This window comes from Enoplosus armatus, chromosome 13, assembly GCF_043641665.1.
Source record: "Enoplosus armatus isolate fEnoArm2 chromosome 13, fEnoArm2.hap1, whole genome shotgun sequence".
Lineage (NCBI taxonomy): Eukaryota > Metazoa > Chordata > Actinopteri > Centrarchiformes > Enoplosidae > Enoplosus > Enoplosus armatus.
In genome coordinates this window covers 8,756,505-8,817,452 of record NC_092192.1, presented here as the reverse complement: position 1 = coordinate 8,817,452, position 60,948 = coordinate 8,756,505, and the positions used below count along the sequence as shown (strand labels likewise).

General features: G+C 40.0%; 3 protein-coding genes across 3 annotated transcripts; 1 reads left to right on the top strand and 2 right to left on the bottom strand.

Annotated features, from left to right (window-relative positions):
* Window positions 1–1,227: 1,227 nt before the first annotated feature.
* On the bottom strand, window positions 1,228–3,020 carry LOC139295812 (ankyrin repeat domain-containing protein SOWAHA). The gene has a single exon (XM_070918071.1). The coding sequence runs from the start codon at window positions 3,018–3,020 to the stop codon at window positions 1,566–1,568; it is 1,455 nt and encodes a 484-aa protein (XP_070774172.1). The 3' UTR covers window positions 1,228–1,565.
* A 1,903-nt stretch (window positions 3,021–4,923) lies between these two features.
* Window positions 4,924–35,447, top strand: septin8a (septin 8a). The gene is made up of 10 exons (XM_070918094.1): window positions 4,924–5,055; window positions 15,617–15,731; window positions 16,016–16,211; window positions 19,663–19,849; window positions 24,816–24,977; window positions 26,284–26,380; window positions 31,869–32,037; window positions 32,182–32,314; window positions 32,543–32,712; window positions 34,331–35,447. Exons 1-10 carry the CDS (start codon window positions 5,026–5,028, stop codon window positions 34,332–34,334), a joined length of 1,263 nt encoding a protein of 420 aa, XP_070774195.1. The 5' UTR covers window positions 4,924–5,025; the 3' UTR covers window positions 34,335–35,447.
* Window positions 35,448–39,622: 4,175 nt separating this feature from the next.
* On the bottom strand, window positions 39,623–47,479 carry ccni2 (cyclin I family, member 2). Its single transcript, XM_070918095.1, has 7 exons — window positions 47,426–47,479; window positions 46,571–46,727; window positions 45,980–46,114; window positions 45,168–45,242; window positions 44,916–45,056; window positions 40,873–41,172; window positions 39,623–39,961 (listed from the first exon to the last, which is right to left on the bottom strand). Exons 2-7 carry the CDS (start codon window positions 46,682–46,684, stop codon window positions 39,623–39,625), a joined length of 1,104 nt encoding a protein of 367 aa, XP_070774196.1. The 5' UTR covers window positions 46,685–46,727; window positions 47,426–47,479.
* Window positions 47,480–60,948: the final 13,469 nt, after the last annotated feature.

Genomic DNA, 60,948 nt, shown 5'->3' with positions numbered 1-60,948 from the left:
ACTGCTCATCTAGCTGAATCACAGCTGTCTCAACAAGCCAGAAGATGGATCGGGGCCACATTTCAGAGACGTCTTGGCATGCGGAGGGACTGTAATGATTTATGGAGCACCTGCACACTCCTTCATGACTGACAAACCCTTTACCTTTTCTAGTCAAATATATTATAATTCAGTGAAATGCAGCGTTTGTTTTCTTCCAGGGCATTTATCAGTGGGATGTTTGCTTTCTCCTAAATGCTTCACAGTGTTTAATAATTCATCTGTTATAAAGTGAAGCGATGAAGAAGGGAACTGCTCTAAATCCTCCTCAGAGACACAAACATTTCTCTGATTTTTTTACGTTATTTATTCATTTCTTTTGCTGCTTCCAGGGGTTTGATTCACCCCATCGTTTTTAGTTCGGGCATGTTTGCCTCTGGAAATCAAGAGGATGACCACTTCTTACTCAGAGGTGAAAACACAGATGGAAACAAGTCCTGTCTTGATCTCTCTGTTAAATCAGTAAAAGAACTTCTTTGTCATAGATTGATTTTCCTGTTCGTGGATTCATTTTGATCAAAAGTAGATTAAGAGAGGACATTTTTTATTGTTATTGTATATATATATTTTTTTTCACTTTTTTCAATTAAATATTGTAAATGTGTATATTTTTTATTTTTTATTTCTTATTTTTGTACATACTCTTATTTCCAAATTTATGCTACTTTTGAATGGCAGCACTGGTATTGTATAATTTCTCCCCTGGAGATCAATAAAGTATTTCTGATTCTGATTCTGATTTGAAGAGAGCAGACTTGTAAAAAGTCAAGTAAAGAAGTAGCGTACAGTCTGATTTAATCTGCAGTTCATTGAAAATCACAATAAATGAGAATATATAACACAACTTTACAGGCAGCGGAAGCTCGATGACATACATGAAATTAATAACCTCTTTTTTTGCAGCTACCTTACTGGTTTAAATGCTAGGCGCAGACACTGAAATGCTACAGTGGAAAATAAAAAATATTCTTAATTTAGAAACAATCAGTCATTAAACATAAATGGAAATTCACAATAGAATAAACATTATTCCCATAATATTGTTAAACTCAGCTTTCAGCCTCTCCTGAAGGTGAACTGCAAGCTTAACAGATGACGCCTTCAGGGGACCACAGACAGTGAGTAATAAGACGACTCACAGGACTTACTGGAATATCTTCTGAATCATGTTTTATTTACCTGTTAACACTACCTTGAGATACAACTCATACAGGTAACACCTCAAACTAAAAGCTCGTTGTTTCAAACTCAGAATCAATGAACCAGCTCCAGAAGGTGACCCCTGATGCCAACGTTAATTTAAATCTCGGCTGATTATCCCTTTGACCACGCCACCAAACTCTGCTTATCATATCTGATAAAAACTTCATCTTTTATGTCAACTGCAAAATCAGAAAATATAAATAAAACATACACAGAAGAAAGGAGTCATTGATCATTTTGACATCAGAGTTTTTGACATTATTGGAGAAGGACCTGACAGTCAGATGTCTTATGGTTGGCACAGCAGAAAATAAGTTCCGAGTTTACATAAAAATATCTGACATGACTCTGTGTCTGAAGCCGCCGCTGCCGTCTTCTCGGTCCTCGCTGGGGTCGTCGCTCATGGAGTAAAATCCTGGCCTCTGCTTGTGCTTCTTCTTGTTGCCGGTCACGTGGGGCTGGAAAAGACGGCTTATTGAATGCAGACCCTTGGAGAGATCTGGGAACAGGTCCAGCTCTTCTTTCTCAGTCAGGGCCCTGTCCTGAGCCTGCTGGGCTTTGGGTTTGCCCAGCATCTCTCTCACCGTCCCAGTAATGCCTTTGTGCAGATAGTAGTGGGCCTTCTTCCCGCAGTTGTCCCTGATGCTTGGATCGGCCCCGCACTCCCCCACCAGCATGGCCATGATGTACTCCTGGTCGTGCAAGGCAGCGATGTGCAAAGGAGTGTATCCGCCATGTGTTTTTGCATTAATGTCGATGTCAACTCCTCCCTGCTTGGATAGGTCGATAATCTTCTCAAGTATGTCACTGTTCCCACTTTTGGCTGCCCAGTGCAGAGCGGTGAAGCCTGACATGAAGTCCCTCTTCTCTGCCAGCTGGTTGTCTCTCAGCAGCAGGCCATAGACCTGGCTCCAGTGGCCGGCGGCACACTTGACCAGCCATTCATGCTCTGACTGCTCCAGGGGAACCAAGGAGGGGACCCTCGTCTCTTTGGGCTCCTCTGACGCCTTGGTGCTCTTGACTGACCTCCTCTGCTGGGGCGAGCCGATACTGCTGCCCTTCTCCACTGAAGGGGGCCTTCTCTTGTTACTGAAGGCGTCCAGCTTTGGGTTCTCAGGGGGGTCATCTGGGTCCACCTTCAGTTTGTGGATCTCAACCCTGGTGGCATTGGGAGGCATTCTCAGAGGTAAGGCATATGGCTTGCTCTGGATGCTGGTGGGCTCATTTTCTGGGCCCCTTCTTGAGCGATCATCTCCATTTGTGTCCTGCCTCTGGACCTCAAAGTTAAGCATCCTTTTGACTCTAATGTCTGTAAATTTGCTCCTTTGCAATGCCAGCTGTATAGGAGACAGCAATTCGGAGGGATTTTCACAACTTTCACCACTTGTATGTTCTTGATCAGGTTCAGAAACAGCTGATCTCTCCCCTCCTGCATCATCAGAGCTTTCAGTCTTCTCACTCCGCGCAGCTGGGCGCTGCAGCTCACCTGTCAGCGGGAGCTCTTTATTGTCAGTCTTGTCCACACGGCTCTCCACAGTCTGGGCACGGTCCAGCAAATGCTGGTACACTTTCTTGACTACAACGTAACGGACACCGTCGATTTCTTTCACGAAGGCGACGTTGTTGACAAAAGTCTTGAAAAGCTCCCTGTTCCGCTCTTTCTCTGCGGGATCGTCGCAGTCTATTGAACCTTTGAACTTACCCACCAAGTCGGATTTCTTCACTTTGCCCCCCTCCGCTATCAGCAAAAAGAGGACGGATTCTTGTGTCAAAACCATCGTGAAAACCGTACGCGGATTAAAGTCAAAACTTTAACTCCAACAGTCGCGCTGCGTCCTGCCACACGTCTGCTTTGGTAACAGTACAGTAGCCTTCACCTGGCTGCTCGCTTCTCTCTTCCCCACCTGGAGGAGTCTCTTTCCGGGGAAAGTGCAGACGTGGATACAATTTGAATAATATATGCAGATTGTTTCCCTACTGGCAAAGTGGCTGCCAGCTCAAAAAGACTTTTCACCTGAAGACTAATAATGCATCAAGTCGTTTCTGTCACAATAAAATCAAAGACTTTGAGATGTGGTGTGTTTTTTCTTTCTTTAAAAAGAATATTATCTATGTTTTAACAGCTCTAGTACTCCCACTATTGCTCTCTGTCCCATTAACCCATGTAAAGGCGAAATAATTTAAAATAGAACATTTATGTTGCATTCATTTACACATACGTTAGGTTATTATGCTCACATAAAGTTATGGCCATGATGTAATAATAATAACCATAATAATACTACAACTTCCACTACCACTGCTACTAATGATAAAAAATACAATGAATCAAACTTTATTTCAGACTCATGGTCCAGATAAAAGACAGAACATTACATATCATAAATAACATATAAAAGCAATATAAAAGATCATAATTACATACAAGAGAATAATAATACACAATAATAGTAGGCCTATTTGCTCTTTCCTGTGACATGCACTTGCGTGCGCACGCGCACACACACACACACACACACAAATATATATAGACATAAATATTATATTAAAATGTGTGTAAAATGTCCTGCTCAGATTATATTATTGTCACAATTAATATAATATGAGCAGGACATTCTAATAAATAACCAAATTAAAGTTTTATCCAAAACGTTTGTTAGGCCAATCATTACCAAGTTTTAAAAACTCTAATGTATCAATGGCCCCTCAAAATCCAGTGTTGGTCGGGCCCAAAAAAAACACACATACACAAAGTTTACATGTGTTTAATCTAAACTGGCCAGCATAAAGCTGTGAAAATTACAAGTTACCAGGCCACACGCACGCCCAGACAGTACAATACATACAACACAGAAACACTGGTTTTATAATTGGAGTAACAATATCAGATGGCTTGCTCTGATTGGCTGAATCACATTCTAGTAAAATCAATCTGTGACCTCATTAATTCATTTAAATATCAGTGCCCTATCTTGAAACCCCACACATCCACAGTCGGCTACATTGAATTGATGATTAGGTATTTTATCATCTCCACCGTTGACACACATATTTCTGCTCTCCTCTTGTCGCTCTGCTGTGCTGCTCGCTCCTGTCCTGGCTTGCAATGTGTGCAGCATGACATTCCTGGACTGAATGGGAGTTCCCGAGAAGTGGCCATATTGGAACGTATCTGTCCCGCCCAAAGATGTAGCCTGAACTTCAAGATAGTTCACGTCCTACTTTAACATACATATACACGTTGACCGGTATACCGCCTGGAAACGCTTCGAGGCGACTTTAAACTGTTCCATATTTAAAATATAACTACCTTTAATTGGCTCTTGATGATTAATAAAAACAGAAGCTCATTTAAAGAAAATCACAAGTATTCGTTAAATGTATGACTACCGCATTAGTACGCATGCGTAAAGAGGAATATCTACCGAACCAATATTAGTTGTGTTTGCCGACTACTTTGTTTACTCTCCCGTGCTACTCAGTTTAGCTAAATCAACCCAGCACATTTGCACTCTCGCCGACTCCCAGCTAAAGTCGAAACGAAGAAAGGAAACGATGTAGCCCCACTGAGCGAAACAGAAGGGAAGTAGCAGTGAATCCTCTTGTCGCCTAGCTAGTAGCCTCCCTGCCCAGTTACTAGCTCTTCTCCGTCTTCTGTCCCTCTCTTCCTATCTCTGTCAGCTCAGCTCAGTGGTTTAGCAGGCTAGCACGGAGAGACGAGGGCTGCTCCCTTTCGCCTCTGCTCAAGTCTGCCCAGCACACCAACACCATACATTCCGCACCATGGCTGCCACGGACGTTGACGTATTTTCTGTAAGTAAAAGCCTTTTTTTTTTCTTCCTCCCCTTTGGAGCTGAAAACATTGCAAGTGCAGCCACGGGAACACTTGGTTGTGATTAGTAAAAGTGTGTGTGTTAGCTGCTGTGTGTGGGTATATGAAGCTAAGCCTCCCCCGCTTTTGAAGCCTTTACGTTAATGTGGGCTCAGCCGAGATGGTGGAAGTGATTTCTGTGATGGTGACTGGGTTTCTTTCAGTTAAGACAAATTAAGGTGACGCTGCCATTGTTTATCATTTAAGTGTCGTGTCTTGTTACGTTTATTTTCGTAATTGTGTTCCACCCCTGTATGCGTTGCTGCACAAATGGGTGTAACAGTGCGTAAGGCACCATTCAGCTGTTCACTGTTGACGTTAATAGAAGTGACTATAAACCCAAAACATTTATGAAGGGTACGATATCATATCATCATATGTTTTGCATACAACAAGCTAGCCAGCAGATAGACATAAAGCAGGATAATGTTGCTGTAAACTCACTGTTGTGCACCACAGACACACTTGAAGGTGTATTACTTGCAGTTCTGTTGTGTAAAACTGCAGTGCTGTGATGAACTAGCAGTAACTACAGTGTGATGACCCTCAGCCCTAACAATGTGTTGACATGTGGTTTCATTTTAACTTCCTGTTCAGGGGTGCAAAATTAAACTTTCTTGACCATGTCAGTTTTACCAGCCAGAAGCTAAACAAGCTCTGGCTACATGCTGATGGCCTGTGTGAACATTACAGTAGTAGGTTGGGTATACTTCTCAGGTGAGAGTGGAATGCATCCTCCATTATTTTCGTAAGTGACAAAGCCTGCCAGTCAGGTGTTACCCTGTAGGTGCAGTATGGTGATGCAAACCAAAAAGCAATTACACACAGTGAGATAGTTAGCTATGTATGTCAGGAACTCAAAGACAGTCACACAACAAAGCATGTGTGTTATGGAAAACCAAATGCAAAAAGAGGGGATTTAAAGAGGGTGATTAACTTTTTGGCAGATGCAAAGAGATTGAAGAGATCCTTGTGGTGGTGAATTGGACAGTAAGCGGCACTGAGTTGCAGGGATAAAGAGATTAAGAACACACTCCGGGCCACTCCTACCACTTATTGGTGCAACACATGTCTGCGAAGAAAGGAAAAGATCCAAAAAGAGGGTGCATGGGATATTGCACACTCGGCATTTCTTAAATTAGGAAGGTGTCCAGGAGGGGGGTGCAGGTTGCAGAAGATATTGCAGAATTGCAATTTGTAAAATGTGTCCTTTGGAATACAAAATGAGAGAGCTGATTAATGACAAAAATGCTGAGACTTCAGTGAAACAGGCTAGTGGCACGACAGTGTTAGAGGCAGCACAGTTGCCTGACTGTCTGACTTCCTGTCTAACTTTCTGAACTAAGTGAGACCATATTGAACAAACTGACATGCTTGCCTGAAAGTTTGTGTAAGGGTACGCTGTTAATTATGTGCAGCTATTGATAGGGATGTGTGGTTGGTTGCATTGTTGGCCCACGTCAATCCCATGTTGCTTTGGGTTAACTTTCTAGGCCAGAGCCACATGAGACGATCAATGGAGCCAACTACCCTTCCATTGTTTTCACTCATTGATTGCATTAGAGTGTGTAGCATATATAAAAGGATGCAGTTTATTTAAATGGTTATGTAATGAAATGCCCTATAACATATTCGGCATGTACAGTGCTTACTGACCCTGAACAGTAGTGTCTCTCCCGTGAGGCCTGCATGCAGAAAATGAAATTAGCTTCATAAAGTGCTTAAAGGCAAGAGACAAGGAATGAGGAATTGTGGGGCAAGTCACTTGAACTTTCAAAACTGCAGCTTTGCTTGTTTGTGCAGAGGGCGATGTGAATATATTTATCTACATATGTGCTCTAGTTACATATTTATTTTGTAAAGTCAGTCTCCAATTGTTAATTTTAAACACATTCTGTTACCTTCAAACCTTACCAGTGCCTTTTTCATGTCGCTCAGCTGCGTGTTGCTCTGGTCATATTGCAGATCGAGTATACTGACTGTTGTGTGTCATCTGTGATGTCAGCTGTATATAGAACATATAGGCCAGAACTGCCTAGAGGCGAGCTTGTCAAAGTCAATGTTGCAGACGAATCATGACAACCGAGCTGCAGCCTCTGTGGTGATGAGTCAATATCCATCTATAGAATAAGTCACAATTTCTGAAAGGCTGGTTTCAGAGAAATTGTGATGCTCTAAGATTAAAATAAGTTAACAAATAATGTTGGCAAAAGCGCAATGATGATTTTTAGAAGCAGTAATATTTGTGTTGATGTAATGCCATGAGCGTTCTTTGTGTTTGAATGAAGGAGGGAACATAAATTGTAGTGCACTGAACAGCTGTAGACAGGACAAGTTAAAGACTGTTCCTTAACCTCATAAGTTTGACCCTCGTAGCAAGTTTCACCCTGTGAATCCATCAGCAGTCATGTGTCTTGTTGAGAGTTCGGCTCTACTGCTCAAAGTGCCCTAATTCTAATGTCTTATTTGCTTCACATGGCATATAGATCTGTTTTTTTTTTTTGTCAGTATAGTCAATAAAGTCAAGTCAAAACTACATGTGGGCTATGTGTGCACAGTGTGAGAATTCTCTCCTGTTATTTTCTCTGATTAATCAGTCTTATCAAAACAAAATAAAAACAGGTTTTACTACATCCAAAAAGGGCACAAAATCAGTTAAATTGAGTTGTTGAGTTGTACATGTCAGATTTCAGTTAATATCCATAGATACCTCATAGTAACCCACATAGGATCTTTTTATGTAAGTGCTCCACATTTTTCAAGTGTACAGTCTGTGATTAAATCAAGTTCGCCTCCTTGATGTTGTCTTTACCAACAGCATTCGATTACATGCGTAACTAGTCTAGATCTTGAAACATGAATGCTTTTTATCTTACTTAGCAGGCGGGAAACTTTTACATGTATGAGAGAGAGAAAAGCTCACCAGATCAGCAGAAGTTTTACCTCTAATCCATAAAGCAAACACAAAGATTTTGGCTTGTGTCCAATAACATAACTGACAGACCTATAAAAAGACTTTTTCTTCCTCAGTTCAGTGATGGTAAGTATTTTTGAGAAGCCCTGTAAAGATGAGTGAGCTGTACATCTGTCTCGTAAAATGGTTCCTGTCTCCTCTCCCGTCTGTCTCACTCATTTGTTTTTTGTCTTTCCTGTCCTGGCATAGATGAGTGATGAGGCTGAGCAGTAATGTGGCCATACAGTTGTTGTGTGTTAGTTTGAGACGAGAGTGCATTTGATTAGATAATAAACAGAGAAAAACTAGTTTTTATCTCTGTGCTTGTGGATTCCTGATGGCACATGTCATCCAAATCTCAACCGTCGACATTTTTACCATTACAACATCACCGCTAGCACAAGTAGCAGCAGGAGAACTGTATCTGTATCTGTAGGTGTGGTTAGAGCGGACAGTGTTGAAAAAACATCTTATTTAAGTATAGTTAGATTGACACAGGATGAGATGTTAATTCTTTGTGCTGTAACTCATAACGAGCATCAATACAAAAAACCCTTTCAGCTCTCATTAGTATGATGTACCAGTACATCAGGAACTTTCATAAATCCATGTGACCGTCATTGGACAGGAAGCACTAGCCACACGCCTTCTCGTCTGAAGAGTACTGACTGTGCGTGTGGGTTTGTCATTGAGGTTTTCATGTGGTCTCCTCCTCACAGATGCTAAGTTGAATTAGGCCCGCAGTGTCTCCAGAAGCCCCCAAGCTGATATCCACTCTCAACACTAAATAAAACGTATGTTGCTTGCAGGGAGTACACTTCAATGACTACACACAGGAGGCTTTTGTCAACCAACCACAACAGGCTAACGGGATGACTCAACTGAGTATTTGTCATACAAGCCATTTTTAGACATAAAATAGATGTCAGCAGTTTCATTTGTTGTTTTCAGAAGGTAGGTTTTCAAATTTTGGACCCCAGCCCAGACGTGTGACAATGGCAGCTCAGCTTGAGCTCTTTAAGTTTAAGTGCAGATTTTACTGTCTTAGGATACAAAGGCAAGTCAGTGCCATTAGTGTCAATTTCAGATGTTTAAAAAAATCAGAATATCTCAAACTATTCAGTAAAATGTTATTTTTAATAACATAAAATCACTTTCAGTGTCAGGAAATTTGGAAATGTGGGATATTCTTTTGCAAAGTCAATAGGATATAAAGCTGGACTGATTAATAGTTCACATCTGCTTTCAAGCTACTAGAACCCAAATCAAGTTAAAACATGACTCTCAAGTAGGGCTGCAACAAACACTTATTTTCATTACCCATTATTCTGTTTTTTATTTTAAAATGTCAAACAACCTCACACACGTGCATACGTTTGACAGATTAAACTACGATCTATAAGAAAGCTTTAGGTTGAAAGTGAGTTTTCAGGAGCAAATTAAAATAAGATGTTGCCAGTCTGAGATTCTTGGGCACGTCATTCCATACTAGTGATGGCCTGACAGATAAAGCTCTGTCCTCTTTAGTCCTCAACCTTGCCTCAGGAACAGCCAGGAGGTTTCTGGCAATGTGTCAGAGCCCAATGTGACGTCTTCAAATTGCATTTTCTGTTAGACTGAAAGTCCAAAGTTTACAATTTGCAATCATATGACATAGAGAAAAGCAGCACATTTGAGAAGCTGTTTGAGAGGAAATATTTAGCATTAGTGCTTTATAAATAACTTAAATGATGAATTGATTGTTGGAGGAGTTGGTGATTAATTTGTTGTTAATAAAATAATCGATTAATCATCCTTTGCTCTAGCCAGAATGTTTCACACAAAGCATTCACAACAATACATGTCATGCTCCAAAATAGCATACTAGCATGCTACAATATCTATTATAAATTCTTTAGAATCCTGTCTCCATGTATATGGATGTATATCTTAAAAACAATTAATATAAATAATACATATAAGAAGTGGAAAATGCCTATTGAAGGGATCAAAGGAAAAAAATACCATTGTGAAAATATGGAATACCACCTAGCAGTTGATCTGGCCTCCTTTTTAAAATTTAATGTGAAAACACGATATATAAGGGAAACCAGTTCTACACAAAGTGCACGTCAAGTTATTGTAAATATTTGAAGCCTCTTCAAAGGCCTTGACTCTGTGTATTTTCCCCACACACAAGCATCAGCTGCAGCAGTGTGTGTGTGTCTCAGTCTGTCAGGTTGCTGCTGTCTGTCAGGTTGAGGCTCACTGAGGCGGACACAAGGTGCAAACACAAGTCCGACACAAGTCAGGTGGGAACGGAGGAGGCCCGAAGGCGTGAGGGTTGCTGCAGAGGGGATGGAAAGACAGCAGGAGGGGGGGGGGGGGGACGACTGATGGGAGAATATCAGGTCGTATCAGGGCTGTTCACCGAAAATGTTTCTGTGGAGTGATGGATGCTTAAAACAGATCTTGGTCTTGCTCTCAGTTTTTGTCAGGTTGGATCTGCGTCACATATTTATTTAACCTTTCGGAAAGTTTGTCACAGATGATTTCAAACGGCCTTGTTAGCTTACTTCCCTGCTGTCAGGGTACTCACTCATTTTTGTGATGTTTGAAATGCTTCTGTTTGTCACACATGTGTGCCAGTTTAAAGACCGGACTAGTGCTGAAACAACTAGTTTAGATCAGAGGTTTTCAAACTGTGAGGTGTGCAGGAGAGTTTAAGAGGGGGGCAGCAGTAGTGGTTGTGACACACAGCTCAGGGAGGCCGTTAAGGTATTTAAGCTACTTCTTCTTGGAGTCATAGTCAAATCTGAACACACAAACAGGGTACACATATTTATAGATTTAGTGTGACTTACACTTCCAGAGGATGTCATTATTTCCAATAGCACAAAATATATCCGCTTAGGAATCATAGAAAAAAGACACTCCATATAACCCCAGAGCCTGCCTGACAATTGTCACATTTTTAAGTTTTCTTCAGTATCACAGTAATCCAGAGATAGTTGTCTGCATATCCATGGGTACACTGCAAACAGGAATTACTAATATCTAATTCGGCATACCTTTAATGGTGCCAATTTGCCAAAATGTAAACAGTTATAGGCTAAAAAAGGGGTCTCACGTGGTAGGCCACAGTGCAACATACTGGAATTCATGGCAGTATTATACTTCATGGGATCGGGGTTGATCTATCTGGATATGTGCTTGACTAGAAAACATAAGGCATGTAGCAGCAGTGATTTGCACTGTGAAAAATGTTTTCAGCTGCTTTATTTGACACTGCAGGCCTTTTTCACAGCATATATTTTGACTTGTAGGAAAAGCACATATGTTACTAATCGATGGCTCCCTTCTATTCAAGTGTCCCAATAAGTCATGACAGTGTGACAGTGAGCGAGCATGCACAATACCAGGACCCTGAAACTGAAGCAGCTAAATGGAATTCAGCCATCATTAAGTTTGTTAATTGTTTTCTTGCTGTGACATGTAAAAATGTCGTCTGTGAAAAAGGCCTATTGCTGACAGAAAAAAACGGCTCACGTCAGCCTGCTACAAATGCATGGCTTCGTGAGATAGCTTATATGGTTTGTGCCTCATTTCACTTTGAGCCACCTGGGGCCCCTGTGTGCAGCCATTTCCTGTTGGCCTGGTGATACGGTGGCCTGGGAACTGTGTTGTTTCCTCACTCTGGGACAGTTAACCAGAAGCTTTTCATTCCTGTCATACTTTACGCTGCTGCTCTTCTCTGAACTCGCTTGGATGGGTGGACAGATGCCTCAGAGTTTCCCTAATAGCTCTCCTCTGCCAGTTATACATCCTTAGCTGATGGGTGTTTTATGCTGTTGTCATTAAATGTTTTAGGAACTAGGACGATCAGGTTTATTTTTAGCTTTGTGATGCATTGTTTGTGTTATCCAGTTTGTTTTGAGCAGAGGTTCATGAGATGGAAGTATGTAATCATTCAGCCATAGTAAAAAGAGGAAAATGACCAAAAATGGAGATGTTTTCACATGACAACAGTGATTTGCTGTAGCTTTCACATACATGAATGCATAGACTTACATGCTAGCTAAGTCTAGTCAGTGTTTCTTTTTCCTTCTACTTTATACTGCTTTTCTACAATATTTCAATAGCAAATATTGTACTTTTTACTCCACTACATTTTTTGATAACTAAAGTTATTTTTCAGATTAAGATTTCACAAACAAAACACATGATACGCTTCTATAACTTGATGCATTTTTCAGTGCACAAAATCTGCTTCTTATGGATTTAAATAAAAAACAAAAATATTCTTACTGCACTGATTGCAATGATTTTTTTCACTTGTCTTAAGAAAAAAAATGTTAGGGCTCTATTATATAGGCCTATATTTAATAAAACACTACAAAAGAAGCAATTTTTCTGAATAATAAGTAGGCTACTTTCAATACTGTGAATATGTTTTACTGATAATACTTCTGTACTTTTACTTGAATAAGATTTTAATGCAGTATGTGTAATTAAGTATTTTTACATTGCTGCATCGCTGAGTCCAGCACACACTCACACATTCAGTCAGTTAAATCTCACAGCTTGGGGAGGTTTTGTCCACGTCTCCAGCTATATTCTGTCTGATCCTTAAAGATAACACAGTTGTTCAGTTCTGCATGCTCTTTTGGTAGCCCTCAGTCACAGACCCATCTGCCTCTTATGATTCACTCACTCTCAGAAATTATGTGCTACTGACAGCTTGGTCTGGTTCAGTGTAGGAGGTCAACCTAGAATTATCTCATGAGTCAGGATCTTTGTTATTCTTCAGTATTTGAGAGTTTCACCAATGTGGTTTGGTAAGTTTGGATCAATTTCCACAGAAACAAGGTTTACAAAGTCAAAGAACTCTCAGACTGAGTGTGACACAAGCTTGCCCCTCTGCTTTTGGCCATGCTTGTCTGAAGGCCCAGATATGTGTTGAGTAGGCACAGTGGGTTTCCAGAAGTGTAAATTCCCAGACTTGCAGCGTAAGACAAGAAAAATTCCCTACTCGCACAAAAAATGTTGTCAAGGTGCCCTTGAGCAAGTTGCCTAATCAACAACTGTGTGCAGTTCGGCAGCTGCCACATGTGAAACATGGATATGAAATGGGGTGTTGATGGAACATGAGCATGGCCTTTATTTATCTTTCCTTGGATAAATAAAGGCTCATGTCCTATTTTAAACACAACTCTGGAATCCAGAGAGTCATTGCACCGGTTTCCTTCCAGGCCCGATACCAGCGGGCACAGCACCCCCCCCCCCCCCCCCCCCCCAGCAATCTATCCAAATATCATCACAAGCTGAGCTGAATACCACAGGGAAGCATGAATGTTGTTTGACAAGCTCTGACTTTATAGTGATTAGCAAACAAAAATGGCCACTGCCTCTTCATCTTCCTCATCCCTGTAAACCTGCTACTGAGTACCACAAACATTGCCGTCGTTCGGCAGATGCTTTTTGTTCAAAGCGACTCACAATACGTGCATTCAGACTTAAAAGGAACAAGAGCTAGATGTCAGCAGCTGCTGAAAGCATGTAAGAGAGCTACATTACGCATCACTGAAACCTTTGCAATGCTTTTTAGCATCTTGATGAATGTTGTCTGTCATGCACACAACCTCGCTTAAAGGACAGATTTACTAAATTTATTTTAAGTCTGTCTCGAAACAGGTACCCATATGAACATTGAAATGGATTTTGCTGGCTGTAATCATTCCTCCTGTTCATACTGGCCGTCCCTTCAATGTAAGGGATGTGGGACAAAATCCACAGTCCTCATTCTGCGTAAAAATACATTCCACAGTTGATATTATACTTTAGCAGTCTTAAGTTCATCAAATCAAGTGGATGTTGTTCAAAAGTGCAGTCTTTTTAGTACGAAGTTCCCTCTTTGTGTTTCCTTGCTGAGCTGCGGGGAGGGACAGTAACACAGAGCAATTTTTGTGCTAAAAAGACTGCTGAAGCCTCATTAACTGCAGATAAACTTTGGAATGTATTTATGCACAGTGGATTTTGTCCCCTATCACTTACATTAAAATTGCTTTGGAAAGGGATCTCTTCAGGGCTGCTATGAACAGGAGCAACAGCAAGCAAAAGCTGCTGCAATGTTCAAATGGGGACCTGGCAATTGTTTTAAGGTCAGACTTGAAACCCTGTGAACCTATCCTTTTAATGTATGATTAATGCACTATTGCTCCTTTTTAGATCGATAAACTGATTGTTCCATAAGGAAACCACAGCAGTTAAAAATGGGAAATTCAAGTTTGCGACTGGCTATGCTGCTACCTGACTTGCCATGAAACATTTCCTCAGCTTGGCTGGATGTTTCACAAACAACATCATGTTTCTAAATCATCGAGAAACACTTAATGCGTACTTACAGCTTGTATTGATTTCTTTTTTCATTGAACACAGGTGTTAATGTAATGTAATAAACTCAAAGTGCACTGCAGCTCAGCTCAGTATTGCCTAGCTCAGCTTACGTCAGATTACTCCAATAGTGTTACCTGACACATTAAGCCCTCTTTCTACACACACACACACACACGCACAGTGCTCCTCCTTTATTGTGCAGTTGAGTCAGGTTTATACCTCATCTACTGTGTATGCAGAGCCTGCCTCCGCCTCTCAGTACAGTCGGGTTGCGTTCAGCTGAGCTCTGCTCTGCTCTGACTGCCTGTGCGGGGTGACATCAGCCTTCAAGTATGCAGTCCTTCGTGGCTGAGCCAGACGAGCTCGGGTGGCCCCATTCATCTCAAGGTGCTGTCTGTTCCCTTCCTCTACAGCTCTAACACGCTCTCTCTTCTCACTGACTGTCTCTCCTTCAGATGAGATGGGTTAGATAAGGGAGATCAAAGGCTTTGTTGTATATCTGTGATCTTTTTCCTCCTTAATGCAGATTGATTACAGAGTGGTTGTGCACAGTCTCTGCAATAATTTATTGTAGCAGTGGTGATTAGAGATCATCTTTAGTTTTGTGTACTTGTTGCATTCAATTTGATTGTGAACATGATGATATAGGGACTGAATTAAGATAAATGGTTTTCATGCATTCACGTTGTTTGTGCTGTGTGGCTGCGGTGACCCATCAGTACTGAAGCAACAGAAAAGAGTAGGTGTGAAATATTTGTCGTTGTTGTAATTATTCCAAAGAACTGCTTAACTTATGTCCTGCAACTTTATAAGTGACTTTTATTCCCAACCGAGGATATTCTCATTTTCCATACTTCGTATTAAATCTGTGAATTAGTTAATTTCTTTGGTTATAAAGTGCATTTTTTCACTTTGTGGAAATATCTTTAGTTCCTCATGCTTGTGAAGGATTATTCTTGAAACCCATCCTCACTGCAGGCTCTGATTACCTCACTCATAATGTTCGGCGTCTGCAGAATATACTGAGGGTCTTTGATGTTCATTTGCATAGGAATGTGGAGGCTTTTGTGCCAACCAGCTCTTCCTACCTCTGACTAATATTTTCCCCATCTGTGTGTTCCTCACATGCAACCAGACTTCTAATGTTTTTATTTTGTTTGTTTGTGTCCCTCCAGAATGAAGAGAAACGTAGCCTGAGTTTGGGCGGACATGTTGGATTTGACAGCCTCCCTGACCAACTGGTCAGTAAATCGGTCACACAGGGATTTTGTTTTAACATTCTCTGTGTAGGTAAGTACAAGCGACAGTGTGTGTGCCGTGTGCGTGACAGACTCTGTTGAATATTGTATACAATTAGCAATTCACGGAAATGCCATGCTGTAACTACTGAGCATTTCTCTGCAGTCCTTTTCCCTCACTATTTACTTGATTTGTTTAATTGTTGCAAAACAGTGACATCCTGTTTTTTTCTCATGCATGCACAGGCTTCCCACTTTCATGTCGGAAAGCTGATGAATTACTCCCCGGTGACTGATTTAACTCGCTCTCGTCTCTCTACTTTCTGCCATCCACAGGGGAGACTGGTATCGGGAAGTCAACGTTAATGAACACACTCTTCAACACCATGTTTGAGAACGAAGAGGCGAGCCATTATCAGAATGGCGTGTATCTGCGGCCGCGAACATACGACCTGCAAGAAAGCAACGTCCACCTCAAACTGACGATTGTCGACACCGTTGGCTTCGGGGATCAGATCAACAAAGAGGATAGGTGAGACACTGACATGATTTAGGTAGTTGACACTGATGTGCAGGGAATAAGATCTTTTCGTTAAAACTGGATTCGATTTGGTTGAGAAGTGAAAGTTTTAAAACACAGGATGCAAATTTGACAGCATTTCACTGACTGTATTTCAGTGTGAAGCTAAACTGTAGTTATTGGAGTGGAGTGATACACTATTACAAGCATGAATATACTTGAATAAAAGTACAGAAGTATTATCAGCAAATTCTATCAAAAGTAAAAGTACTTGTTCTGCAGAAAAAAGGCAAGCTATATATTATAATACTGTATATAACACTATTAGATTGTTCATACTGAGCATTTTACTGTTGTTGCTGGTCGAGGAACTACTTTATATACAGTTAAATAGTATAGTGCAGTAGCTCCCAACCAACCTAGGGATCGGGGCCCCTGCGAATGGTCACAAGATAAATCTGAGGGGTCTTGAGATGATTAATGGGAGAGGAAAGAAGAAAAAACTGTGTTTGTATTCTTTTTTTTGGACTTTAATCTAACCTTTGCTTTATTGTGAAATATTGGAGAGTTCTACCTCTTTTGGCTTTGAACAGTTATTTAAATGTTCACTGTATGTATGTAATGTAAACTCAAGTTAATTACTGTATTCTACATTCCACCACCGAGTCACTGAAAAGCTTTCAAAACAGTGGATGTAACACTTTGCAGCCAGGTTTAAGCTATACTTCCAGATGTTTCTTGACCTGCTAATCACCAAAACCATACAGTCCATGGTTTGAATCAAGCTGTAGCAGAATTTAGATGACACTGTTTATAAAACAAACCATGGTGAATCTCACCAACGGTGCCATTTGCTGCATCAGGACTGTTTTGATATATTCTGATAAACAGTACTCCATTGCATGAGTCAAATTCCGTTCCTTTGGTACTCTGAGCACATGCGTGAAACACATGCTTCAGCGTGTTTTCCACTTGACTCCTTACTGTCGTAACGACAGATTTTCCTGTCAATCCTTATCCAAACCCTCCCTTCTATTTGCAAGATCACAACGCCATAGTTTTGTCCAAATTAGGTCAATGTTGCCTAGGGATACAAATGAGAGAAACAGACACAAACCAATATCTGTCCAGGTTTCTGCACAGTTTTGGTTTTCTCTGTAGGATGGAAATAAGACGAGGTGGGACAGCAATAAAAAGGAAATGGCTGATTTTTTTTTTTTTTTTTTAACATTCAGCTGTGGAATGAAGTGTTCTTGTTGTGACCTAGCCAGCAAGCAGCACTCTCACGCCCTTTGATAGCAGCTTTCTCTGTAGGCCATATAAACCAACATGCTGAAGGACAGACCCTGCAGCGGACTGTAAAGGCACACTGAGAGAGCCTTGAAAGGTCAGAGTTGGTGCATTCCACAGAGAAGATTGAAGATAGATGTGAAGAGAGAGGACAGACGACTATAAACATAGTGCTGGCTGAGGATATAGAATAGATTTCTTTTGACTTATGTCTCACTCTGAGCTGTAAAGTAGAATATGGGAAGACTTGCAGTGGAGAGTTGACTAGATTACCAGGATAGTCTGGTGTTAATTGAAGTCATTAGCAGGGATGTATGTGAAATATGGTGATGGTTAACAGGAGGATATGATTAAGCATTTTACTAGTAAGCTATACTTTTGGTACTGTCGGTGTTGCAATTTACTCGATTATAGGATGGGAGTTTTGGTAGCCCATCACCAAAACAAAATCTGATTCAAGCCAATAACTTAATTGTAACATGATGAACTCTATACTCTGTGAGCACATAAAGAACACATGTTTCTTGTAGGTGGCTCAGAGTATGTTGTCACTTCTAACTTTTACTGTAGCAGGCACTTCTTGTAGACCTGATCATATGGGTCACTTTAAAGCATTGGGGGTCCCTGTGACTGATGTGATGTAATATTGATTCAGGAGGCGTTTCAAATGTTTGACACTGCTCAATTTTACAATTATTTTCAAACACGTGTGCTTGTCAATCTTGTCAGTGAGAGCTGGAGGAAATGTGAAAGCAGAGGGGACACCATCTGTAGCCAATGAGGCTGAGGTGGTCGAGTGGTGCCCAAATAGAGCACCATAACATTTGTTTGAGTACCACAGCAATTGAGGCATAAATTCATTCGAGGCAAGGCGTGGAATTGTGGAAAGCAAGCAAATTATTGAACATTTCAAACACAGATTATCACAACCAGTTTATCAGAACAGCAGAGACATGTAGTCTGAAAATGCCAAGTGTCGTCATGAGAATTAAACTATGACTGAGAGTTTTATCTGTGGTGACTAATAAACCACAACCTCACTTGAAAGAGACTTGCATTTGAGGCAGCTATGATGCAGTTTATTAAATATGTGGCTGACTTGTAATTGTCTCGTTTTCATCTCTCCCAATGAACTGAACAAAATGAGTTAAAGCTGCCGACTCAAATGAACTGCCCCAAACAAGCTTGCTGTGAATGTGGCATAAATTATCTTCAAACTGGTGACCATTTTTTACCATTTTACGAACGGTACTGCTGCATTAACAAACATAAGATATCATTTGAAGGACTTTTAATATTTCTTGACATTTTACTTGATAATCACTGCAGTCAGGATAATAATATTATTATGATATTATATAATGTTGCGGAATCAGACACTTGATTTTACATCTTATTGCTACTAGAAGTATGTTACAGTGCCTCCCTTTGGAAAAACTGAGTATATTCTCCATAAAATACTATAATAATAATAATGATAATGGTTTCCAATTTAGTGATCTAGGTATGTCTCTACAAGGTGAATCTTAATGGATTCTTTTCTGGTGAGGTAGACAAATCTGCTTTAGAAAAATCAGCTGTAATGTCTAAAAAATAATGTGTTCATGTCAGCATTAGTCTCCTCTAACAATGCAGGTCATATACTGTGTTGTGGTAAGATAGCCAAAAATCATGGGCGTTGCTTTAGATGAATTCATATACATCGTGAATTGTGTTGAATATCATACATACCGTTCTGGTCTTGTTTGTTTAGCTACACATGCGGAGCTCTCATGAGCACACACTACAAGCCTTCATGTTTTCATGCGTTTTCATACTGCACATTCCTAGTTTCTTTGATTTGCTGGTGACACTATAGGCTACAAAGGCCATCACGGCGCTGTGAGAGAGGACAGGATGTTTTGTAGCCTCTGTGATTTGTTTCAACCAGACTTCCATAAGCCGAGCACAAATTTCATGCAGCACTAAGCTGTACAGCTCTAAGCTGAGATCTTGGCATGGAATCAGATCTCACAGTTACTGAAAACATAACTGTCTCGGTTCATTTCCCCAGTGACAAGTCCATATTTCCTTTTTATATTCATTACCAGTGCATGAATAAGAAGACACATATTTATGCTTTTATTCACAGACATTACAATCCTTACAATTTCTCTTCTGGCCATCTCCACAGTTACAAGCCCATCGTTGACTACATTGACACTCAGTTTGAAAACTATCTTCAGGAAGAGCTGAAGATCAAGCGCTCGCTGTTTAACTACCACGACACCAGGATCCACATCTGCCTTTATTTCATCGCCCCGACAGGACACTCCCTCAAGTCGCTGGACCTCGTCACTATGAAAAAACTGGACAGCAAGGTACTGTGGTCTTCCCCTTTGCACCAAAAGCACACTCACACACTCCCGGGCCTTTCCCATTGCCTGAGAACAACTGTCAGTGTTGCTGAAACCCGACCTCCCTTTCACTCAGACCGGTGTGCATTTCACTGAGTCGTGGAGTTCCCTGATCTTTTTCCCAGGGTGTGGACTCTGAGTATCCCAAAAGAATAAAGTGAAAAGAGAGGCTGCAGTGACTGTGCACGCTTCCATTGAATCATATAGGATTTCAAGGTTCACATGGAATTCCTCAGAGTGAAGTTATTTGGCTATTACTGTGGAAAAGGTTTAAAGTTAAGACTTTTAACAGCCCAGATTTTTGGGGAAGAGCTGCCGTATATATGAGCAGGTTCACACTTGCATGAACATGTTGCATGTTTAATAAATAAAACAAATTAACTGGTCCTTGTGAGGCAGTGACGATGAGTTCCAGCTTGATGTATTTGCAGTTTTCATGTTTACAGGTCAGCCGTACACCCGTCAATAGTCTCATTCAGAACCACATTGATTTGTGGCTTTTTCATTGCCCTTGTGTGATTGTTACTACACAGATTATTGGTCAGTGGGTCCGTGTTTTGCCATACATCTGAGTGTAGCTCAGTGGATACACATTCACTGGCTTGGCCTCAATTATAAAACTGGTTGAAAAAACATCTCATCACAACAGCACTTGGAGCGTGAAAGAAGGGGAGGGGGAGAAGGTTTGAGTGAGTGAGTTTTAGTGGGGAAGGACAGTCAGAAAGGGCAGGAATTAAGTCTAAGTTAGAGCAATGTTTTTCATTCTTTTATATTTCAATTTTAGGGACATTTTTGGTGATAAGTGGTCATTGAATTTGCCTGTTGAACGTTGTCTACAGAGTCTCTGTAGTTTGCTTTTCCATTGTGGCTATTGCTTCTTATGCTACCTACCAGATCCCTTTCTTTGTAATGTAAAGGAATATATAGGCATGAATATTAAACAAAGAATTCCTATACACAAGGTATCGATATAGATAACTTCTTTCTGCTGGATACCAAACACACTTTCAACCTGTTGACATTTTGATAAAATATTTTTGAACACTGCTCGGCGATAAACACAGCTGAAACCATTGAGTGGTTTTTCATCCTCAGTCTTGGTTTCAGCGTGTGGGAAGTGTGGAATTTCAGGAAGGGAAAAGATCCTCAAAACATTTCAAAGCACATGTTCACAAAGCCCTGAAGAGAAGGAACGACAGAGAAAGAGGCAGTTAAAATGCAAAAGGGAAGATTTGTGTGTCTCCAACTCTGTTTGTGCTTGTTTGACCTGAGGGTGAGAACTATTATACTGACGTCTTGGATATTATTCATGTCTTTTTATTAAAGTGCGTGCATTTGCTGGTATGATTTTAGGGATATGTGTGTGCTTGTTTACATAATGTCAAGATTTGCTGATGTTTTGTTGTTCTGTATACATATAACTACTGATAGCACTGCTATAGAAATGACAGAGTGGCAGCTTTGGCCCTGCTCGTGTCTGGTGATGCAATGATAATGAGTCCAGAACAAAGCAGATGGTCTGCTTGTGATCAAAACCTGCTGGCTTACCTCTGCCAACTATCAACACACGGCTGCCAAATGTCTCCTGATACTATTCAAAACAATGACCGGATACTTCAGCCAACCGTCACTCTCAAGGGACGGTTATAGTTTCATAAGGAGAAAAAATGATTTTGTCATTCTAAGTTATTAACCAGTGATCTTAACTAGTTTTTGTAGGTCTTGATGATATTTAAATTCACATACATATTAATATTTCACTTCATTGGAAAAAGTTAAAGTTTTAAAGTGAAATACATTTTTTATACTTTGTAATCTATTCCAATTGAACCCCAGCTACTTAGGACACCTAAGTTTCACTGAGGACCAACTGTATTTCTAAGGCCAAAGTCATGGTCAAGAGCATTGACAGGAATGCTGTTCTGACCTGAGAGGTAACTCACAGAAACAACAGAGAGGACTTCACATAGAAAGGGCCAAGATCCAAATTCAGCACTTTTCATGCTGTGAGGTGACAGCGCTGACTACTGAGCCTCTGTGCTGTCTTTACCAGCCAACAGGGTGATCAAAACCTGGCACCCTACATTTGCCAACTGTCTCCTGATACCATCCAAACCCCTACAGCACGCACAGCCAACTCACTGTAACCCCTGCTTTGAAGCAAGACATGGTGGCTTACCTGAGCTAAAAATATTATCTTTATCCCATTATATGAACCACAGCAAAGCAGTTAACATGAGCTAAATGTGTTTGCTATCGTATAGCAGCTTACCTGCTATACACCCTAATATAAGTGAAAGCAAAGCAGCTTACATCTCCTAAATCTCCCCATCCATTCATATGAACCAAGCTCTCTTTCTTGTGAACCTCCCAATAAGGCTGTGAGGGACATTTTGGTTACTCACATGCCTTTTTCAGTTGCACAGAAATTTTGGCACTTCTATTCAAAATGAGTTACTGCATTGTGAGTGAAACAGTGGACTCAGTTTTAGCCTGAGTGGGTGGCCACGGTGAACACCACTGTGACCTCAGTGGCTCTGTCCCAGCAATCTTTCCACTATGTGAAATATGACCGCTGTTGTATCTGAAAGCAAGCCAGTGTTGAGTGACCACAGTGTGGATGTGACACTGTTTTGGTTTACGGGCTTGATGGCGTTGTTTATGCAGTGGTCTCTATCTAGATAGAATAAATGCGTTGCAGTCCATATTTGCAGCAGCTACTCACCACATGCTATCAGCCTTTGCACATTTTGAAGTTTTATTTTGATGGCTAAAGGTTGACCACAAAAAGTACCTGCTTTGCTTCTATGATCTTAGACAAGAGCCTGGCCAAATCACAGATAAAGTAGGGCTTCAACTAATGATTATTTTCAGTGAACTGATTTACTCTTTAGTCTGTAAAATTTCAAAAATACAGAACAATGCCCTTCATATGTTCTCAATTTCCAAAGTGACAGCTTCAAGTTCTTGTTTTGTCCAACCAAGAGTTTAAAACCTAAAAGTATGCAATTATAAAACTGAGAAAATCAGCAAATCTTCGCATTTCAGTCGCTGGAACTGGTGGTTGTTGGGCATTTGAGGATGCGTAATTTCAATTAATCGACCAGCCGTTTCAGCACTAAAATAAATGACACAAGTGATAATTGTCCAAAGTCCACTGTTACATTGTGGTTATGATGAACACATTTCCTTGCCACGAGAGGCATTTTAAGAGTGGCTCCATCTTCATCAATTAGGGTCCACAGTCATATTTTTATCTCTGTGCTGAGTCAAGCGGAGCACTACTGTGTGAATACTGACTTTTATCTGGAAACTAAAGATAAATGAACAGAACTATCCTGTCTGCCAGATAGCCCTGTCACAGGAAAAACCAGGGAAGCAGACCAGAAACAACTTTTTCCCTCAGTCTGTAGAGTTTGCTGTCGAAGCTAGACAATGGTGTTTTTCTTGTAAATGGGGTACGAATCGCCCCTCCCGACAGAGGATGGTTGACAGCTCACCAGAGTGAGCGTGGTTTGTGGTGGATGAAGGCAGGAAGAGAGATAAGAGTCCGAAGGAGGTGTCTTTTGTTTTAAATGATGTTTTTCTTGAAGAGGAGGAAATCATTATCAGCTAATTATCTAATATTAGGATGTAAAGGATTCAGTTTGTAGAGGTCATTTGACAAACAAGGATTGATGTTTCCGGCTAACCTTTAAAATGTCTCATAATTTGCACTATAAGCAGTCAAATATACATGTTTTTATCATGATTTCTAATTACTCTCAGACTTGGGTGATTTAATATTTTCAGATGATAGTTTTTGGTGAAATGTTTTTTTTCTTATTTGCACCAAATCAGATGTTTTCGACTGTGAGTTGATGAGGAGGCATGGATGCAGAAATGTGAGAGACGGGTACATGTCAATGTTTTTTTCAATAATTATCTGACATATCAACTGCTTTGATGTGGTTACAGCTTCCCATCTGGCATTCCTAGTTGTTCAGAACAAACACTGAGAACTATTTGGGAATACTCTTTGGCCAGCTGGGAAAACCAGTTTGTGGGAAGTGAACAAATATCACTGTCCCGGCCCTCCTCGCTGACTATGACAAGACACTCCCATCTGCTTCAGTGGCCACACAAGGCTGTTGTCAGCACTGGATAGCGATTAGTGAGCTTGGTTTGTTAAATAAGGGTTAAAACACGATACTGGCTATCCTGCTGTAAATTAATGATGCAATAAAGTATGATGAGCCTGTAATTTGACTCGTAACAAGCTCTGGCTCTTGCTCTGAGGCACACTATAGAATTGGTGAGTGAATCTGTGGGGATCCTCCTCGTCCCCCCGGTTAGTGATTTGGGTAATGCAGCCTACAGAAGAATGTAGAAAAACTGTGTGTTGCACTGTGTGCACATCTGCTGCTGATTGGAGATGGAGCCTAGTTTGTTTTCATAATCACTTTGTTTTATGTATCTGTCGGAGTTCTGACTGAGCTTATTCACTGTACAGTGTCGCTGCATATGGTCTTGTATGCTTCCTCAGCCATATTTAGCGATGCATTTAGTTTGGTTTAAGTTTTTAATTAGGTCTTCAGTATGTTTAATTCAGCTTTATTCAAAGTGTTTGTTTGTGACCCACTGACAAGGGGAAGTTAACTGCTGTAATCTGTAATTCACCGAAAACAATGGGTTGATTCTCTGAGCATCTTCTCTCTTCCTATTTAGCTTGACACATATTACGTTTTGTCCTGTTAGGAAGATGCATGTCAGACCAGACTAAACCAAAACATTACATAATACTTTCCATATATACATGCTTTAACACAAAGCAGTTTTCAAGACTGGCAGACTCAGCCATAAAAACAAGGACGCTACAATGGTCTACACATCTAATAATTTTGTTTATACGAGTACAATCCCCCATCTCTTTTTCTCACCCTTTCTTCAGGTCAACATAATTCCCATCATTGCCAAAGCGGACACAATCTCCAAGAGTGAGCTCCACAAGTTCAAAATAAAGATCATGAGTGAGCTGGTGAGCAACGGTGTCCAGATATATCAGTTCCCAACAGACGATGAAGCCGTCAGTGAGATCAACTCCTCCATGAACGTAAGTCATGTTGTGACACTCAAATAAGCACTCTAAACAATTCTCATACAATCAGTCTTTCTACCTTTTTAACCTTATTTTTCAGCACTGTATATGTTTTGAAATTGCCTGTTGTTATGCTGAAGACAAAAAAACGGCAGATGTGTTTTGATGTGTTGAAAGTGATAGCGTTGTCCTTTTTTAGACTCATGACAAGACTTTTTTTTAGACTTTATTACAAAGGATTTTGTAAGATATCTGGGTGCCGTCTGACTTGTAAATATCATGTGTTTAGCACCTCATGTGTTACACATGTGGTAATGGCAGCATACGTCGACACCATTTTATTGCTTTTAACATGTGCTGAAAAGTAATGTTTTTCTTTACTAGACACTTTGCAATCCCACAAATCTGTGACTGCATACAGGGAAGACCACTATACAAACATTATAAATAGTTTTACACAAAATGGTGTTGTATGAACACTGGCTCTGTTTGATTGCATCAGTTCCCCATTGATGGCAGCACATGCTTTCCTACAACTGGCTTCACATTTCCATTGTCGAAATAAACCAGTTGTTGAGAAATAGCGAAAAGAATATGCATGCAGCAATATGACTGAACATAAGCAAGTGACTTTTGCTCAGTTCGGATTTTATAATGGGGATGATGTATAATCACACTGTGCTCAAACACACACCCACACACGTACAGAAATGCACAAACAGTAAATTCTCTCATGTACTTGTACAGTACCCCCATCTATTCATAGTCAGTTACATCAGCGCCCACACTCACCAGCTTGTTCCTCTGAGCTGCAACCAGCCAGCTGGTTTCAACTCGATGCCTAATTTTTGAGGTTGCGTATCGGGCGTGTTTTCCCCATGATGCCTCACTGTCGATCCTAACGAGGCGTAGTAGCTCTGAGAGCAATAAGAAAGTGTGGGTGTGTGTTTAATCACTTCAACAAAATGGGCCTCTCAGCCTCAACTGAGCCACATGTTGAACATAAAAACAGAGCTCTGGTGCAGCTCATATGTCAACATGGTTACACTTCTCTCTGGTGTGGTCTGGTTGTGAAAGATAAGAGAGACGAGAGCCACAGTGACACAAGTTTTATTTGATGTGAAACACTCAATTTTCATTTATCCTTTTTGTTTAATGGTTTCTGTGCCGTAAAGCATATTAGCATGAAGAAAGTAGGAAAGAAACTCTTTCGGAAAGTGTAACCCAGACGAAAGATGGAGCTGGCTCCAGTTACACTTACACTCTGCCTCAAGAGTGACCTCTTGACCTTTTTAACATTCTAAACTCTTTCCCTCTGCAGGCCCATCTGCCGTTTGCTGTGGTTGGGAGCGTGGAAGAGGTGAAAGTGGGGAACAAGACGGTGAGGGCCAGACAGTACCCCTGGGGTGTTGTGCAAGGTGAGAACCATTCACAAGCAAGTTAATCAGGGTGTGTGTTTGTGTTTCTCATGCAAACAGTGAGTACATGAAGGGGTCAGTGGATGTTTAACTCCTTTCTCTAGACTGCCACAAAATCTATATTTTAAGCAAGTATGAAACTGTGATTGTGCTATAAAGGCTGAAGTGTATTATTGGTATTGTAGCACAGTTTCATTAACATTTAACCCAAGTCAATTGGACAACTACGGAAAAAAGCTTTAGGTTGAGATTACACAAAGACAAATAGTTCTGTTAAAATGGGTTAATTCCATAAAGTGCCAGTTAATTATTACACTATTATGATCACTTCCTGCTAGTCACTCAGTCATGACTCCCTCGCCTCTTATGCAGCAACAGGAAGGCCTTGAAGAGTAGTTGCATGTGTCATTGTCCTTGCAAAATGACATGTTTGACAGTTAAACAGCATTTGATAGATAGATTTATAGTTATAAATAGTTTGAATTCATTTTTGGCCAGTATAAGTGTGATGATGCTGGTTAGGTTGTATATCCACTAGCTGTTGGCTGGTTGTTAGATTGCTAGGTTACAGGTATTAAATAGGTAAATGAGGTGTAGTGATAGATGAAATGTGGGAAGAGTGCTATATCATGAGATATTGGCACTCATTCAAATGCCTCTTAACACATCAAAGCACCGTGTCAGTACTTGAACTGTGTACAGTCTTTGTTATGCAATAATATGAGTGTGCAAGGATTTCATGGCATTGCGAATGCATGTGAAAGGGGTCACGGGTGTATCATTTTTGAGGAAGAACATGGTTCGGTCTCTTTCCGGCCCCTGCAGCCTTGCTGTTTGTTCTGCCTCTGTTTTTTCCTTACACTCTTTTCATAGATGCAGAAGTTAATCATATGATTCATTATAAATGTTTAAAAAACTGTAGGATCTATTTTGTACCACCTTCTGGTTGTTTTGAGGATGTTTTGCTCTTTTAAGTCAGCAGCTGAGCGAGCGAGGCATCTATCAGTATCCACGTTGAAAGATGTTTTCCTGCTCATGGCAGAGTGGCGAGTGCGTCCCACAGTTTGCCTGTTTTTATTTATACCCTCCCTCTTAATGAGGAGTGTCCTCCACGGCTGTGAGTGTGACTTCATGCAGAGTGACACTGTGAAGTGAAGGGCGAGTGGGTAGAGATTGTTTTGGGAAATTGCCAGTGTGCATCTGTGTGTGTGCGCTTGTGACGTGAATGTCTTTTTTTGGCGTGCATTTACTGTATGTTTCTCTGCCTGTGTGCATTGCGTGCATATAAGATGCCTCTATGTCTGTGTTGCCCATGGAGACATCACCTCTTGTGTCAGTGATCTTGGGATATTTGTTTCCCACAGCTCATTCCCCTGTGCCTTGTCAATGAGAGTAAACATTTTAATTTAATAATGTCACACTGAGTTGTGCTGTGAGAATATCACCACTCAGATGGGAGTTCTCTCAGAGTGGCGCTCTCTTTCTCCCTTCAGCTCTCTCTCTTCCTTCCTCTCCTCGGTTTACTGCTCTTGCGTCCTCTCACTCTTCCTTTCCTCTTTCCATTATCCACTGACCACTCTCATTCCCCAACCCTCAGAGGACACAGGATATTTATAAAGCCTGCTGCTGTGTGTCTCCTGGGGACAGATTCCTTTGGACTCCATCAGTCACCATGAAGCTAAAGTCCAGTCCAGTAACAGACAAGCTCATTTCTATGGGATTTGTCTCCATCACAAAAGATGTATTCCTTATTTTATCATTCTTCAGCAGCAATTAAACAGGTGGTAGATATTAGTTGAAAGCAGGTCTTGAGGCTGATATTGATGCTGCAAAATGCTGACTGTAGAATGTCAAGGATACATGGGTGTCAAGGAGAAAATCAATATATACGTTACTTTACTAATGTAAAGAAAAGCATAGTCACACTACCCAAACTGAAAAGTTTGAAACCAGCTATCACTCTAATATTGAATAACATCTCTGTCATGAGCACTACATCAGACAACAAAAGATTGACCCCAGTAAACCTTGGAGTATTATCGGACTATCTTTACAATTTTGACATTGTAGGTGTGAACAACTAATGATACACTGTGGGGAAAAGTTCTTTGGTTTTGTTTTTGTCCGCATCTAATAATCTTATCAAGCTTGTCCATCTGTGGACGGATGGGATGTAATACAAGAAAAAGGACTGTGCTTTTAATTGGGCCTGCTTGCAAACTGATGGCTCACCATTCATACAACGCACTTTGTCACAGTATCTGAGGAAAGGGGCAGAAGAGGACAGACGTCTCAGTGTTTTACTACACTTGGCCGGCTGAAAGGAAGGCCTATGTCAATGGAAACAGTTTGTAGATGCCAGATGTCATATAGATGGGTTATGGTAACCTCACAAAGAGCCATGGGAAATTTCCATAAACTTGAGGGAAGACAGAAGAAGTACTGTCTTCTGTTATAAGAGTAATTGAAGGGGTGTGTGTGTCTGTGTGTGTGTGTGTGTGTGTTTTGTGTGTGTCTCTCTCTGTGTGTGTGTGTGTGTGTGTGTGTGTGTGTGTGTGTGTGTGTGTGTGTGTGTGTGTGTGTGTGTGTGTGTGTGTGTGTGTGTGTGTGTGTTTGTTTATCTTCCCTCAGGATCTTGATGCTCTGTTATCTCTGAACTCCAGACATGTTTGACAGATAGCAGACCACTGGTATTTCTTCTCCGCAAGCTATTGTGTGTGTTCAACTGTGCAGACATATTGTAGTTTTTCTAGATAGCACAAGATTGAAAACATTTACCTCATGTCAATATCACAACAATATGGCAAATATATGCAAAATCACATAGAAAGTAATTGACGTGTTCGTTACAATGACCTGTTTTCTACTGTTAACTACTGTAACACGGCATTTGACAGCCTTCTTCACATATAAGAGAGAATAAATTGATTATTTTGGGGAAAATCTGAATGAATATCTTAATTGCAAATCAAGATATTGAATGTACAATCTTTCTATAACCAGGCATTCAGTTTTTAGTTTGTCAGTTGGTTGGTCGGTTGGTTCACCACCAACTGTTTGATGTATTGCCATGAAAGTTTGTGCAGACATCCATGGTCTCCAGAGGATGGATGATGACTTTGGGGATCCCCTGACTTTTCCTCCAGGGCCATAAGCAGTTAAAAGTTTTCACTTATCCAGTGAAATTTCAGAATTTCTGAAAATCTTGGACAGACATTTTTGGTTCCCAGACGTAACCTAATGACTTTGGAGATCCTTTGACTTTTCATCTAGCACCACCATGAAGCTCACATTTGTGGTTTTCATGTACTTTGTGTTTAGTGCTAATTAGCATGGCTGGAGAGTCTTAGTCTTGTTATATAATGTTTTCTGCAAATATCTTACACAAAACTACCAGATATAGTAACATCATACAGAATGTAGCTTTCGAGCAGCTACTATCATATAGATAAGGGTCTTTGTCTACCACTCAAAACATGCTAAAATCTTACCAAAAACTCAGTAGCAGATGATCAGCCTGAGACACATGGATCATTTTTATTTTTGATGTGTTGCAGTGTGTCTGCAACATAGTGTTTTCGTGTATTTTCATTTTACACATTTGTCTATTTCCATTCATCTCTGATTACTGCAGATTTATTTACAACCATTCCTCTGTTCTCCTTCATTCTCCTCTATTTGAATGTTTCTGTTCTCGTGCTGGTGCGTGTATCTGCAGAGCTCTGTGCTCGGATATCTTGAGGGCTCAGTGCTGCAGTCAGTCAGAGGACTGGCCCTCATTCAGCCCTCAGTGGGGGGCCAGTACAGAAACGACTACTAGATGCCAAATGAACAGGCAATTTCAGTAGCCTGGATGCAGCCCCAGAGAACAGCTCATTTCTGTTTTTAACTTGTATATTCCCACTAATGATGTGTGGTCAACCAACAAATTTGAGTAAAAATAAGAGTGAGTGATTCAGACAGCTGCATCACCGCTACTTTTTCACATCGTCTTAAAGTTTATTTTGGGTCCAAAAGCATTAAAGTAAACGAGGGTGAGTTAGTGGTTATTCGCTTGCCTTTTTGTCCTAGTTTAATGAAGGTCTTGTTGTATGTTCAGGCACTTTAACTGTGTTATATTGCATTTTTTTAATGCTACATTGTGGTTTGCTATCATGCACTGCAGGCTGCTTTCCCAGCATTTTCCATCATGCTAATTGGGCTTTTTCAATATCATCATTGCTGTCTTTATATCCTCAGAGCTCACAGCGTGTGGTGGTATTTAAACATGACGTACATGCCATTCTCTACCACTGCTACCTCTGGATTTACGCTCCAGCCTCTGAAAGGCCACGTGCCTTCACTCTGCACATGCCGTCGGCCACCACACACACACCAGCTGTGAGGAAAAGCTCTTTATAGCATCTTTCTGAGATTTGCTAACAGGTTGATCACATTAAATTCCTGAGATAGGAATGTTAGTTTTCCTCTGACTACACATGTCCGTTTTATTGTATCACATTAAGAAAAAAAAAGTAATATAGCAATAAATAATTCTAGGCCTTACTGTACTTACTGGTTTTCCAACATACTGTTATACTTTGGCCAGTATGATCGTGAACTGGGTATTTACTTCCATTCTGTGTGGTATTAAAAAAAACAAAAAAAAAAGATATTTGATTGATTTCCTACTTGTTTTATCCAGACTACATTCTCAAAGACCAGAGGTTGATTCACAATGCGAATGGGTTCAGTCCATATTCAGGCACCCGTACCTATTGCTCCTCCCAGGTCAACTTTTGTTCTGGCCTCTAACAGAACAAAAACAAAATCAACATTTTAATTTCCAGAACGTCCCGTATTGTTGCGATGGAGTAAATGCGGTGACCTATGAGTAAAAAGGCTTCATCAGAATGGAAATGACGCCCAGGGCCCCCCCCCCTTTTGCTGTCAGTCTGTCAGGCAGGAAACGCTTCCTGCCCTTTCCCCACCATGAATTAATTTAACTGTGAGAGTCACTCAGACATGAAACTAAAGTGAAGTTGTTAATGATGCTCCAGTAAAAAAAATGACACAAAAAGTGCAGAATATCTCCAATGTATCAATTCCTGTTTGTTGGCAAAATGTGATGGATTTGGTTTAATTTGGATGCTAAATGTGATATATCCAGTGTATTTTGACTACTTCACATTCCTGTAGAGATGTGGTATGGTTTCCAGCTTTTGAGAGAGGAATGGAGAGGAAGGGAGGGCAACAGGGTGACAGATGGGGTGTTAAAATAATTTGGAAGCAGTGAAAAAGACAGCCAGGCACAGAATGAAGGCAAGAAGCAAAGACTCAGAACTTGAAACAAGACATGACTGCACATTTGTAGCTCCGACGCTGGCTCATCAACACAACCAAAAATTTTCAGCTCAAGTTTATCATGTATTGGAAATCACTAAGATGATCACCTGAAGTGGAACTGCTAAAGTAAAGTCCTAATTCTGGCGTGTGTTTTTCTCTTTAGTGGAGAACGAGAGTCACTGCGACTTTGTAAAGCTCAGAGAGATGCTGATCAGGGTCAACATGGAGGATCTGAGGGAGCAGACCCACGCCCGCCACTACGAGCTGTACCGACGCTGTAAACTGGAGGAGATGGGCTTCAAAGATACAGATCCTGACAGCCAGCCATTCAGGTAGAGAGAGTGCATGGAGAGTGAAAACATACCCAGAATCCAAAACCACAGAGATACTCAAGTGTCAACAGCAGGGAGAGTCTCTGTTGTTTAGAGATGGTACCTAATCTATTTTCTCTCTGTCCTGTCTTTTCTTCTCTCCAGTCTTCAAGAGACATACGAGGCCAAGAGGAAAGAGTTCTTGGGGGACCTGCAGCGTAAAGAGGAAGAGATGCGACAAATGTTTGTCAACAAAGTAAAAGAGACGGAAGCAGAACTGAAAGAAAAGGAGAGAGAGGTCAGTCTCAAGTGAAGCTATGGTTGTAGATACAGTGTATTTGAATTGAAATGGTCACTGAAAAGAAATATTGTGCAGTGTTGAAATTCAGAAAGGGCGTTTGTGTTCCTTTTCTAACTTCTTTCATCTTTTCTTTACCTGTCCACAAATCTCTTGTCTCTCGTCCGTCCTCCTCCTGTCGTCCCCGTCCTTGTCCGTCCATCACCGCCCTCGTCTCCTCCCTCTCAGCTGCACGACAAGTTCGAGCAGCTGAAGAGGATGCACCAGGAGGAGAAGAGGAAGGTGGAGGAGAAGCGGAGAGACCTGGAGGAGGAGATGAACGCCTTCAACAGGAAGAAGGTGGCAGCCGAGACGCTCTCCTTATCTCAGCCCCTCAAGAAAGACAAGGACAAGAAAAAGTAAGCCGATCCCTCCTTTCTATCACTCACTCACTCGCCTCATTCTTCTCTCCACGTAGCAGGAAGCTGCTTTTTCCAAACCCGCTCCTTTCTTTAACTAATCCTGCTGTCTTTTCAGTCTGTGCCTTAAATCCTGAAATTGTGTCCCTTCTATTTTTGCTCTCTAACCCCTGTTACAAGTCTTTCAGCAGGAGGTTTGCATTCTCCTAAGTCCTGTGACAAACTGTCACATCAATGAGCCTTTTAACTGAATGTGTAGTTGTCCGGCCTATCTCCGATACACAAGCATTTCAGCTATTATAAAGCCCTGGCATGTGTTAAGGAAACTTCCTCCCCTTTTTGTCCTGCCCAGGCTTAACATTTCCTGTCCTTTCACTCTTTCCTTTTGCCTCGCTCTAATTATTCAGGATATTCAGGGAGGAGCATGAGAGCGCACTCGCTTAGGCAATCGAGAGCTTGGCTCATAAATAGGTGATGCAGAATATAGCGCACACAGGGCGTAACTGATTTTCGATACGGGTATGCTGATGGTACACAGGTATAACTACAATAAAGGCATTTTATGTTTTATGTCATCAACTACACATCATGTATATTTTCACTGTGCTGCAGACCATTTTCCAAAGCATAAGTTTTATTTTTACCCTCCAGTTCATTTCTGCATGACACATGCAGATGTGTAGCAGAGCCATTATTCAGTAACCCATCGCAGTGAACATCTTGTCACATTTATTTTCTCAAATAAACAGTTTTTAATGTGTGGTGTCGCAATTTAAAGTCGTTTTAAAAAAACGTCTCCCTCAAGAGTGCATTCAAGCAACCTTCAGCTTGTTCTGGTTTTGATTTTCCAACAATGTACACTATGTGGCCAAAAGTATGTGGACAGACCTGTTTATCACACCTGAGCTCCATAAATAAATGTTTGGTGTGCAAGAACTTGATTGGCTTATCACCCAATGTCAGTTATCAATATTAATGCTGTTGTGGCAGCAAGGCTCCAAAATCACAGCATATTGTAAAACAGTCACATGTGGGTGTATGCAGTATTTTTCTGCAGCCATCTCTCGTCTGGGAGGTTGGAAATTATCTGAAAACATATGCTGAGCTTTGGACAATGGTCTGCAGTGACGTGAACTGTACAGGACTTGTAGTTAATGTAGTCCGAGTCATGCCCTCTGAGGCTTGAAGTCTGAGAATTGATGTGAAGACATCTGGCTCCATCTTGTGGCTGCTCACACACTTTGCTGTTAGTGCCACTGTAGGAGACTCATCTTCCATTTTGTGGTTTTGTAAAGGAGATTACACAGATCCTTAGTTTGCTTTTTATGTGATTAATTTATTCTTTCAAGTCTTAAACTTTGCAGGAGTGATGTGAGTGAAAAGGAAAATGTAGAGCTCCCCCAGCTGACACAATAACTCCACCATATTGAATGTAGTTGTGACGGCTCACACTATTGGTTTCTATTCACTAACATTTTAACTGCACACCTCTTTGCTTCAAGGCTACTTTACTAGTCATCTGTAGACTTAAAATCTTTATCAATCATTTCTTATTTCCATAAAGTAGTTGTTTATTCATCCAATTTATTTTGTTTATTGTTTTTTCATTGTTTTTCAGTTAATTTATGGGCGCAGTATACCCTTCCACACACGACCATGGATTTGTCCTCCATCACCATAGCAACGACAACACCTGTTCATTTTGTTTGTTTGTTTGTTTTTGTTTTGACATTCCATCTTGACATTGTGCACATGGACCAAAGACACTGAGGATGATGATGATGATGATGATGATGAAGCCACAGGGGAGAGAGTGAAAGATGGTGAGAGATGATGAGGGAAAAAAAAGTTCATTTGCCAACAATGGCCATCTCATTTATTCAGGATCTTTCATTCTATGTTTTATTTTAATTTTTTTGGGCCACTTTTTATATATATATATATGATTTGAAGATTTTCTTTTTGTGTTTTGCCTTTTTGTGTTTTGCCATCAACTATTCACAAAGAAACAAGAGGTTCAAACCTTTTAGTACTACAGTGTAACACAGTGGGCAAGTCATTTGAAACACTTCAATATGTATTTAAAAAGAAATGTAGGGTGCGCTTTTTTAAAATACCTGAGCGGTTGGAAATGTTGTCCAGGTGTGGTGTGTCTGTTAACCTTTTTGTAATCATGACAATTTAGATTAAGTACATTTCACTGTAGAATAAATCCCTGTATCAAATGAGCCCAAATAATACATTTAAATAGCATTATGTCAAGCAATAAAACTGAGTACCTGTATACTGTATATATCACTGCATATACAAAGGTACTGACGACCTAAAACTTATTCTTAAGTCTTAATAAAAACGTATGCAATATTCTGGTGCTGTTTTCATATTAACTCAATAAATGTATGTGAATATTTTCTAGAGCTTACCCAGCTTAATATGCAAAATGTAATAGTTTTTGAATATGATATTATTGTAAGAAGCACATATGACGATGTACATTGTCTATAAGTAATGTAACTTTATTGTAAACCATGAGTGATTGCCTTGATGAGTGTTGTGACAGTGGACACACACAAACAAGAAGCCAGTATATATATATATATATATATATATATATATATGTATACAAACACAGAGGATTCAGGAAAACATACAAGCCTCAGCTCGCTGTAGAAGAGAGCAGCTGTATTTACTGTCTGTCGTTGGAAATAAATGCAACCCCCCCCCCCCCCTCCCAACTTTGATGTGTCTCTCTGCCATGATGTTGTTTGACTACATTCATCAGGGACGGAGATGAAAGCGAAACACAGGCAGGTGAAGACACTTATTACACACACACACACACACACACACACACACACACACACACACACACACACACACACACACACACACACACACACACGCGCAGAGGCTGTTGGCCTCAACTGTAACCCGAACAGCTGTCAGCTTGAGAGGCAGTGTTTCCTGTTTCATGATCCCCAACAGAACTGAAAAGTCTGCACACACTCCTCCCTGCTTTCACCACCGTGCTGCTGACCTCAGCTGGGTGTCTGTGTGTGTGCCTGCGTGCAAGATGACACTTTACAGTGTGTGTTTACTAAAGGCTGTGTGTGTGTGTGTGTGTTGGCTGTTAAAAACCACATCGCTGCATTTCAGCACTCAATAACCGCTTCCTCACTTCAACTCCTTTTCAGCATACTTACTCTGGTATGAAAACACTGGTCAAATAGTCAGTATCAGATGCCATAATGTAGGTTGGGTTAGGATTTTCCAGCCAAGGACTAGCTAATTTTGTAATGCCTGCTCATTTGACTATTAGTAATCAATGATCAACATTCAGATAATTTTTACATTGATATGTGGCATGTTAAATAGACTATGGACATGTAAAGTCCCTTAAAATAATGTATTATCTCTAAAAAGTGAAGTATCTTCATACTTGCCTTTTTTTGCTTTGATTGGATCAACGTGAATTTAGAATATTATCTATTAGGCCTGCAACTAACGATTATTCTCAACATGAATTCATTTGCCAATTATTTTCTCAGACAGTTTCGGAGAGCCCAAGGTCTTCAAAAGTTTAGTTTAGTTTCTATACTTATTTTCATTTCTCGTCTTATGTATATTTAATGGCAGACAGAGGAAGTCACGGCACAGTACTGAGATCGTCCCACAGTAATGGTTTTGTTTACTGTGAAGACTCTGCCAGCACTATTATTATTCTGTCCGCCACCTGCAGGGCTCACTGGATCTCATCCAGCAGCACAATCTGTTCAGAGCTCTCTGTTCTCTCTATCCTTTAGTACAGCAACACACTCTGCGAACAAAGCTCTGTGATAATGGCTCTCTGACAGTCTGTTCTGCATACTGTACATACAGGACAACGTGGTGGTACACATCTTGTAGGCATGAGGTATAAAGCTGTTTTGAGAGGTTTACAAGAGGAATTAGGAAATTACACGATGAAGGCTGAGATGTTGTTAGGTAAGTTATTAACAAGTACACTAAAGTCATATGGGGGCAAACTTCACCCATCAGACTGCTGACTAGATGCTGGAGTCTGTTAATTATGGAAGCTCATTACCGCCAGCAAAAAAATGAAGTGTTAGGAATGATGAAAACAAAGTATGGTGAGTCAAAATTATAAATCAAACCTTTGATTTACCAAATAAAAACTGGAAGACAATATCTTAATTTTGATTTACACTCCAATAATGTCACATTAGTGTGGTATATCAATTTAGAAAATTAACTTAATGAGTCAAATTTTGGATTTTTTAAGTCAAAATTATAATTGTAGTCAAAATAAAAAGTTTGACTCATAGAAGTATATTGTTATAATTGCTCTTTTTCATTTAATTTCGTGAATGTTATATTTTTGAAGGTTGATGTGTGGCAGTGTCGAGTAATCCCATGAGGGATTGCCAAATGTTTGACACAGAAAGTCATAATCAAATTTATAATCATAGTCATCTAACTGTAGTCATAATTCTGACATTTAGAGTACTCCATTGATATAGCTTTGCACTTGATGGACCCTCTCAACATTACTACATTACCCATGATGCCAAACGTCTGCTGACAGTTCAGTCAGAGATGGAGCTGTAGTACTCCCCAACACTTGTAAACAGACTTTGATGAGCAAAATCAATTAAGTTCCTAAGTGTGATTTAGAAACTCCAAATTTGAACTTCATATTTCAATAATTTCAACTTTTTTAGCTTTATGTATTTTTTTTCCTGGTGTTAATGGGCTTCCACAGTTAAACTGTTAAGGCCCTCACACCCATACAGGTGTTTTCAATTACCCTGGCTGATTTCAGTCTCTGAATTTTTTGTGTCTAAATGTATGTATGTAATAAATGTATGGCGCCCTCAAAAACTCCTCATTGGAACGAAAAAAGCCAAGTGTCCATGGCATCTGAAATCTTAATTTACTGCTCACTATTACGTCATCTATTGACAGTATATCATATAAAGAATAGTGAATGAGTGAACAAGGGAGTGATTTCGGACGCAGCCCTCTAGTCGGGTGGAGCTGTGCTGGAATTAAACTGTGTACTCATTAAGAATGATAACGGGGCAATTAGTCCCACTGTAAGAGATGCAACAGTGTGTGGGTGGACAGTGGCTGAGTAGGGACTTTGTGCATTTGTTACAGTGTGCTGAATGCAACCTATTAGTACTGCATATGATTTATGGTGAGACCCAAATTATGTCAGTATAATTGTATATTTATAGGAACACACGCAAAGAAAAATATGGACTTCAGTAATTTGAAGGGCTTTTTGTCTCTAGACTCTGAGAACATGTGTTGAACTTTATATTTTCTCCATCTGACGCAGGACTAAACGCGGAAAGCTCCAACCTGAAATTGACAAACCAGAAAACGACACTTTAGACTTTTGAAGTCATAGCTTTATTTCTGTGGTTGACCAGAGAATAAGATATAGCTGCCTCAGTAAATGAAGGAATATGAGAAAAATAAAAACCTTTACATTGGTCACCGATGTTGCACCCAGCTGGTCTGGATGAATTGAAACAGACTTTACAGTTGAGAAAACAAGACAGTAACTAGTTCACATTAAAGATCACATTGCTGGTTTCCCTCTGAACACAGAGAACTAATTTCAGCAGCCTAATCAAAGAAGGAAGATCAGCCCTAGTCTGTTCAATGTCTGTAGGCTTCAACTGTTTGGCAGCGGAGGTAAAGTCCCTCTGGACACACTGCGTGTACATGTATCAGCCAACATTAAATACAGGTTAAAATGAAACATAATATTTTGTCACCATTTCAGCGTCGTGATGAATAGATCTTACAGAACTAGGTGGTATTCACAAAATAAAACAGGATACTTTTATCCAAATACTTCAATATCAATAATGTGACAATATTCAGGGTATGATTATTGATTAAATGAGAACATTGATTCTGGATCACTAGTCAGGTAATCTCATGATGTCAAAACAACCATTTTTTTTTTGTCATTCTGCTTTAGTGTTGAACTAATCTCCCAAAGGTGCTCTCTTGTTTGATATGTATCAGTTGCATAAAACGAAACACAGGCAGAAGCATTGATGAAATAAAAACATTTGCAGCATTTAGTCATGAAATTAAAGCTCTCTTTGTAAAATCGTGCTTCTGTAAATAACTGTTAAATAAAACATTTAACATGTCACAGAAATGTTTAGTACAAGTAAGTAAGAGATTAAAATAATAAAGGTTGTGAAAAAATATAATTATTTGCATTTAAAAAAAGCTAGTCTTTATCTCAAAGTGCTATGTGGCTCTGCGGGGAACCTGAGCACCAAGATACCTCACAAACAAACAAACAAACTCAGGATCAACTCTCAACATAAAAAAAAGCCATTCTTGGCCTCAACCACACATAAAAAACACACACAACTGCCTAATTCTTATCCTTCACTTCCAACTAGTTAAACAAAACAATTTGCAGTGGATTGAAAGGACAGGTAGGTTAAAAAGTAGAAAAAAAAATATGCCAATAATAATAATAATAATAATAGAGAACTTATATGGACCGTTAACTCTGCACCAAGGAGAAACATTCAAATCTCAAATTCAGTCAGGCTCAATGATTCTGCACATTTTCTCCTCAACTACCCGGCTGTCAACACAGAGAACAAGTTATGGTATCAGAATAAGAGGTCAACTCTGATCCATACACACCTCCAGATTCACATTTGGGTGTGGACAAGTGCACAGAAGAGACTAAAAGAATATCTAAATCTGACCTCAGGCAGGCCTTAGAGAACAGGTTTCTGCCGTTTCTTGAATCTTTTAAACCCCTAAATGTTACGGCAGGTGAGTGACATCTGGATTCAAGTCTTCAGCGCCCCGTGAAGCACTGTGCACTTGTAAGAGATGGATGGTGTTAATAAATGTCCGACTAGTTGACAGCGGGGTGCAGTGGTGGGCAGGGCGAGACGTTTTTCTGCTGGGAATCAAACAAACCCTCGATATTGTTTCCCTCCCCCGCCCTGGGAGTCATATCCTCGTTATACAAACACCTAAAACCGTCGTAATACTCATCCGAGTCCCCCTGATCTCCGCTGCAACGCCCCCCCCTGGCCTGCCTGTGGAGCTGCGTGGGGCTCCAGGCTCGCTCCTCGCCTTGGATCTGGGCGCTGTCGAAGATGTAGACAGCGTTGGCCGGCAGGGAGAACTCCAGGCTTCTTAGGTACTCGTCCACCATCTCTTTGCAGTGGATGAACTCGCCACTATCAACCTGGGAGAGCAAAGACATCAAAATGGGTGTTTGTTACAACGTCAGATGCTCCAAGCTGGAACTAGATCCAACCACAGTTTACCTTTCAGAAGGAATGATCAAAGAATTATTTCTGAGATGATCAACATTGTGGTCTGTTTTCTATATTTTATGACATTTCTCAACTGAAAATCAGCATTTTCAAAGCCTTCATTGACCTGAAGACAAGAGTGTACTTTCCTGAGAAGTGCCGGTTTGTGCACTAAGTTGTACAATATCCTGTGATCATTATTCTGACAGTGTTGGACCTGTAGAAGCACCCGGATGACTGCTTTAACCAAAGATGTGTGTCAGTTTTGGGCAGTACAGAGCATCATTTGTGGACCTGAATGTGCCAATATGTGCCTTCATCCAAAGCATGAAGAAAAAAAGGAGAGGGAGGAAAAATAATCAGGGGTTTTGAAAAAATAGCATGGGACCTCCTAAAGATAAAAACAAGGACTGCAAGCTTACAAAATTTTTTAAAAATCCCTAGTTTATTGGAGGTCAAATTCATCCTTTCCAGCTTATACATAAATCATTCTGGTGATTGGAGGCACAGTGATATATGATTAAATCATAAATATGTGTATTACTTCCACAAATAGAAAATGCCAAAATCTTAATTTGAAAGTTAAAAAAAAAAGAAATGTAGAAAATATTTGTCTTTTGAATTACATAAATTTGATGATTAAAAAATTGTGAACAAAATATGTGAGTGGGACATTTTACAGTTGATATTTATCAACTGTCTGTGCTCTCTGGTGGACAAACTATATAATGTTTTCTAAATTACCTCAAACATATCTTCCCAACATATATCTAGATTCCCCCATACTGGACTATAATCATAGAGAAAAAGCCTTCCTCGCAGGCCTGTGCATTTCTCTTACTTGTGCTTTCTTCAGCAGGTCGGTGAAGACAGAGAACCAGTCGGGCGTGAGCGCCTCCAGCTCCAAAGTGATGATGGCCAAGGCCAACGTGGAGCCCTTGAACTGCCAAAGCTGGTGGCAGGCCATACAGTGCTGCACTTGCCTGGTCCACAACGCCGCCTGGAAGCCCGGAGGCCTCTTCTGATGCCCTGGCCCGGCGGGAAGCAAACCGGGGTCTGTTGCCGAGTCCGAGTCGACGCCGGAGCCGAGCCCGATGGACGGAATGAGGTGAGGGTGGCCGGAGACGAGCAGGGCGTGGAACTGGACCCGAGATGAACAGAGAAATTAAGAGGAACGAGACCAAAACGTTAACATAATGATGTCATTGTTGTCTCATTGTCCATCCATCCATCCATCCCTCAGCCCTTACCTCTACTACTTCATAACTCATGAACATCAAATATACCAACGTCCTACCATGCATATCTGACAAAAGGTCAACACATCATTCATCCCTTCATTCTCATCCACCCAGGACCCTGTCACTTTGCAGTCTGTGGTTCTCTACTCTTCTCAAGTGTTCATTGCTGCATTTAGCTACTGTAAACCTGACGCTCTGTGCACACTTTGAACAACAGGTAGAGAATCTCACTATCAGGTTTTACTAATGAAGACCCCCCCGTTTGCCTGAGGAATCATAGTAACCTAGTTCGTATTGTATCGTACGTGCAGTGCTCTTCTGTGTTCCCATTTGTAGGCAGGAACTATAACTCACAACCTGGGTGGGGGGCTCAATGTTAAAATGGACACTTTGAATTTTAGATGGAGAAGTGATTAGAAAACATCTGCTGACAGTTTGTTAGCTAGCTAGCTCGCACCATCTTTGGTTTAAAAAGTGATTTCCCGCCACATGACAAGTGGCTGGTGAAGAACATCACAGACTAGATTTTGAAATATTGAGGCATTCTTCTAGTGTTTGTTGGTCTTTCATTCATGTTGCTTTAGTTTGTCTCTTACTCTGTAGCAAAAATAAGCCATGTGTTTTAAAGAAAGTGGAATTTACTTGGAGGTAGATTCAGCAATGTGGTGCGAAAGTCACAAAGTAATCCCTGAAGCAGGTCAGCCCTTGACTTCTTAAAACTTTCTAAAGTCCCTTCCTCTTCCTCAAGTTTTCCTTCTTCTTCGTACTCCATTTTGGAAACGTAAGGATTTCAGGGTAATGTAGCAAACTGTAGAAAATGGTGCGTTGATATTTGACGGTCCTGATACGGTCTCGGATGGGGAAGGATTTGAGCATCACATAGCTGACTCTGCCTTACAAAATAGTTTCACTTGGATGTTGAAGCGTATTGAGAGGTAATGACAAGGAATCTCTGTAAATCCTCTTATTTAATCATATCAAAGTGTCATGGTGGACAAATTATTGATAGATTTTATTGATTGCTGTTTTATAGACAATGGAGAATAACACTTTATTTAGGAAAGGGAATGCAGAGGAATTTCTTCAGGGCAGGGGGAATGTAATTGTGAGATACTTACAGTATAGTTAAAAAGTATTTATTTGAATAGAATAAAAAAGAGAAAATGTCTTTATTTTATTATAGGTTTTATTAATACATTATGTCTCTTTATTTTAAAAGTCTTGGATTTTTGTAATACCTAAAGTGAAGTGCTAAGACAGTCATAGATTCTCCACACACTGTAAACCTGACGACACCAATATCAGTCAGGTCCACAAACTACAACAGAGGAAGGTGCCATTTTAGTCTGGCAGAAAAAACAAACAAACAAAAAAACACTGAATCAGTCCAATTCAGTCCAAATGCACCAAGCTGCTTTTTGGTGACAGTTTATGGTTTGTTGCTTTAAGAAAATGTATCAGTCCTCCACCAATTTCAATATCGCAAACAAATCTAACGTTGTTTATTCGTTGGGGGAATGTAGGTTGTCCTGAGTATGGACTCGCAGAACGCATGACAAGACTTCACAAATCAACTGGGGGGTATTTTTCTTGAGCAAGAAAATCAATATCTTCTAAGAATCATTGTCAGAAGATGTGTGTCAGGAATTGAGGTATCTCAAACTGAGTAAGTCGTCTCAGTGGAAATCCTTTGAACAGTGTGGATCAATACGATGTGTAAACCATTCAAGAGAATGGCGGGCTGTATTCATAAAGCAGCCAACTGCTGACCTGTTTTGCCTCCTCATTCACAGTTAGATGTAGTTTTCAGCCAAATTACTGTTTGTATAAATAATAATAATTCTGTCCAAATGAATGATTCCAAGCAAACTGTAGTTAAGTCTTAGAGTCTACAGCCATGCTATTTATAGCCCATTATATGGAAAGTTAAGGGGGTCACCAAAGTGATCTTAATTCATCCTGAGGGGGACATGAATGTGTGTATCAAATGTCATGGGAATCCAACATACAGTTATTGAGATTCACTAAAACTTTTATTCACCAAAAACCAGAGATGTGAACCTGCGGATCAGGATTTGGCTGCATCGTCTGAGAAACACGGATATCTGTAGCAAATTTAAAAAAGTAGTAAATGATTAAATAGATGTTCAATGCAATAAACTGATTTTGCGTACATTTGCCGTATCGTGATATATATAGATGTTGAATATCACCCAGCCCTATGTGAAGCCCATCCATACCTGCTCAAACTGTTGCTTTTCGGCATAGTTACTGACCTTCATTACATCCTGGAGGACTTCTTGTTAAAAGCGTTATGAATACAGCCCAACAAGCATGAAGGGACCTAAATGATGTTATGTGTGTTTGTTGACAGTTCAGTCAGTGGTCAAGGCTTTAGGCAATGATTAGTGAGGGTTCAACAATTAAACTGCTGTGAACAGGTCCGAGCTACGAAACAATATTGTGCCATAAACTGCACAGCATGGGATTTTTTACAAGGACAGACCTTGCTTTGACATTAGAGACAGTTCACAGCATGTTATAGATACGGCAACGACCCAAATCGTCCGTTTGTGGAGGGTTTGGGTATCCACTGTACGGCTGTGGGTAAGAGTTAGTCAGAAGTGCCTTGGCCTGATATGCAACATGCCTGTTATTTTGCTGGAAGTTTGCAAATGCAGTCTTACGTGGTTCGGGAAATCTCATACGGCTCTATTCTGACATTGTGCTGAAACGCGTCTTTATTGCTTTTTGTCCACATACACGCAGTTGGTGTAATTGGCCTGGGTTATACTGTGACTTGGGTTTGTCCAATATGTGGTTTTCAAGTCCAGTATCGTCACTTTGGCACTGAAGCTGCAGATAGCTGACAATGAGAATCTTTAAAATAGAGTTGAAATAGACCTTTACAAAGCATTTAAATGATGATAAGACACTAAAGCAGTGATCTTTAGTTACTTAAAGGAGTGCAGTTTATTTAATCTGTTAGGTTACAGGTTTGAGTAAAGACAATAAAATGTCTTTTCAGGTTTAGCAGACTGTTTTATCATAGCTGAGGTCAGGTAGCATTATATTATTATTATATATCTTATTATTTATCATATATTATTATCATTATTATTATTATATCAACCAATATTTAGTCAATTTTATTCTGATGTATTGGAAAACTAAATCTAACAATCTTATCAGACTCTTTGATTTTATGATTTGCATTAGAGAGAGGCATGATTTTATTTTCTTGGCTACAGTGATTATTAAAAAGGGAAGGACACACTCCTAATAATAATAATAGTAATAATAATAATAGTAATAATAATAATAATAATAATAATAATAATAATAATAATAATAATAATAATAGGCACAATGAGTCAAATCAAACAAATGCACAATCTCTACCAGGACCAATTCTTTACTGTGGGGGCTGGCGGCGTGAGGCCAACGTGATGCAAGCATGGCGGTTTAATGTGTGCTTTTGTTCTGCTGTGTTTTTTGGCAAAGACCAGGACCTGAATTCACAAAGCATTTCAAAGTCCAACCAGCTCACTCTGAGATGCTCTGGCAGCTCAGGTCCAGTTAAAAAAACCAAACAAAAAAAACCAGTTATGTCTGCCTGTCAATCTGCTACATTCTGACTTACTATGTGAATGAAGTCGACTGGTGTTGCGGTGTACAAGTCCCAGTGCAGCTTGTCTAGAATGATCCTCTCCATGCGAAGAATCTCCGCTGTTGAAAAGCTGCACCCGCTCTGCACAACCAGGTCTTTAACGCAGCCTATTACCTGTTTAAACAGACACCAACAAAAGGGAAGCAAATAAACGTATTGTTTTGAAGTAGCACTGATGTGGGTGTTTTTTTTAAATGTTATTTTCATCCATAATGAAGATCTCACCTCATCTTCCTCATTGATTTTGGCAGCCAGGATCAGTGAGGTAAAAGCGATGCACTTCAGGTATTTTGGTTGGGCCTAAAAAAAGAAGACTTAATTTAGTTCTTAAGAACCAGAAAGATCTATGAGCATGAAAACAAACATCAGATGCTTTTTCACTGCTTTAACAGATTCTGACTACAACTGAGTGAATTTGGGAAATTCGCACATTTCGGTTGACATCTCAAAGCAACGATTGCTTCTAGTGTCGATGAGGGATACGGGTCCTTTAATGGGGTTTAATAGGACAATTATACTTGTGTTCTTTTAGGTCACACTGAGTAGACAGATCTGTCTCACCATCATCTCTTTCTCCCTGCAGCAAAGAACAAACTAGTAGCTCACTTCATACCCATCAGCGCTTAAGAAAAATGTATGATCATCAGAAACGGTAAAGAAATGTAAGCTGCTCATCGATGGCATTCAAAGGTCAGAGAGCACATTATGAAAAGGAGATTTTAAAAAGAGGTTCAGTACACTTTATATGGTTACATCTGCAAGTAAATGGACCAAAGTAAAGATGTAATTATTCACGATTCACTGCGCAGCCCTATTCATAGTACAATCTGATGTCAAATGCAGATTAAATGTATTGCTTTCATTGAATACAGACTTGGACCATTAACCTAGGGGTCAATGGACCGAAGAAAAAGAATAAGATGTTGTCCTTTATTGTACTGCGCGGGATTTAAGTCATTTCCATTTATTCTGAAAGAGTTAATTTTAGATACTGGACAAAAGGTCGGAAACCATTATCATACGTTGCAGCCATCTACCTTGACAGTGGACAGCAGACGGTTGAGGACACAGACTCCCAGCGCAAAGGTCTCAGGACAGAACTGAAACAGCCTGTTCATCTCTCCGAGCCAAAGGATCATTTCTTGGTGTTGGGATGAAGAGATGTCAGCGCCCTGAGTGGTCAAAGGAAACAACCATTGGTTAATGAATGAAAGATTAGACATCGTGCGTTTTGAAAACCAAACGCTTAACTGCGTTTTGGATTAGTCAAAAGGGCCTTTAACAATAGATTTTATCCTCTTTATTTTTAAATATCCATTTCCATGACACTAAGTGACCTTTTATGAGCTGTAAGAGAGCTGATATCATTTCCATAAACAAATAAGACCACAGCCCGCCTCTTTATTGCACATGTGGAATTGTTAGTTTCTCAAAATGAAGAAGTTTCCCATAACTCTTGTTGCTCCCTGTCACATAAAAGCAGCTTTATCCCAATCTTCTGTTCTAGCTGTCCGGCAATACATTTTATTGGTGGCCAATACAAATCTTGTGTGTATGTGTCAGAGTTCGTATACCTACATCTGAAAGTGTCGGTGTTTAATGATATGTGCACAGACAACTTGTCTCACCTGGATACATCCATTCTTGAAGACAGGCACCTTCCAGAGGCGAGCCTCCCTCACCAGGGCGGCCTCCAGCAGGACGACCAGCCGACGGCTCTCCACAGCTCCTGGGTTCTTCATCACCACCACAGCACAGGCCAGGCTGCACCCAGGGCACACACACCTGACGGAGAGGGAGAGGAGGAGGAGGAGGCAAGAGATAAGAGATTACAATGGGAACAGGCTGGCCTTCACTAAATAAAACTGCCCTTAAGTCATCTATTAAGCTGTGCACACACCCTTATAAACTAAGGGTCCCTTGGATTCACTCAGAGGTCAAACAATAACAAACATCTATTCAACACTGTGGCGTCTGGTACCCTGTATGTGAGGTAAATAAAAATGATGAGGTGTGACAAAACAAAGGGTTTAATAAAACATCAAAGTTCAGGAGTCTAAAACAGATTTAGCCCCAAAACAACAAAGTTTAATTCTTAAATTCTGGACTGGTTTGAACAAGTTCTACTGTCTGTTTTTTTCAGTTTTCAGTTTTAGGCGCCAGTTAGTAAACAGCTCTCTGAAAGCTGAAAGAGCTAAGTAGGCAGCAGGAAATAGGCTCGTTCAGTGTGCAACAACAACAACAACAACATCGCCATTTTTCAGACTTTGCAGGCAGGCAGCGCAGGACTGAGCAACAACACTTGAATGCAAGATGTTTGAATAACTGGTATGTGACTTTGTTTTAATGTGCTGTGCGTGAGGATCCAGGCGGGATAATGGGCTGCAGCTGCTGCAGCCTCTTGCACAGTTACTGCTGCAGCCAAAAACATTTGTCTTCCTCTTTTCTTTGTTGTTGTTTTTCTTTGCGCAAGCCCGTCTTACCTCTTCGATTTCAAACGCAGGATATCTCCTCGACGGCAGGTGCATTTATACGGTTTTCCAATTAGTCCATATTCACCGAAAGCAACAAGCAAACAAACAACAGTCGGATGCAGTTAAGGGATCCAATCTCGGAAAGAAACGCGTTTTGGAGTGAATATACGGGAAGCAGCCGCATTATATAAAAAGACGAAATAAACTAAGACGTATAAAAGCGCGAATTATTTCAAATAAGTGGGTCAGTGGCACAAATAAGCGCAAAAAAAGGCAGGAAGCAAAAAATCAGGGAGGATTGAGGGCAAGCTGTGTTTTGAACGCCCCGGACTCCGCCCCGTCGTGACGTCAGTCCGTCTATTAAGCAGAAATGTGTTAGTGGGTCAGACATACGGGACCCCGCTCACAAAATGGTCGGGCTTTCACTGGAAATGGAAGATTTCTGCTGTGCGTCCACAGAATTTGTGTGTGCAGGTGCTGAGATGTGACGGCCCCCTCTTTGGGTTTCCCCTGTTTTATGTGAATGAATGCTGCTGAGACTGCACGTCCAGCAGCGGCTCTTTCTCTGCTGCAACATGTTTATTTTTCTCCCTCATGCAGGCTGGTGTTTGTTATAGACATGACTAATAAAGAAGGTATTAACAGAGTGCCATTTGTGAGTGAAAATGTCTGCCATGAAAGAGTCTATTAAAGAAAAGAACTGATGAAATTTACATTTATGACATTTATATTTGAATTAGCATTAGCATTGCTAGCACAGTTCGACCTGTATGAGGCTGGCCTGAGGCAAGGCTGGATCACTGTGTAACTGACCCTCAGGGACCTTCAGGACCACCAGGTTCAGTGCGTGGCAAATCATTTGTGGTAATTAGCTAAAACAGAATGACAGGGCTGCAACTAATTTACATTATGGATTAGTCTACCGTTTATTTTCTCAATCAATTAATTAATCGTTCCCACGATGACATCTTCAAATATCTTGTTTTGTTCGACCAACAGTCCAAACCCCAAAGCTATTTAGTTCACTATCATATAAAATATTTTTTGCTTTAAACAAAATACTCACCCAATGAATATATATGAATAATATCGATAATCAAAATTGATGATTCGTTTTCTGCCGATCAACTAATCATTTCAGCTCTACCCCAACACAACGTAACTACTCACACTCACATAACATACCATGGACCACATTAGGATAGCACACAAAAACACTTTCTATTTCTTTTCTTTTGCTTTCATTCTCTTTTTTTCCTGCCTTAACTGATAAGAAAAGTAATATTTTCACATGGATCATTTCAGAGCACCAGAGCCCTTGACCTAAACTGGTAGTTTGTACTGTAGTAAGGTGTATGTGGGTGTCAAGGTGTCACACATTTAAATTAAATTCATCTCAACTGGTAATGAAACTAAACCTCAAACTCAAACTCACCATCTTCAAAATAACAAAACAAATGCCAGCTCAGATTGCAACACTGGAGAATGTTGCAATCCTTACTCAGAGTTGCTTAATACAGCAGCTTATTTTCCACTTTTCTCCCCACAATATGTTTGCTGCACACTTGGTTATATGAATATATGGACAAAAACACACTAATGTCTGTCTTAACCAGTTTTACCCACTTTTCCTGTTTTACATCATACATTATATGAGACTTTTTAAAGCAAGCAATGACTAAATGCCAAAAAACCCTGCTTTCGCTTGACAAACATACTATTTAATGTATCAATAAACTATTCTGGGATCCTTTAGATTTGTAAATAAAGAAAGACATCAAGAATTCACACAGAATCACAAGGTTTGTTACCAGGTTTTCAGGAAATTAAATCACTTTTTCAGCCGATTGGTGTCAGCACTATGTAGAACATTTATGGACAGCTCGTACTATAAAACATTACATTGATATGAACATGTACTATTGATAGATTAGACTCTTGTCTTGTCTCTCATAAGAATGATTCAAGTGCAAGTGAAACTTTTAAAAAAGGGTGTCTCTCTACCTTCAAAGCAGTCTGACTGTCAAACAGTGTAATAAATCTTTGAAAACTTAAGGTCCAAAGTCATTGCAAGGGTCCATCAATCAAAAATAACCCATTTGCCTTATTAGAAATGTAATCCAAATGGGGATACTGTAACGAGAACCCAATGTTACATGACACATGCAGATTTATAAACTGCTACATTTAGGCACATTATTCATGCAGAGAAGGGTGAGAGACCTCATTTTTTTTTTAAATTCAGTGTACTGGAGTTGAGCACTGTCCAAACACTCACAGCATGCCGTGTGTCTGTAACCTATTAGCATGGTGGTATAATAACCTCTTAAGTAATTATTAATGTTGAATCTTGCGCTAATTAGCTCGCTGTCTCGTTATTATTATTGTTGAAATATGAATGTATCATTTATGCCCATTACAGGCCATTAAGCTGAGCCAGAGTCCTGTCAGTGTTGTTCTAGTTTCTCTGTCCCCGATGGAGGTCAGCAGAGAATAGTAGATTACTCCATGCCACTTTACACCGACTGACCTTTAGGGATCGGACAGCTTGGTGTACAGATTGCAGACAAGTCATATTACAAAGATTGTTTCGTTTCTGACTGATGCTCATAACGACAGAAGGAGAAAACACACATTTGTGCCTCACAGTTTCCTTGCTGCTTCTGCGCTGCCTGAGAAACGCTTCTTCTGACCTTCTCTGTCCATATACAGTCAACAAACTTTACCTAACACCAGTCAACAGACGTCAGTTGCGGGTGGAAAGTGTTTGCCTTCCACTCTTCAGTCACCTCACACAGCTGACCAGTGTGTCTGAGCCGAGGTCACGACTGGAATGTTGATAAGGAACAACGGTCACGGCGAGCAGCGTATCTGCATGTTGACAGAGTGTGTTGTGTGATGTGTCAAGTCAGGATGTGACTTACACATCTTGTTTGTTCTGTGACTGCTTGAGATGAGAGTGGTGAGTTGTTTTTATATCGAATGGTTATTCTCACATATTCTGGGGCTTGAGCCTGACACATTACTCGGTCCCGTCCCACTGTCTCTCCTCATCCGTCTCCATTCCCTGCAGTCTGAACTGTATCACGCAGAATGCCACGCTTGCTAACTGATTCTGCTGATCCGACGCTTCACGTGTTTGCACAGCAGTGTGTGTGTGTGTTTACATTCCATCACTCTCCAATCACCAGTGGGAATACGACGGGGCGGAAAATTGTTGCTTTTCATGGTTTTGAGTGTTTAGCTGCTCCCTGTTGGTACACAGTAGCAACACAAGCCTCTGTATCGCTCGTGTCAGGTTGTTTTTCGGGTAGTTTTCTGAGAGAAAAGGCATGGCACTAATTCTGATTCCCATAGGAGCCAGGCTAAAAATTAATATGCTAAAGGCATTATACAGTGCATAGAGGAAAACACACAAAAACATCAACCAATATGGAGTAAATTTTGGTTTGGACCATTTTTTAAAGCATACAAACTTTTTTCAAACAAACTTGTTAAATAACTGAAAAGTACCTGTCAATTAAAGGACAAGGCTGGCGACATTTTATATTTTTCTTATTGTCACAAATCCCATAAAAAGTCCACGTTAGGCATCTCTCAATACTTTCCAACCGCCCTGCCCTGCTGTGGCCTCAAACTCTTTCGCTCTCACTGAAGAAGTGAAGTTGAAGTTTTCCTTCCTTTCCTCAGCTGGACGCTGTAGTTTTTAGCACATGTCACTCCAACAGGTGTAAATAGTGGATTTGTTGGGGACTATTGCGCTCATGAGTATTTTACTCACAGCAGGACGATATACGTGGGATTGACTCAAAAAACAAAACAAAACTACAGTGCTCATGTTTCCGGTTAATGAATTAACATGTCACCCAGAGCGACAGTGTGGTTAATTGTGTTTTTAATACTTTTTGGACAACAATGGAGGTCTATGGCACAGAGGAATAAGCTATATAAGACTGGATACACATACAATACTTGTTAGTCGATCAAAACATTGCTGGTTTTGGTCTTTTCACGGGATTTGTTGACATTAATAAAATTGTAGAATGCCACCAGACTTATTGTAAAATGAATTATACACTCTGCACATTTTTTTTGGTCAGATTATAAGTTTGTTTAAATAAAAATATCAAATACCTGCTGGACACAGCTTAAAATTTCTGTCTTATCATTGTAAAATTAATACTTTGGGAGCTTTTCTTTGCTCCTTGTCAGACACCATTTTGGCCCCTGGTAACATGATGACATTATTTTTTCAAATTCTTTTATTTTTGACATTTAACTTACTAAATGATTGATTAACTCGATATTTCCTCACATGAAAGGCTGTTTTCCAAAGTGATAACATGCTGCTTAAATACTTTCAGAAGCACATATTGTCTTATTGTATGAAATGGTAATGAGAAATCCTTTCAGATACATGCAAAGTTTAAAAGATGAAACATTAAGCATGAATCACCCAAAAGTAATACATATATAATCATATACAGTGCTACAGTATATTCACAAGGGAGCCCAGCCGGACTGCTTGTACAAGAGATGAAAACACTCACAGAGCCTCGGGGGAACACTGGCTTCACCGTCTTGGATCCTAAGTGTGAAACAGAAAAGGAGACTTTACATGTTTAGCTTGATATCTCAGTGATGGTTTGAGCGCAGTCTGCTCTCATCAGTTTAACAAGAATTTACAATGTGTCTGCAGACCCCCTGTGTCTCCCCTCTACCCCTGTAGCCGAAGAATGCTCAGCACCACACCGTAAATCAATGTCAACCCTGAACCAACTTTGTCCTGTCAGGAAAGCTTTGTGCACTCGGCTGAGCACATTATGTTCCTAGAGTCACATCTGATCTCTGACTTTGATCACTGCCTGTCGGACCAAACTGAAATGGTTTTTCTTTTCTTTTTATCTTTTGAGGCCCCTCTCGAGCATTGTCGCCTCTGCATTGGCTTAGCTATACTTACGTACATGCGTTCTTAAAAGTCCACAGAGGGCTGTTCAGATTTTCAGGAATTCACTGTTACAGAACAGAATGTACTGACTACACTACTCAGGCTCCAGATCCCTCTAGACAACCACAGAGAAGAAGACAAATGTCCATCCCATGTTCATAGATCACATCCTACAGTTTTTCTTTTTACACTGTTGGTGTACCAAATCTATATTTTAAAAAATTCAATTTTGTATTTTTAGCCATGCTAGCAGTCTGGCTCAAGGGTCGATGGATTGGCATGAAATTTGGCACACACATTCATGTCCCCCTGGATGATTGTGATAACTTTAATGTTTAATCTAACGCCATCTTGTCTTTAGTTTATGACCAAATACCTGCAGAACTAATGACATTCCCATCAGCCTCAGCTTTACTTTGTGTTCAGTGCTAATCAGGAAATGTTAGCATGCTAACATGTTAAACTAAGACGGTGAACATGATTAACATGATACCTGCTAAACATCTGCATGTTAGCATTGTCATTGTGAGCATGCTGCTTCAGCATTTAGCTCAAAATAAACTTAACCTTATGAAGATCATAGGGCTGAAACTGCTTTTCACAACACGTTGTATTGCAGGTCTAAGGACAGAGCATGGGCGTTCTCTCTTCTGTGACGGCATATTACAGTAACAAAATAACAGAAGAGCAAAAATGAAGGTTTCTTTTGGAAATTTATTGAACACAAGTCTTTTTGCAACAACTTGTACAGGCTCATTTTATGTCCTGGCTGATCCATCTTTCTTACACTTGCTTTGTCAAAATAATTATGTCATCAAACAAAATCAATTAGGGCTGCAACTAACCATTATTTGCATTATTGATTTGTCAATATGTCAATTCTTTTTTTTTAATTTAATTTTTATTTTTATTAAAGAATTTATTGTTTAGGGCATAAAATGTCATACTGACATATACCAATCACAAGGAGCCCAAGGTTCACTGTCAAGTTGCTCATTTTGTCTGACCAACAGTGCAAAATGCAAATATTACCGCAATATTACCCTTGTTTCAACAGCAGAGTGAACCTTTGATATTTTTACCAACAATGTTACCTTGTTAGCCTTTAATTTGTGTCTATGTGTGACTTCTATTGCAGCAGGACAGAGTCATATTTTAAATATTTATCCTTCCTGCTCTGCTGTAAGCATCTGCTGTACAAATAATGTAAAACCCTTTAAGCAGATCAGCAGATGGTTCCTGGCCAACAGATCTGACTGTGTATTCTTATCCATCATAGTGCAGATACAGGAAGAGTGGCTGGAAGTAGGCCATCAAAATGCTACAGGAATCATTAGAGGCAGAGAGTCCTACTTCTTGTCAGCTAAAATGATTAACATAAAAATCTTTTGTAGGGTTTCCCACCTACCACTGGAGGGAGACAGAGGCCAGATCATAGATGTTAAGACAGATGCTGACCATTCATCCAGCAGCTTCTCTTAACCCCAGTCATGTTTTGTTCTTCATTTTCTTCATCGTCCCTGTGATATGAAGATGAAATGGTGAACCGCACACCCATTCGCTCATTTAAAAAAAAAAAGAGAAAAAAAGAATTCCCTTTCTTTGTTCCTCCTCTGAAGCTCCCTACTGTGGTTGGCTCTCAGAAGTCAGATTTCACCCCTGCCTGCCTTGAAAAGCTTTAGTGGGGAATTTCCAGAGGGGGAGACTTGACATCGTTAGGGTTAGAGAAGAAAGAAAGCGGTGAAGAGGTGGGAGCAGGGAGAGCAGCCCATAGCTTAACCATCTTCACGAAGTGGGTCTGAATATTACAAAAACATGGTGTTCCTTTCTCCCTGCCTTCATGTCATTATAAAAGGTTGTACGCTGAAGGTGGGAAACACAGAGATAATAAGATTGAGGCCAGCTCAATCAATTTCATGGTCTGTTTAATGGAAAAGTGGCAGGCTGTCCTATTACTTTGTACAGTCAGTGTGTCTGATGTGGCATAATGGATGGAGACAAAACAGTGGAAGGTTACATCGCCAATCCACGTCTTATTAAATGCTGAGACACTAGGACTTAAAACAAATTTGAATCTCAGCATAAAATAGGTAAGTCATCAGAGGGCGATTTCTGCTTGATTGCTGCTCTCAAGAAAAGAACATCAAAAAGCAAAACAGGCAGGAGAGCAGCAACCAAGTCACATTTGCAAATGTTCCCTGATGTTATTCAATTTTCACTTTTAACTTTTCAGAATCAGAATCAGAAATACTTTCTTAGAAATTTTCAATTAAATATAATCAGAAATGATATACAGTTTGGTATGGTGGCTATAAAACCAAACATTTGTGCTCTCTATGGAATCATCATTACATAAAAGTAAAATGAGTGGGTTGCAGTTTCATGTTATACTACTTATAGGGTGTAGTGTGGGCTCTGTGCGTGACCTTGCATACATTTTCCATGTCTTCACTCTTATTCCCTCTAATGAGCGCTTATCTTCTCCTTTTCACAAAGCTGAGCAACTGTCACATTTTCACACACTTGTATATATTAATATATATATTATATTATATTAAATATACAATACATAATAAAATATACTGCGACAGAAAGCAGTTCGCTCTGGAATCGTCCAGGTCCTGGTCATCTTTTGGCAACAGGCAGAGGAGCAGCAAGCATGATGCTGTGGTTGTCTTTTTCATCAATAGGGGGCAGTATGGTCACATAGGAGCTGATTAATATCCTCTGCACAAAAGCTCTCTTGAGTACAAAGAGAGGAAAATATTATATAATAAAAATCATTTTGGAAGAAGAGCAGCAGTCGCCTAGGAATTTCTGGAAACTCAATATATTTCAATGTCTGAGTTAGAGTTTCTATCTCTGATTCTTGTGTCGCCGTTTGCCTTTGAAGCTCATAAAAACTGCAAAAACCTTTTCATTTTAGTATGGATATTGAGTTTAGTTTGGGCTGACTGTCTCTCGCTTGGTTTTTGCTGTAATTGGAAAGTAGACCTTGGATGTTTACCTTTACAGTTTGATTGCGATCTTGTCCAGATACTCCCCAAAACATACCTCTTCTCTGCTGTTAAATTTGAGAGCAAGGAGTCAAAAACCGTCTCATGCAATCATTTTTATAATTTCAGTGTAAAACCAACAAGTATTTGGTTTAAGTTGTATTTCCAACTGGCTGAGCCACACTTGGAGCCTTTTGTGAGATACCTCTTAACTTTGAAATTAAATTCTAATCACCGGTCTCCGGCAAGTGCTTAAAAAAGGAAATAAGTACATTTCCATTTAAATCACTTCTCTGTTGTATAGCACCTTGGGTGAAGAATTAAATTTAAGCCAAATCAGTACTGAGTGTTTACTTCGGGCATTAAACAAATTAAGATTTACGGCATCAGATTGCTTGGCTAAAATCACCCACTGTATAATAATCATTATTGCACAGCTAATTGTACCACCATTGTACATATCAGTATGGTAGTAATACCTGCAAGGGCGTTCTTTACTGTTATCCTGAGTTCACTGGAGATAAACGAGGAAATTCTGCTCATTATGGGAATTAATAGCAGTTTTATAATCCACACTGAACAATGAAATCATGTGGTCAAAAGCGACCTGTAAATGTATGAAATCTACATTGTTAAGCCCCCAAAACAAATTGCTGCATGATGTATTTTCTCTTCATGAATCCAGCAGTACAACCATGTTGAAATATCAAAGCACCTTCTGATCTAATTTCATCAAGGTGAAGGAGGAGTTGCAGATTTTTCATGCCGCACCTCAGCCCTCTCCAACTGTTTCTCATCTGCTTGCTTTGCCTCGTCGTCTTATGTAAGGAGTCGACTGCACTCATTGACAGCCCTGGAAATGTGAGACACGGCTTCTTGATTGGCCTCAGAGTTTTTGGGTCTGTTTCTGGAAGTAGAATCTCTGCCATGATGGCAGCAAAGCTCCTGGGATTGCAATGTCTGTCTGTCGGTCAGTTCACCACCAGATACTCATGCTGCATAGAAGATGAATCCTAACAACGTTGGTGATCCTGTGACTTTTCCTCTGGCGCCACCATGAGGTTCACATTTGACAGCCGGGCACCTAGGCTGTGTCCCAAATCTGTACGACACACTAGTTCTAAGCAGGTTTTGACTACTGTGTATAGTGTGTTTATACTAAAATTAATTTTGGAGTGTGGTGTTGTTGTTGGAAAGGGAAAGTTCGAGCTAATAGCGGCTGGAAAACATTCAAATTAATTGTGAATGGTGATGAAACAGTTCCAGGAGCATCTCAGAAGACAAAAAACAACAATTGAATTGTTTGAATCTGTGAAAATATGTTGCTGTGTCTTCACTCGGTTGAATTGGCAGTAGGACTCTGTACTCATAGTTTGATTGCCTTCGCACAACGCAGAAATCACATAATTTCCTGTTAGTATGTTGATTTCTTGTATACTACTTGCAAAACCAGTATACCATCAAGATTAGTATATAATATATACTGTATATAATTAGTATGTACTGTAGTATGGAATTGGGATACAGCTTTCGTCTTGTTTTCTTTTTGAATTGCAACATGTTATGGTCTTTGTTTTGAGAACTGAGAACAATAAAAGATTTTATTCTAGGTGGATGTCCAAAGAAACATTCAGTACTCTAACTACGCAATGCACAAACATCCTCCCACATGCATTTTAAAGAAGAGATCGAACAGCATCCCGAAGTTGCAACAGTTTAATAACCATGACAACCGGTTGGTCAAGTCATTACTTCTTGGAACAAAAGTCACTGGGGGAGTTGCATCAAAGAGAGCGGACCATCGTGTAGGTGGAGATGGAGGAGGAGGAGGAGGAGGAAGCACAAGAAAAACCCAGCCATCACCTTTCTGAGGATGCAAAACACATGAAAGACAAAGAATGAAAATTACAGGAAGATTCAGGCTTTTCTCCTCAGAGGCAGGAAGCTGTAAGAGACATATGAACGGCTGGTTTGTTAGGCTCACTTTATAATTAGACTTTGGGCTGCCACCATCATTTCTCATCTCTGTGGAAAGGAGAGCACCAGTCCTCATCACAGCAACCTGCCTGGAAGGTGCTCATTAATGAAGTGACGGACACACCCACACACACACACACACACACACACACAAAATACTCACATTTACACTCAGGAGCCCTTTCTACTTTATTTACTCCAACAGCTCAAATAATTGTTATTCATCCCATTTTAAAATAAGGACAGCAGCATGATGACATACACAAACACACGCTGCAAAGAGGACAGCTCGACATCTTATTTATTCATCTAGTTATTGTTATTATGTTGAAGTCATTTTTAATATATTTTTATATATTTTTTATGTTTAAACAGCATTGTCTATTCACTGAAGAGGGTTATTTCCAGGCTGCTTGGTAATGGGTTATAAGGCCAGCTTCCTCCAGCTCCTCTGGGCTCTCCTCTCTCCACCTCCAACCAGCCAGTAAGCATTCTGTTGTCTACCTTTTTGTAAAATATTGTTAATAGTATCATGCAGTTACATATTGCTGCCCTGGGATGGGATCCTCTTTTAGGAGTTTAGGTAAGCTCTTTTTGAGTTAGGTAATTATAGATTGGTTTGATTTAGTTCCATTTTGTTTGCTGTTTTGCTGGAGCCCACCCTGAAGCCAAAAATGTCCCAAAAGTTCAGAGTAATAAATAAGTTACGGGCTGAAATATCTTGTTGTTGCTGCTATGCAAAACAATAAATAGAAAATACTAATTATAATAAAAGTGGATAAAATGTAACTGAAAATCACCTGATTTCCCACAGTAACTGAGGTAGAAGACTAATTGGTTTAGCAGAGTGGTATTGGAGACATTTACGCGACATTTACATTGACCAGGGCTGCAGCATTTGTGGAAACTGTTCTGTCAGATAGATACACAAACATATTGTCTGCATACATGCAGAAACCTGCTACTAGACACAATGTGGATAAATCATTTACATATACTAAAAAGAAGTTGACCAAAGACAGAACACTGTGAGATATGAGATGATTTCTCTGATAATAATAACACAAAATAATATACGACTTGAGCCATTATGGAGCGGTGACATTTGGAAAGTTTAGAAATAAATTTATCTAAATTATGAGTCATGAAACCAAGCTGGCAGTAAGTCTGTCTTGTATCATAACAACTAGATTTGTTTGTTATAATGCAAACAAAAAGGGCTTATATTTCTTAAAACTATTTATACAAGCATTAGATTGCTGTTGGCTAATTCCCCAACAGATGTGACAAAAGAGACCAGCTGACTCTCCGTTATTATACTGCATGTGATACATGTATTTATATATATACTCAATACATATACATACCAAACTGTGACTGTTTCTGCTTTCCTCTGTGATTATTTAGATGAAATTACATTTTTTCTTTTTTCTTAGATCTTTAAACAATGTAAAAACTATGTTGGAGCAGTATCAGTGCACAATCCCACTATTTTATAAGATTTTAAATCAATACATTTAGCCATTAATATTGAAAAAGGTATTTCACATTCCAAGATGAATCTAAAACACTCTCAGAATAAAAGGTGCAGCATATTAGAAGCATTCATAATGTGGAAGTACTGTGCACATTTTCTCATACCTGTCAGTATAAGTGTTGATAGAATATTTTGAATATTGCCTGGCTATTTTCATGACTGAGCTCCTTATGTAAGGATTAAAAGTATTATTAGCATTCCTCAGTGAAACCAAGGGGCACTGACAACCTGGGCTTTGAACTTTTGGGTTAAAGATATACTAACAAGGACTCGCGTCCATATGTGCCAATATGTTCGGCTTTCCTTGGTGACAAAACTTTAGCCTGATTTGTCATGGTGCAGATGATTTTCAATACTGATATTATTTTCTGGCTAATAATTACGTTTTTGAACCAACCTGGCAACACAGCCCAAGTAGCAAGAAGAAGTACTGAAACGGAGCGGAGGAGAGAGACAGGCAGACAGACAGACATACAGAACACAGCCTGCTCGCGCGAGCATAAACAAAGCTTCAGCTAGCCTGCTTGCTTTTCGTGGTTGTAAATTGTGTGTGTGTGTGTGTCAGACAACAGAGGACAGAAGCAGCGCGCCTGTAAATGACACCAAAACGCGGTAGAGACTCTCAGCATAGTTTTTTTTGGGCGGATAGCATGCCAAGATTTAGTAGCCCCACCTAGTGGAAAAGTCACGCCACGCCGCTGCAGCTGGAGTTACAAAATATAAGACCGACAAATAAAATAAAATGCATTTTCATAGATCTGAACTGACCGACAGCATATAAAATAGTACAAGTAGTACTTTACTTTTTTAATTTTTAAAAATTTTGAATTCAGGACTTTTACTTGTATCAGAGTATTTTTATGTTGAACATTACTACTTTTACTTGATTAAAGGATCCAAGAACCTCTTCCATCACTGGTGAGGCACTATTGTCTTGGATGCTTTTCTGTGAAAATATTTCTTTGTACGCAAAAATTTTCTTGTGTACAAAAGCTAACCCATTTATTTGGATTGTGAAAATAGGAAGTAAAATACTCTGCGTACTGTCTCTTTAAATCGAACCATTTGACATACAGCATCTACACATACACATCCACAAATCAACACATGAACAGCTAACAGCTATTTAGTACCGTTTACATAAAGATCAACTGAATGATTTGTATGTTTATTTCACACAATGATTATGAGCTATCACACCAGCTCCAAGCATTTCATTAACATGCTTTACAAATAGACAAGTTGTTTTATTAAAAGTCAAGCACATCAAATATGTTATTGATTTTGCTGAATCTATATCATCATTTTACTGTCCCATCAGATCAGCTCCAGTATCCAATTACAGAGCAGATTTCCAGCCCGAAGGCCAGCTGATGCCGTCATAAAACATACATGGTCCAATGGTGTGCTTTTCTATAAACATTTATAACTTTTATAAAATGCCTTTCAGTTGTGCCAGACATGGAAGTGGAGAATCATGCAGAGACATTCATGGCGGTCTTCACTTTTTGTCCCGTTTTTTAAAAGAAATTACAGTAGAGGTCTTTGGAAAGTCTCTAAAGTTTATGAATAAAAGAGTATGCCAGTAATTTAGTATTGCATTTCAATAGTGTTGGGTAACCTGAAAAAATCAAAAACTCCGCAGCTGAGGCTGAGATATCCTGACTTTTTTGTCTCTTATATGGGTAAATCTCCAAAAACTTCCACAAACTTCCCATAATGCAATGACTGCTCAAGTCGTGATTATTCAAATGACGTCAGTGGAGTAATTTCATCAGGCTTACACAAGCTCCTCCATTACCATGTGAGATATTACACAGGTTGTGTAATACTCCCTGCGACTAGTAATTTGTCTTGATGTGTAAATAAGTGTGATGTATCCTCACTGCAGCCTCCTTTGAAAGGCTTCTTGCTCTTCTCCTCTGAGCAGTCTTTACCCAATTGTAATGTCTTTAAAGATGCTGGACCTCAATCGATGTCTGTGTCATGTGATGGACTACAAAGGATGCATAAGGAGAGAAGAGCACTTGTTGCCAGAGAGAGACATGGGGCTTAGTGTGAGCAGGGCTAACAG

Coding starts and splice junctions, on each gene's coding strand:
- ccni2 (XM_070918095.1), bottom strand. CDS start 46,684: ATGAAGAACCCAGGAGCTGTGGAGAGCCGTCGGCTGGTCGTCCTGCTG. Junction 46,115..46,570: donor TCAAGAATGGATGTATCCAG/GTGAGACAAGTT, acceptor TTGACCACTCAG/GGCGCTGACATCTCTTCATC. Junction 45,057..45,167: donor AAATCAATGAGGAAGATGAG/GTGAGATCTTCA, acceptor CTGTTTAAACAG/GTAATAGGCTGCGTTAAAGA.
- LOC139295812 (XM_070918071.1), bottom strand. CDS start 3,020: ATGGTTTTGACACAAGAATCCGTCCTCTTTTTGCTGATAGCGGAGGGG.
- septin8a (XM_070918094.1), top strand. CDS start 5,026: ATGGCTGCCACGGACGTTGACGTATTTTCT. Junction 19,850..24,815: donor TGAAAAAACTGGACAGCAAG/GTACTGTGGTCT, acceptor CCCTTTCTTCAG/GTCAACATAATTCCCATCAT. Junction 24,978..26,283: donor AGATCAACTCCTCCATGAAC/GTAAGTCATGTT, acceptor TTCCCTCTGCAG/GCCCATCTGCCGTTTGCTGT.